At 36.0% G+C, this 72089-nt stretch overlaps 1 protein-coding gene and 1 pseudogene across 1 annotated transcript; one reads left to right on the plus strand and one right to left on the minus strand.

Moving 5' to 3' along the window:
- The first annotated feature begins 42319 nt into the window (after positions 1-42319).
- LOC118650448 (prothrombin-like) lies at positions 42320-43369 on the plus strand. Its single transcript, XM_036298910.1, is given in 1 exon segment — positions 42320-43369. A coding segment is annotated over 1 exon segment (1050 nt).
- Positions 43370-50839: 7470 nt separating this feature from the next.
- LOC118651955 lies at positions 50840-51400 on the minus strand (annotated as a pseudogene).
- Between the last annotated feature and the right edge of the window lie 20689 nt (positions 51401-72089).

Raw genomic sequence — 72089 nt, forward strand, 5'->3', positions numbered from 1 at the left:
GAACTTAAATTAAAAAATAATAATAATAAAATAAAGGAAGAATGAGATGAAAAGAAAAAAATATATATAACCTGGTTGCTTAAGAGGAAAGAAAAGAAAATATGAATCATGACACTTAATAACATCTGTAGAGAAAATATACTTTTGCATTTTTGTGTTTTCTTATAGCTATGTTCCATGATTAAGGATGGTGAAATTTAACTGAAAGCACCAGTCAGGTGAACCCTTTGTATAGGGAACAAAGACAATATAGCAACATCAATCCAAGGAGATTTGAGAATATTCATACCAAGGGTTATTAACCAGTTTATGCCACTATCTTTTTAAAAATAATTTGATTGATAACTGTAGACACTCTTCCTAGAAAAACACACATGCATATACTCATACACATATTTGCATTTTTTTATTGATTAAGGTATTACATATGTGTCCTTTCCCCCCCATTGCCCCCCACCCTCCTACTCATGCCCTCACCCCCTTGATGTCTGTGTCCATTGGTTATGCTTATATGCATGCATACAAGTCCTTTGGTTGATCTCTTCCCCTTACCCCCACCATCCCCTACCTTCCCTCTGAGGTTTGACGGTCTGATCAATGCTTCTCTGTCTCTGGACCTGTTTTTGTTCATCAGTTTATGTCATTCATTACATTCATTTGTTTTATTGGGTCAATTAATCCTCTGAAGTCCATTAATAATCCTGTCTTCAGAACCCCTAGATAGGGAGAAATAAATGCCTTCATTTTAAAGATTCTTCAGCAGAGTTTCAGATAGTTTTGGATAGGCATCAAGTAGCTTCTCATTCAAGCTTGTACTCTCTGATCAGCGATTAGACTCTGTTGCAAGTTATATCACATTAACTCCTTTTCAGGTTCTGCTTTAGCTAGAAAAAAAGAATCAGGACAGAAATCTTCAGTAGCTTTTTTTAGAACACTTTACAGAATCAAAGTGATGTTGAAAGTAGATAATTACAAAATCAGTATAATATATCTACCTAGAAAGAAAGCCTGCATGTGGCACTCAATATCAGTGTTTTACAGATATAAGAAAATATGGTGACATTTATAAGATGCTATTATATTGTGTTAAATAAATGATGAATATGGGATATGAATGCAGGGCAGAGTATTCCTGCTACCACTCAAGTCCCTAATCAAAACAAATAATTCTTTTTATGGCAGAAAAAATCAATAATTAGAGAAGAAAGCTTCCTTTGAAGACTTTATGGCAGTGGCTTTAAAAGTAATATTTAGACGTGTAGGCAGCCCCAGGAGTAGAAGTACCAGAGTTCACACATAAGCATTTCAAAGGATATTATAGATTCAGGTGAGTGAAAAGCTGAATCTTTGGTTTGAATCCTATTCTACTAAAGGTCAATAAACATTGGTGTAGCCGATAATCTTTACAAGTTTTAGGAGTAGCTATTTATCATATTCAGCTGTTTTAAGGGAAAGAAGAGATGCTTTGCAATTTTTTCTTTCAGTAGCCAGGAAGAAATTTCCACTGTTAGTAGCTCTACGCCGCATTAGACCAGTGGCTTTCCATCTTGGAGGTACAAGAGAATCACCTGGATGACTTTTACAACAAGATCTGAGGCTCATCTCCAGAAATTCTTATTTAGTTGATCTAGGATGTGGCATGTACATGAGTATTTTTTAACTGCTTTCCAGTTGGTTCTCATTGTGAGGAAAAGTTTGAAAAAATCACTGCAACTAGTTCATTCTCAAAGGGCTCCATGCAGGAAGCAAGATGTGATAAGTCTTCCATGTTGTTTGATTCCAACATCAATTATACTGTTAGGTGATTTGCTCTTAGAACTGTTACATTATTTTTATTCTGTAGTCTATTAAACCTATTGGAAATCTTTTATCTTTTTGGCTTCCTATTACTATTCTTTCATACTAGCAGCATGTGACAAATAATTTGAAATTTCAGAGGAGAAAATGAGGCTCAGACTGTAAGGGGCACATGAGCCGTTGCTGAACCAGTGATCTAAGTCTCCGCTTCAGCAATCTGCTTCCAGGAGACCACGTGTTATGCAAGGAGTTCAAGGACCTGGGTGCATTGTTCCATCATCACATGATTACTTGCCCCGCTCCTAGCTCCTCTGTGAAGACAAGTGGTGATTTGGTCACGCAGGGAGAATTGCCAATCATGGTTTCGCATGCCTGTTCGTCAATTCCTATACACGTGATCCTGACGGTCTTTTAAAAATGCCTTGCCCTTTAATTTCTCATTTTCCCTAAGTGAGAATTAACATTTCTGACCACCATTCTGATTTTGCAGACCTTGAGTTTTAAACCTGAGTTGTTTAACCATTTTTCCTGTTCCCTTATAACACAAAAGGAGATTGTTTTTCCTTCCATTTTCAAGGTGAATAAAATGAGGCACAGATGATCCAAAAATTATTTTGTGTTATTTAATAGTCAGCAACGGAGCCAAGGACTTACGATTCTAGGTTTTCTGGCTTCTGGTGTAATGCACTATACACCAGATCCCTGCTGCCTCTCTCTAGTAATAGAACACTGAAATCAGACATCTGTTAAATATTGTATGTGACAAATTTTCATGTAAGTATTCTGGCTTATGAGGAACATTTTTTAATACTAGCATATTTCATGATGCAATGTGAACGAAATACAATGAAATATATATTTTATGATATAAATTTTCAATTAATTTTTTATCATTTTCACTGGAGATAATAAATAGACAGACTCTATTGCCTGTAAGGCATAGAGAACACAGTCTATCCTGACACAGAGAAAATAACACTAGAGGTTTATTAACTTCTTTTAAATGGACTCTTCTATAAAGTTGAGATTTATGTATATACACACATACATACCTTTGTATATACATACATATATCTAATTTGATATTTTGAAAGGAAATGTTTTTTTAATCCTCACCCAAGGATATGTTTCTATTAATGTTTTTTAGAGAAAGAGAGAAACAGTGATGTGAGAGAGAAACATTGATTGGTTGCCTTCTGTACACACCCAGACCGGGGATGGAACCTTAAAACCTAGGTATGTGCCCTAACTAGGAATTGAACTTGCAACTGTTGGGTGTACAGGAGGATGCTTCATTAACTGAGCCACCCGACCAGGGCCAGAAAGGCAATCTTAACTGCTTTGGGAGTGAGAAGACTCCTAAATTTAAAGGAGAAAATCATCTGCTTGTTAAGAAGAACCCCATGGGAGTTCCTATTCATTGGATTTGTCTTGGAAAACATATTTTAGAGCCTACAGACTATATTCCATTCACTTAAACTTTCAATATGCATCTCATTCTATGAGAGAAACTGTTGGCCAATATCAGCTTACACATACTCTGTGTGAAGAAATGATTAATATTCTGACTTCTGCTTTTCTTCAACAATGACCATCTCAACAAAGGCTGCAATTGATTGAATGGAGATTATTGTGCAAAACTGTCACTTAAAAAATTAATGTGTCTTTATTGTTAAAGTATTATAGATGTCCCTTTTGTTTCCCCCAATAACCCCCTCCACCCTATACCTGTCCCTCCCAAGCCTTCACCACACTATTATCTGTGTCCCAGTTATAAGTTCCCCGATTATGTTTATTGTTGTTGTTTTTAATCCTCACATGAGGATGTGTTTCTATTGATTTCCATAGAAAGTAAGGCAGAGAGAGAGAGAGAGAGAGAGAGAGAGAGAGGTGAAAGAGAAACATCTATTAGTTGCCTCCAAAATGTACCGGTCCAGGATCAAATCTGCAACCTAGGTATGTGCCCTGACCAGGAATTGAACCCACAGCCTTTTGGTGTACAGGACAATGCTCCAGCCAACTGAGCCACCCAGCCAGGACAACTGCCACTTGTTTTTAAGGCAAGCATATTGCATCAGGAAATAGCCTCTTCTCTTTGAAAATAGGTGAGCCCCAGGGTTGTGTGGCATTTTTATATAGTTGGCTCTTAACTCTTTCCCAGAATATCTTAAAACCAGTTATAATATCACTATTTTTAAATACTGTAAAAAATAAAATCATATAAGAAAAAGATTCCAACCTTGCATAAGCTTATTTTTTATATGCCTAATTTATCCAGTGAAAGTGTACAAAAAGGGCAGTTTATTAATCCTGTAATTTCTTAAGGCAAATTAAGCTCTTGGTAGTAGATATCTTTCTTTTTTTACTCTCTTGGGCAATTTTATTTTATCTTTTGGGAACAGCTGTTCTTCAGGCCTTCGTTTCCTCCCATAGACCAGGAAATATGACCTCATTTGACCACAATAAAGCAGTTCAGAGATGCAGCTACAAGGAGTCATCATCAGACATTAGTTAGAGCTATCTGAGGCAAGTATACTTTATTTCTGGATCCCCCCATCAAGGCTGATGTAAACCTGGAGCTGCCACTGTGATTCCACAGCAAAAAGGAACTAGAGATAAGAGATGGAGAGAAAATACAGCTGGACTAATGTACAGTTTACAAACACAGTGCCATAAATATTATTTTCTTTGCCAGCATGCTAATTTTATTACTGTTTGTTCCCCATATAGAAAAGTAAATCCATGTAACTAAGTGGCTAGATCTTACTAGAGCTATAGTCAATGTTATTAATATCTTTCAGGCAATAGCTATATATACTGGAATGTACATTGAGCATTCTTTCTAATTTTATTTCTTAAACTACAAATATGCCCAGGCATGCCAGAATACTTCCTAATTTGGGGGCATGAATTTGATTTAATCAGAAGAGTGTTTGGAGAAAACATCCCAAAATAATGGTCAGAAACAAGAGTGAATCATTCAGTTCAATAAATATGATTTTTTAAAATAAATTAGTATAACAAAAGAGAAAGATAGTGAAGTTTATACCTATATACTATTTCCCCTCTTGCAGATTATTTAGATAGAATAGGTTCTATTAATAGGATATAACATATTAGGTTTCTCTGCATATTTGTTTAATTTAAAAATAATTTTAAAATATTCAGTGCTACAGTGCCTTCCCTGATCTTGTAGATACTGGAGATAGAACAAAAGACAAAACAAATCCTTGTCTCTAGTCTAATAAGAAAAAGACATTAATCAAAACATTTGATTAACTTTTCTTATGCCATGATGCCATATTATGGCCAACTATGAATCACAGGGAACAGTTATGTAAAGCTATAAGTTAAAAAACAAAACAAAACACAACACCTGTTTTTTTTCTATATACTGTAGCGGTAAGAGCTGGGTATTATTAACACACTTCTGTTCATAATACCATTCTATTTTTGTAGAAACAAAAACACCAGAAATGTATGTTTTGTTTGAAAAGTAGCAAAAAATATATTTGCTGATCAACTATGTGAAAATATTGAATAAAGAAGACAGAAGTATTCAGGATGGTAAATGGAATATGCTCTACCAAATAAGTGATTAAAAAAACATTCAAAAAAGTAAAAAGTTTATAAACTTGATAATAATTTGACATCTTTGCATAAACATAGAAAATTGCATTTTTTTAAGCTGGAAAATATTAGTGCATTTCGTTGTGTTTGGAGAGCAGATCCCAAGAGCCAAGCAGCATAACTTTAACCGAGGCCTTACATGTATGGCAAAGCTTTACTAGCACCTCGGTCCTAAAATGTTTAGTATTTTTTTCTAATCATGCATGCTACCAATTAGAGTTATACAAAATTAAGAATGCATTTGATTTCTTTGAATATAGTTAGCTGCAAATGAAAAATGCAATTTTGTTTATATTTGGGGGTAGTGATCAGGAAAACTGGTGTGTTTAAAAAGTTTCACCCTTATCATTAGTTTAGTAACTATTAATACCCCCAAATTTGCTTCAAATGACTTAGTTAGGTTTATATCTCTATATAAAATATGATTTTATATCTAAGCCGAGAATGCAGAAATTGAGTCCATCTCAGAGATAGTAAAGCTTGATATAAAAGAGATAATTCTATTTCAGTTACATTTTCACCTATTAATGTCTACTCCAAATATACTACAGAACCCCAGAGTGACAGTCACATTCTGAATCACATAATTAATGCCAAATCTGTGGTACACTTCTTTAAAATAATTTTACCTGTGAGAACTCCAAATAGCATATTTTCCTTCTATTCTTCATTTTGTCTTCTTTTTTTTTTATCTTTGCCAGAATTAATGTATTCTCTCTTTTAAAAAATGGCTTCAGTTATCGAAAATAATACAAAGAACTTTTCTTTTACCTGAGAAAATCAGTTGCCACTGTCTCAGGTTTGGGAACAACTTCTCTTCCTTTTGAGACAGAAATAAGTATTTTGTTTATTTAGTCATTTCTGGGAGAAGCATATGGCATTGTGATAAGAACGTGGCAGTGGGGCCCTATAGGTGTGTGTTCCCATCAGCTGTGAGTGCCATAGATATTTTCTCCTGCTTGGTTCTTCCCTTGGAACCATGCCCACCTCACTTGATTGCTACAGAGCCATTTGCCTTTATGTGAAAGTTCCTAGCATGGTAACAGAGATGTGAGCAACAAAGCAGGCTTCATTAAACATTCATAATAATCACTTATGAACATCTCAGAACATCTCTATGCACTTTTATATTGTGCAGTAGTTTAATGTATCAAAGAATGAGAATTTATTTCAAAAGATCATAACAAAGGACTGTGTCATTTTTATTCTTGGAATTTGACATATTAAATGATGCACATTAAATGATGCATCAAAAATACCTTTATAATCATTATTCATTAAAGATCTTGTTTAGTTTAAAAGAATAATTGAGTAATTTTGATTAAAAAATACAAAAATTGTTCAGGTATAACTTGGCCCTTTAATGATACTCCTAATGGTCTACATATTCGTATATTAACTTTTATACCAGTGAATCTTTAAAAATACACTTTCCTATACATAGGATTAGTCAAAGTAATATGAGGCCAATTCTGATATTTTTTATAGCAGCTGTTTATAAAGATGTCTAGAAAAAAAAATCTGTTTTATTTTAATTTACTTAAAAAACAATTTTGCCTGTTGCTCTAAGGATTTCATAATGTGTTGCAAATAGTCCTATTTACATACCACACACAATTATAGAATTTTCTAGATGAATGGAAGGAAATTAAGCAGGTGTATTCACTCTTCCTGGTTCAAATATGCACTACGTTCTGCAAGGGTGAATGAAATGAAGGGTTCCTTCCAAAGAGTAAATTAAGCACATAGAGATTTTTCATTTAATGATCTCATGAATCCTCATAATATTCCTTATGAAGTAGATGACAAGTTGTGTTAGCCCGATTTATATTACAAGACAAGTGAGACCTAAAGTTGTTATAAAATTTCAGTATAGATTGAGAAATATGTTTTCACCATAGCATGGTCTATAGTATTACATTATTGCACATGCATTTTAATTGCTTTCTGCATATATAATTACATTTGGGGACTCTTCAAATTGAATTTATATCCTTTTGCTTTGTATTTTATATCTTTCTATATATTAGTAAGCACCATGTCCCCAATACCTCTCCTAAGACTTTTATTTTACATTTGACAGAATACTGAGGCTTTCCCATTTGTAGAGATGGCTATGTTAAAACCTCCCAGGAGACAGCCCAATCCTTATAGAAGATCAAATATTTTAGTCCTGTGCAATACCCAGCCCTCCTTCGAAACATCGATATTGCAAGCAGTAATGGAATCATCAAACTAGTTCTGAAAGTAGTAGTACTATCATTTACAGAGCGTGTGAGAAGACATTTCTTCAGCTATCCAGAAACAAGGACTAACAAGAGTCATGACTATGGGAAAATTGTGTATGTATTTCTAGTTAGCAAAGCACTGAAAAATGGTGAAAGAATGCTGTGATTTAGTGGGGAAAATATTGAATAGAAATAATTTCATTTGAACTGCCATGCCATTTGCTTTCAGATAATGATACTTTGATTCCTTTGGTCTTTTTATTCTCCTTTCTGACGGCAAGTGTTCTGGTGAAGCCTCCTTTAGATCATGGAGAGGTAAGACAAAATATTAGGCCTTACCAGATTTTAATTATGTGGTCTCATCTTGCTATTTTTGAGAAAGTAGTTGGGACAAACAAAATTATGTGAACTTGATTTGTATTACTTAATATGATGATTTTTATCATGGAATTTTATATGACTTTGATGTTCTATGCATGCATACATTTCTAAGAAGAGATGAGCAATGTATTGAAAATTTGGGGATGAAGAGTATCACTGAAGAAAATGTTATTTACTTTGTTCAAATGGATAATTAGTTTCTTCCCATTGTCTCCACTGAGATCACCATTAGTCTGAATGATACTGCAAGTAACATATTCTTGCTTCTGATCACATTTCTAGAGAGAGCTCTTTAGTCTCTAAAAGAGATATTCCCTTCAGATGCTAAGGAAATAAAGAGTAACCATAAAAGAATTAATAATAACACAGAGTGAGGACTTTAGAAGAAAAAACAAAATGGATGTATTTATAACATATATGTAAAATAAATTAATGTGACTTATTTCATAATAGTGATTGATTACTTCTGGGAAGAGCTGAAGGGGATGTGATTAAGGAGACCATTAACTTATTTGCTAATATATTATTGCATTAGAATAAAATTGAAATAAATACAAATAGCTCATAGTGGTTAATTTTTTAATCCATTAATTTATTTTTATTTAGATACTAGGGGCCCAGTGCATGAAGATTCATGCATGGGGGTTAGGGCCCTCAGCCCAACCTGCACCCTCTACAATCTGAGAGTCCTCAGAGGAGCCGTCTCCAATCTGGGAGTTTCTGTCTGACTTTGCAATCATATGAGCTAATTGTCTAAGACCCCAACCCAGTTTGGTTTGTTGCTCACAGAATAATAGAGACATTTTCTTTTCGTTGCTTCATTGGTGGAGATTTCCTGGAAGTTTTAGGATATCTTCCCTTTAATTTTTCCTAGACTCTCTGATTTTACTTATGTCTCTCACCTTTGCTTTTCCTCCATCCCCCACTGCAACAGCAACTTGCTCCAGGCTCACTTTGCTCTAGTGTCTAGGACTGTGATCGGCAAACTGCGGCTCGCGAGCCACATGCGGCTCTTTGGCCCCTTGAGTGTGGCTCTTCCTAAGCCTTAGGAGTACCCTAATTAAATTAATAACAATGTACCTACCTATATAGTTTAAGTTTAAAAAATTTGGCTCTCAAAAGAAATTTCAATCATTTTACTGTTGATATTTGACTCTGTTGACTAATGAGTTTGCCGACCACTGGTCAAGGAGATCTGTCTGCCACCAGAACTATGATTCCCAGCATTCCTGGTGCTCCCTGTGCTCTGGACTTCTGCTTCTGGTCCTGGGCTGCAACCAGAACTTCTATTCCTAGAATTACTTGTGCTCCCTGTGCCCTTGGTTTTCCCTTTCTGCTCTGTCTCCATCCCATGGCCTCCCACTCTGCCAAGTCCTCCAAGCTGCCAGCTCTCCCTCTCTGCTCTCTCTCTGGTGGCTTGGGGAGCCAAGTTCCCCAAGCTGCTCCCCTCTCTGCTGGCTCTCCCGCTCTGCTCTCTTCCCTGTGGCTCTCCAGCTCTGCTCTACGCCTGGCGCCTGTGTATGCAAATTAACCCGCCATCTTTGTCAGGTTAATTCGCATACTCACTCTTGATTGGCTGGTGGGCTTCACGGATGTATGGTCAGTTTACATGTTTCTCTTTTATTATATAGATAGTTAGTATACAATATTATGTTATGTTAGTTTCAGCCAGATTTCATTTTTTTTTAAATATATTTTATTGATTTTTTACAGAGAGGAAGGGAGAGAGATAGTTAGAAACATCGATGAGAGAGAAACATCGATCAGCTGCCTCCTGCACATCTCCTGGGGATGTGCCCGCAACCCAGGTACATGCCCTTGACCGAAATCGAACCTGGGACCTTTCAGTCCGCAGGCCGACGCTCTATCCACTGAACCAAACAGGTTTCGGCCAGATTTCATTTTTTTAATTGCTGCATAATATTCCTTCGTGTGTGTGTGTCACATCTTTATACATTCATCTATCAGTGAACACCTCGGCTGTTTCCATATCTTGGCTATTGCAAATAATGGTGCAATGAACATAGGGGTGCATAGGTCTTTTTTATTAGAGTCTTCATTTTCTTTAGATAAAAACCCAGAAGTGGATTTGCTGGGTGGTATGGTAGATCTACTTTTAGTTTTTTGAGGACTCTCCATACTGTTTTCCACAGTGGTAATATAAATATGAGTTTTTGTTACAATAATGTATTGTGCTATTTTTGTAATTAAAAAAATTCCTTGAAAAGTAAACATAAAAAATAATTTTTTTGAAAAAAATAAGAATAAATATTGAGAACATGGATTGAATTGTGATTTTGAATCCTGGTTAATCCTTTTTTCCCTGGGACAATTAGAAACTTCTCAATTCATTGTACCTCTGTTTACTCATCTGTTTAATGGCAAAACTAGATATCACTCAGCATTGTGGCAAGGACTCAGTGAAAAAATGTCTGAAAAGCATTTTTTATTATACCTGTCACTTAGGAAGCTCTCATTAAATTATTTGTGGCACTGTCATAAAGCAGAGGTAATAATTTTTAAATATTTATAAATTGTCCATGTATAGATTTAAAAATCTTGTTATAATACATATTTTCAAGAAGGATGTAAACCTAATAATTCTCTGGTGCAATTTAGCATAAATTCAATAGACTTTTTATCTAATTATGTAAATGTTTGTGTTTGCATGAGTCTGTAATATAATTTATAGATAATTTAAGGCTGAATATGCAAAGATTATGTAGAAAACAAAAGATTCTTAGTAAGAACTATTATTAGTTAGGATCTTGAAGCATTTAATAAGAATATACAAATGGGTGTTCACACAGAGATAGAAAGTAATTAATGGAAAAAATGGAGAAGGATGGACAAAAAGACTCAACTTATTTGCTTTTTGTGGTCACAGACTCTAAAAAATAACTGCTCAAATTGGATTTGGAATTTTAGAATTTATGTGTGTTTTTCCTCTGAATTCTTCCTATTCACTGTTATGTTATTTTCCTTATTCCTTGGTTTTTAATCATTTATTCTTTAGAGGTATAAGTCTACTTTTTTCTATTATAAATGTCTAGAGAAAAGAGATAAGTGGTATAGCAGCAGACAATACAATTCCTTTCTTCTGTTTATTTTTATTTATATTTAAAAATATCTGAAATAGAAAAAAATTCTTCTCTGTTATAAGAAGTGTTGAGTTGGTGTTCAGTGAATAATAAATCATCATAATAAATGAGATGACTAGACTTCTTGCAGAGTTGCTGCATCTGGTTTCAATATTGTTAGAGGATGTGTATGTCTTTTCCTATGTGTTACTGCAGCTAACTTAAGGAGGCCGCAATGATCTTCTACAGAAAATAAATAGTGCTTTAAGTAAATGTATGAATCCTGAGGAATAGATCATAAGTTGTGTTCTCTCTTCACTATTTTTTTCCATTTTTATAAATATAACCTCAATATACTCCATCCTTTTCTACTGCTTTGGGAACTTTCTTTGTCTTTTCTGGTTTGTTCCTTTATTTCCTTAAATCCACCAATTTTGTATCTGGACCTTATATTTGTTTTCCTGCCGAAATCATTTTATAAGAAGGAACAGTCACTGTTCCAATTCTGTTTATGGTCCCATCTTACAACCCTTTGATTCTTTCTATCTCATGTCATTCCTCAGTGTTTTTAAAGTACCAATTCTGTAATAAGATCACTGCAGTCTATTACAGCTGAATATAAAATGAAGACAGAAATAATAAAAGTTTTTGCCATATTGTTCTTCTTCTTATGACAACAAAAACAATATCAAACATATCTTAAATTATCCTACTCTGTTAGTTTTCCATTTTAAAAATTGTGAACAGGAAATATGTTGATATATTATTTCAAAATATTTCTCTGTGTCTTTGATTGTCAACCTCATCAGATCAAACTAGATTTTAAATAACAAATGTAAAATGAGCTAAAAAATCTCAGCAATAAAAATAATGAAAAATAGCATTTACTTACAAGTGCAATTTTATAAAATCAATACAATGACCTAAATGTTAAAAGGAGAAATGAAAAAAATAAATATATAATAAAATAGTACACATTTCAATATGCTAATACACAAATATGACCACACTATAATATATAATAAAGGAGTCAGTTCTGTGTACCATATTGCTGACAGCTACAAATACAGTCTAGTACAAGCAAATTATTAATGACTCAGACATCAAAAGTGACATTGCCACTGGGGATGAGGTTTTCTGAAATCATGAAGAACTCTTTGAAAAGTTTCAATCCAAATATGTACAGTCTTTTATGAATTTACACAATTCTTGTATTTCTGTAAAAGGCAGTGCATGAAACTGTAAAACATATATTTTGTGTGTATGGCTAAAATGGTTAGATGATTAAGAACAGGGTTTTAACCTAAATAAATATTGTGTGACATTAGAGTATTGAGCTGGATGTAGGAAAATTCTTTATTATGTAGGACTGTCTCACTCAAACAATTATTTTCTAAGCGCTAATATTGTCCCCCAATCATTTTGACAATAAAATACATCTATTCAAATTACAATAATAACTATTTGAAAAGCAGTTTTTAAGGGAATACTTATGCTAAAGAACCATCAATGTTTAAATATCATAATAGACTATAAGAAAACATTTATACTTTCCTATGGGTGTCTGTAGAATGCTATAATAATTCCATTAATCTCTTTTTCTTCCCACATTTTCATAAATTAAATTGCTATTTTTTAATTAGGCAGTAGGATATAATTTGCACAAATGAGTAAACACAAAACTAAAAAAAAATAATATCCCCTCTCATATAGTTTAACTGTTTTTGAAAAATCAGTATAATTTTAGTAACAAAAGAAGCAAGTTGAAATTTTCATTCTCTACCTTTTGTTTTTAATTATAGCTTCCGCAGTCCTGGAAACACTATTTTTCTATATATCTTTCCAATTTCTATAGGTGGTATCTTTTATTATATGCTCCTTTCCTGGGATGTATAGTGAAAGGTATCCTAATACTCACGACCATGAGCCACATAATATAATCTGCTTTGTATTCCATTATCATGCCAAATATGAGTTTTTAAAGAATTTGTGTTTCAGTAAAAAGAGGATGTATGAATACGCACATAAAGTTATAATATAGTGGCATAGACCCCAAGGGGAGTGAAAGCTTGACAGTATTTCTCAGAGCCATGCTTCAGTAGAATGACAAAAGGAGCAATCATGATGTAGACAGTTAAAAAGAGAATGGATTGTGAAGAATTGGGGATGTTTTCAGATGTTACTAGTTGTTAGAGGAAAAGGTAAAAGTTAAAGGATAATTTTCAAAAGCAGATAATAACTTGCTAAGAAGCATTTTTGATTTATGTAATTTATTTTTTGCTGAAAACTACTCATTTTTATAGGTTAGCATTCTCTGGAGATATTAAAAATTGCAGATTATGGATTTAGAGTGACTAAGGGCAAAAATATGAAATTATTAAAAATTAATACATGCATATGTATACATATATACACATATATACATATATACTTATTTGTCATCTCTGGAAAAATCAAGATTGAAAATTTAAGGTTGATTATTTTTTCAAAAGAGAATAGAAAACATCAAAAGTCTTCATACCAAGAGTTTCTTTACAATAAAATATATTTAATTTGTGCAAATATAATTTCTCAGACCGCATAATTCATCTCATCTCCACATACCTATGCACAGAGGAAAAACATTAATATATTTAGACCTTTTGATTGGAGACTTAACATTTACACTGGCATAAACATTAATACTGTCATCCAAGCATGACAATTTTAAATTAACAAAAACCAACACTGCTACTCAGTCAAAATAGGAGTTGTTTTTTCTTCATATATGAAAAGATGAGGTGTTAACACATGCACCATCTCTGCTTTGAATTATATGTCTTCCTTCTACAAATTTAATATTAATACCTGATGATGCTTCCAGGCTCTGGATCCAGACTGTTTGGCTTCCAATCTGCCTCTACAGAATAACTCTGGGCAAGTGCCTCCAAAATTTTGTGCTTCAGTTTTCTCGCCTTTAAATAAAATAATAATTGTGCTGCCCTTCTAAAGATACTATCCCCAGCATATGAGACACGTTCAATCAATGTGAGCAATTTTTATTGTCTTTTACAACAATTTAATTGAAAAGCAAAAATGATTAATCTATAAAAATACGTAACAAGTACTTCCATATGCAGAAAAGTACCTATGATATTAAAGAATTAAATATTACCATTTAATTAATAATAAATTATATGACTATCATTTTCTCCAAAATTGATAGACAATGTCATTTTGCTATATTTTTTATTACATATACAAACTTCAGCAAATTTAGTCATCAACAACCCAAACAAATTTTTTTTCATGAAAGTCATGCTCTCTCTCTCTCTCTCTCTCTCTCTATATATATATATATATATATATATATATATATATATATATATATATATATTTTACATTTACTCTACATGTCTGAAATCCACACTATGGGTTTTATATTTGCACTTTTTTCTACCTCTATGCACTCTCAGAAAAGTAATGAGTAGTCCAAATGCCTTTGCTCTGAAACTTTAGTTTGCAATGATGAAATCAGTCCTGAGCCAGACTTCTAGTTCTTGGGGAGGGAAAGCACTAATGAAAATTAGCATTCCAAAAGAATCTTCTGCAGCTGTCAGCATAAAAAGGAACTGATTAGTGGTTTGGACAGTGCTAACTCTGTAAATTATCAAACAAAATACTGCAAAAGCATCCATTTGCGTACATGAAAATTACAATTTGAACATCACACTTAGAGCACATTAATCAACTTCATTCTTTGTTTTTATGGGTAATGAGGCTTTTACAGAAAGGTAAACAGCCAGCTAAATAAAGTTGCTTTGACAGAATGGATTGAATATATTCATACATTTAAAAACCTGTGCTAAGAGGTGTTTAAATAAAGAAGCATCCCTGTGGCCATTTATTTCTACTTTTAGTTCTACTTGAACTTCCTTCTGGCTTCTTAATGTTTGTCTTTCCTACATTTCAGTTTCTTTCATAGTCAGCTTATCTGTGTTGTTAAATATGGAATTTTTAGAAGCTGATTATACTACTTTTTATTTGATATCTAACAATATAACCTTAATTAAAACATGTTGTTTACAAAAAAAACTACTCAGATGTTATATAATTTGTTTTATGGCTGTAGCAGTAACTAATTCCCATGATGGAAATGAGAAGACTTTTTCTAATAACTTTTGCTGTTATAAGTAATAATTTATATAAAGGTAAACATCCTTTATGGGGGTTTAAATATCATAACAGTACTAAATATATGATTTCATTATGTATTTCTAGAAAATGGAACCAACATTGAATATGTCTGTTTATAGTTCTGAGTAGAGGCCTGGTGCACGAAATTCATACACTGGGGGGAGAGGGGGATGGTCCCTTAGCCCAGTGTGCACCCTCTCCAATAGGGGGATGTCCGACTGCCGGTTTAGGCTGGATATCACAACCAGCAGTCGGACATCCCTTCACAATCAGGGACTGCTGGCTCCCAACTGCTCGCCTGCCTGCCTGATTGCCCCTAACTGCTTCTGCCTGCCAGCCTGTTCACCCCCTAACCACTCCCCTACCAGCCTGATCCCCCCCAACTGTCCTCCCCTGCTGGCCCAGTCGCCCCCACTGCCCTCCCCTGCTGGCCTGATCGCCCATAACTGCCCTCCCCTGCTGGCCATCTTGTGACCACATGGGGGTGGCCATCTTGTGGGAGGGCATGATGGTCAATTTGCATATTACCTCTTTATTATATAGGATTATCTTTGGGAAAATAGATTTGAAAGACAAACAATCCAAACAATCACATAATGAAAGTCATTATTTCTCTAAACATTTATTGAGTATCTAATATGCATAAAGTACTGGAGATGGAGCAATGAACACATTTAATGATCAACAGATGTTTTAACAGTGACACATACTTGCCATAACAAGTAATGGAAAACCATTGGAGAATTAAGAATCTAGCAAGTACTTGGTGTCAATGAACATGTCAGAGTAGAGGATTATATATCAAATATGAAAGTGTTTGCCATGTACATGGGAGTTCATCATTTTTGTCTTCCTAAACTTCCTTATTATAGTGGATTGCAGGGCGCACCGCAGCATTTCTTTCTCATGTGTCAATTGCGTATATTACACCGTGAAGATAACTTGAGAGTCCCAGTACACTTTTTTTTTTTGGCCTGTTTTTTTTCAAATTTGCCTCAGGCTTTATAATTATAGTTCCTTAATTATTGTTGTTACTTATATTCTTCCAGATCAAATTCTGTCAACTCTTCACTCTGTGATTTTCAAATATATTTTCTCCAGCACCAGCTTAGGAAAATTCCAGAAAATCAAGATTTGACACATATATATATGACATATAAAACAATATTTTTCTCGTGTTTGCTTTTATATGAGATAATTTTTTTTTCTATATAAAGTGTTCCAGAATACATGAGGGATATAGTAAAATCAAGTTAACAATTCTGAAAGTTCAAATTTGGAGAAATTGAATTGCACTGAGTTGGATAAAGGGGAATTACATTTAGTAGGGAACAAGTAAACTTAATACGTGGAGAAATATATTGCCAACTTTATGGGTGACCAGATACATTATTTTTTGTTTGTTTGTTTTCTTTATTGATTAAGGTATTACATATGTGTCTTTATCTCCCCATTGCCCCCCCCACCCCCCACTCATGTCTTCACCCCCTGTTGTCCGTGTCCATTGGTTATGCTTATATGAATGCATACAAGTCCTTTGGTTGATCTCTCACCATTCCCCACAACCTCCCCTGCCTTCCCTCTGAGGTTTGACTGTATGATTGATGCTTCTCTGTCTCTGGATCTGTTTTTGTTCATCAGTTTATGTTGTTCATTATATTCCACAAATGAGTGAGATCATGTAATATGTATCTTTCTCTGACTAGCTTATTTCACTTAGCATAATGCTCTCCAGGTCCATCCATGCTGTCACAAATGGTAGGAGTTCTTCCTTTTTGCAGCAGCATAGTATTCTGTTGTGTAGATGTACCACAGTTTTATAATCCACTCATCTTCCAGGTACATTATTTTAAATTGTGGAGCATACATTGCATATTCTTTATGCTTCTTAATTTTTAGTTTAATGTATAGACCAAGTTTGATACCAATTATACTAAATTTTTGCATTAACCCTAGTCACTATGGTCACAGACTCAAAGGGGAAAAAGTCAGGTTGGCAATGATTATTTTCTTTTTATTATTATTTTTTTCCTTTTTTAATATTGATGAGAAAGAAACATCAATCAGCTGCCTCCTGCACACCCCCTACTGGGCATGTCTCCACAACCAAGGTACATGCCCTTGACCGGAATTGAACCTGGGACCCTTCAGTCCTCAGGCTTACACTCTATCCACTGAGCCAAACCAGTTAGAGCTATTTTATTTTTTTAACCCATTGTGTTTCTTTTGTGCAAAATTGTAACCCAATTTAACTAGTCTTATGCACAGGTACAGAGTAGAATAATAAATGTGAACTTGGACCTTTTATATCTTTTACACTAATGTATTTCCTTGAAAAAGTATGTACATATAGAAAACTTCTAAAACAAAACTCCCTCACTGGTATTAAACCAGCCAACTTTTAAATATTTTTTCAAATGGATTACGATTTTTAAATGATTTTATTTTATTTATTTATTTTTTAATATATTTTATTGATTTTTTACAGAGAGGAAGGGAGAGGGATAGAGAGTTAGAAACATCAATGAGAGAGAAACATTGATCAGCTGCCTCCTGCACACCCCCCACTGGGGATGTGCCGGCTACCAAGGCACATGCCCTTGACTGGAATCGAACCTGGGACCCTTTAGTCCCTAGGCCGACGCTCTATCTACTGAGCCAAACCGGTCAGGGCTTAAAATGATTTCAAAATAATTTTGTAGATCACACCATTCATCAATAATAATTTAGCTATCAAACTTTGTGTTAAAGACTGTATACTAATTTGATTTTCTAAACTTATACTGTTATTGTCAAAGTAAAAACATGACTTGGATCCCGTCCATGATCAACACTACATGTAAATTTTCATGTAGCAAAAAATCTTTTCATTATGTCATTTTCATTATGCAGTTCTCCAAAATAGCTTTCATGTCTTCCTGTATAACTTTACTTAATTCCTATATCCGATGTAACAGAATTATTGTCCAAAGCAAGAAACTGTAAAGTTCTGATGTTAATAGTTAATATAGTATTTTCAAAGGGAAAGTGAATGATTTGAATAATAATATGACTTACCACATAAGAATTGAAAATAAATGACAAAAAATATCAGAAACATGACTGACCAAGAACTATCTAGGAGTAAAAATTTGAGAGTTTTTATTATCAGATCTGTTGAGGTATTTGACATATACCATTGTATAAGTTTAAGGTGTGTGCTTAATGATTTTATATATAGTATATAAATAATCTTAATAAGTTTAGTTAACACATATTACCTCACATAGTTCTAATTCTTTCCTTCTAATGAAATATTTTAAGATATACTCTCTTAGTAACATTCAACTATACATAAGAGTATTGTTAGCTATAGTCATCATGATATACATTGCATCCCCAGAAATCATTTCTCATATAGCTAGAAGTTTGTATGTTTTATTCACCTTCACCGAATTCCTCCACCTTAACCCCCACCTTTGGCAACCACAAATCTGACCTCTGTTTCTATGAGTTTTATTTTATCAGAATCCATATATCAGTGAAAACATACAATATTTGTCTTTATCTGACTTACTATACTTAACAAAATGCCCTCAAGATACATCCATATTGTTGCAAATGGCAGGGTTTTCTTATTTTTCATAATTAAAAAATATATTACTGTATACATCTACCAAATTTTCTTTATCCAGTCATCATTTGTTGAACACTCAGGTTGTTTCCATGTCTTGCCTTGGTGATGCATATATATTTTTGAGATAGTGAGTTTGTTTACTTTAGATATATATTTATTGTTTCTAGGCCTTTTGGCTAAGATAAAGTATGATTTACATCTAGAAGAGGAAATGCTGGTTCATATGGTGATTCTATTTTCAGTTGTTTGTGAAAGTTCTGTACTATTTCCCATGATGACTGTACCAATTACCATTCCCACCAACAGTACACAAGGTTTCTTTTTTCTTCATGTTCTCACCAGCATTTATCTTTTTCTTTTTTTTAATGATAAGCTTCTAACAAATGTGAAATGGTATCTCATTGTGGTTTTAATTTGCCTTTTTCTGATGATTAGTGATGTTGAGCACCCTTTCATGTACCTGTTGGACATTTGAACATTCTCTTTGGAAAACTGGTTTTTTGTTTTTATTTTCATGTCAGTTTAACTTTTTTAAATAATGGTATTTCTTTGCTTTCCTTTTTTTTATTTGCTATTGGGTGGTATAAGTTTCTCATATATTTATAGATTTTGGATATTAACCTCTTATCAGAATATAATTTGCAAATATTTTATCTCATTCTGTAGGTTGCCTTTTCATTTTTTGTTGTTTCTTTTCTCTGTAGAAGGTTTTTTAGTTTCATGTAGTCCCACTCACTTATTTTGTATTTTGTATTTTGTGCTTTAGGTGTCATAAATTTTAAAATCATTGCCGAAAACCCTGTCAAGAAACTTTTGCCCTACTTTTTCTTCTAAGAGGTTTTTTGTTTGTTTGGTTTTTTTTGTTTGTTTGTTTTTTGCTGTTGTTTCAGGTTTTAAATTTGTTTTTAATTCACTTAGAGTAAATTTTTATGATGGAGTAGAATAGAGACCTAGTTTCATTCTTTTACACACGGATATTTAATTTTTCCAGCAATATATTTTGGAGAGGTCATCTTTTCTCCATTGAGTATCCTTTGCTCCCTTTTAAAATATTCATTGACCATTTATGCATTGATTTAATTTGGACTCTCAATTTTGTTCCACTGGCCTATGTGTCTGTTTTTATAATGGTACTATATTGTTTTAATCACTGTACATTTGTAATATAATTTGAAATTTAAAAAAAAAAAGCATTATGCTTCCAGCGTTTTTTACCCCCTTCAGGATTATTTTGGCTACTCACAATCTTTTGTATTTTTATACATATTTTGTTTTTTGTACTTCTGTAAAATGTATGCCATTGGAATATTGATAAGGATTACATTAAATCTACAGATGGCTTTGAGTTGTATGGAATTTTTAACAATATTAATTATCCCAACCCATAAACATAGGATAGCTTTTCATTTATGTCTTTTTCACTTTCTTTCATTAACTTCTTATAATTTTCAATGTGGAAATGTTTCACCTCCTTGGTTAAATGTATTTCTATGTATTTTGTTTTTATTTTTGATACTACTGCAAGTGGGATTTTAAAAATGTCTTTCTCAGAAATTTATTATTAATGTATACAAATGCTACTGATTTTGTATGTTTATTTTCTATCCTAAAGTCTTTAGAATGTTCTCTATATAAAATCACTGATGCCTTCTATTCTGATGACTCATTTCTTTCTCTTGCTGGGTTGCTGTGGTAAGGACTACCAGTACTATGCTGAATAGGAGTGGTGAGACCGGACACCCTTGTCTTGTTCCTAATCATACAAAAAAACCTTTAAACCTTTAATTACTGATAGATGTTAACTATGGGTTGTAATATAAGACCTTTATCATGCTGATTTACATTCCTTCTATACCAATTTGTTTTGAGTTTTTATAATGAATCTGTGTTGAATTTAGTCAAATGCTTTTCCTGCAACTATTGAAATGTTCATATAATTTTTGCTTTTTATTAAATTAATGTGATATATCCCATTGTTTTATTTGTATGTGTTGAATCATCCTTTCATCCCAAGGATACACTCCACTTGATCATGGTGTATGATCTGTTCAATGTGCTTCTAAATTTAGTTTGCTAGCATTTGGGGGTGGCGGTGGGGAGATGGGATTAGTGCATCTTTATTTATCAAGGATATAGGCCTGTACATTTTTTCTTATATTGTCCTTTATATGAGGGTAATGCTGGCTTTATAAAATTATTTTGGGAGTGTTCTCTCCTCTTTAAGAAGAGTTTGACAATGATTGGCATTAACTCTGTAAACATTTGATAAAATTCACCAATGGAGACATTTGGTCTTGGGCTTTCTGTTGTGATGTTCTTGATTACTTATTCAATCTCATTACTCATTAATGATTTGCTTAGATTTTTAATTTCCTCTTGATTTAATCTTTGTAAATTGTATGTTTCCAGGAATTTATCCATGTCTTCTAGGTTGTCCAGTTTGTTGGTGTATAGTTTTTCATAGTAGTCTTATGATCCTTTGTATTTGTGTGGTTTCAGTTGTAATATCTCCTCTTTCATTTATAATTTTATTGATCTGGGTCCTCTTTTATTTTTCTTGATACAGTTTTCTACCTAAAGATTTGTTTTTTTTTTTTTTTTTTAATCTTTTCAAATGACCAACTCTTAGTTTTGTTTACCTTTTCTTTTGTTTTTTTCTGGCCTCTAATTCTTTTTTTTTTTCTAACCTATTTTTTTATTATTTTCTTTATTCTACTAACTTTGAACTTTGTTTTTTTTTTATTTTTAGTTACTTTAGGTATGGAGTTGGGTTGTTTATTTGATATTCCATTTCATTCTTGATATATGTATTTATAGCTTTTCTCTTAGAACATTTTTTACTGCATCCTGTAAGTTTTGATATATTATGTTTCCATTTTCATTTGTCTCAAGATACTTTTTTTTAAAACTTTTTCTTTTGATTCATTGGTTGTTCAGAAGTGTGTTGTTAAATTTACATGTATTTGTAAATTTTCCACTGTTTCTCCTGTTATTGATTTCAAGTTTCATATCATTGTATTTGAAAAAGATACTTGGTTTGATTTTTAATCTTTTTTAATTTGCTAAGATTTGATTTGTGGCCTAACCTGAAAAATTTTCTATGTGCACTATATATTCTGTTCTTGGATGAAATACCTTATTTATGTCTCTTAGGTCCATTAGGTTTTTAATGTTGTTTGAAGCCATTGTTACCTTACTGCTTTCTCCATTGTTGGGATTGGAATATTAAACTACCCAATAATTATTACATTGCTGCTTATTTCTCCTCTTAATTCTGTTAGTATTTTTTATACTACATTTAGGTGATCCAATGTTGGTGCATAAATATTCCTAATTACTGTATCTTCTTCATTAATTGACCTCTTTATTATTATATAACTAGTGGCCTGGTGCACAAAATTCATGCACATTAAAAAGGGATTAATTAGAGGAAATATTTTAATATTGCTATTTGCCCTTTTTCTATAATGGAATTGTAAGAGATGAAAGAAAATTAGTAAAATGTATATGAACATCTTCCTCCTGTCAGAGTCTGGGGTGCACCATGGGACCTAGAGTCAAGTCCCCCCCCCCCCATGTGCGCCTTAAAATCATGCGAGATCCCCACCCAGCAGGTCCCACCCTTGTCAAGCCCTTCTGGGTGGAGTCGCAGCCTCAGGTCCCCTGTCAAGCCCCGCTGGGCAGGGGGTATGGCCTGAGGTCCCATGGCCTGGTGCTGGGGTGGGAGGCTCGGCCTGAGATCCACCATCAAGCCCTGTTGGGCAGGGGGAACAGTCTCAGGTCCCCTGGCCCACCACTGGGGTGGGAGGTGCACCTTGAGGTCCCCCATCAATCCCTGCCAGGTGGGGGGTGCAGCCTCAGGTCCCCCGGCCCGGTGCCAGGGTGGAGGGCATGGACTGAGGTCCCCTGTCAAGCCCTGCCAGGTGGGGGGCACAGCCTGAGGTCCCCTGGACTTGCACCAAGGTGGGAGGAGCGTTCTGAGGTCCCTTGTCAAGCCTTACGGAGCGGATTGAGGGGGCACAGACTCAGGTTTCTGCTAATTAATTGCTCATTAAGGCTTATTATGGGAACTCAGCCTCTGCTGTGAGCACAGCCATCTTGTGTTACTGAAACCACCACCCCTGCTCCGCTGTGGGTGCCGCCATCTTTGTGGCAGTGTGATAGTCAATTTGCATATCCCGCTTTATTATATAGGATGATCTTCTTTGTGTATTTTGATCATTTTTAGCTTTTCTTTTTTACCTAATATATCTACTCCTGTTTTCTTTTATTTACTATTGGCTTGAAACATTTTTTCAATCCCTTTACTTTTAGTCTATGTGTATGGTGTGGCTCAGTGGTTGAGCATCGATCCATTAACCAAGAGGTCATGAGCTGTAGTCCTGGTCAGGGTACATGGTTGGGTTATGGTTTGCAGGCTTGATCCCAGTAGGGGTTATGCAGGAGGCAACCAGTTGTTTCTCTCTTCTTGATGTTTCTATCTCTCTCCCTTTCCCTTCCCTTCTCTCTAAAAATCAATAAAAACATATTTAAAAAACAAAACAAAACTGAAGTGAAGTATATGTTGGATCTTATTTTATTATCTATTGCAGTGATGGCGAACCTATGAACTCATTTTTTTGGTTGATTTTTCTTTGTTAAATGGCATTGAAATATATAAAATAAATATCAACAATATAAATCTTTGTTTTACTATGGTTGCAAATATCAAAATATTTCTATATGTGACATGGCACCAGAGTTAAGTTAGGGTTTTTCAAAATGCTGACACACTGAGCTCAAAAGGTTCGCCATCACTGATCTATTGTGTTTATGACTTTTGAAAATTTAATTTATTTAAAGAAATTATTGATGAGTAGGGACTTACTAATACCTTTTTTTTTTCATTGTTCTCTATTTTATAGAGTCATTGTTCCTTACTTGTTATCTTTCTGTCTTCCCTTGTGATTAGATGACTTTTTATAGCAGTATGTTTTGACTTCTTTATCATAATCTTTTATGTATTGACTACAGGTTACAATGAAGCTTACATAAAATAAACAACTATATTAAGTTGATAACAAATTAACTTAAATAGCATCTAAAAATATGTTTTTATAGATTTTTTTTTTAGAGAGAAAAGGAGACAGATAGAGAGACAGAAACATTGATCAGCTGCCTCCTGCATGGCCCCTACTGGGGATTAAGCCTGCAACCTGGGAGTGTACCCTAACCAGTAATCAAACTGTAGACCTCTTGGTTCATGGGTGGACTCAACCACTTAGCCACATTGTACAGGCTTAAATAGCATTTTTAAACTTACATTTTTACTTCTCCTTCCTCACATTTTAGGTTATTGATGTTACATATTTTTTATAATGTATATCCTATAATAAGTTGTTAAAATATGATTATTTTTCATTGGATTGTTCTTTTAACTTTAAAACTACAATATTAGAGAACCTGACTTTGAATATATATTTACCATTACCAGTGAGTTTTATACTTACATACATCTATTTTCATAATGTAACTAGCATTATTTTACTTCCACTTGTATAACCTGTTTAGCATTTCTTGTAAAGCAAATCTATTAATGATGCAGTCCCTCAACTTGTTTGTCCAGGAAAAAAAAAAAATGTTATTTCTTCTTTATCTCTAAAGAACTGCTATGCAATGTATAGTTTTATTGTTTTAATTTTTCTTCAGAATTTTGAATATAGCATCCTATTCTCTTCCGTTCAGTCATTGTATTCATTAGCTCTATGGTTGATTTTGTGTGTGTTTTTGTTTTGTTTTGTTTTGTTTTTATTTTATTGTTGCACTTGTTTTGTCCATGCATTGTTCTTCTAATTTTGTTTAGTTGTATGTCTGTGTATTCCTACAGCTATCTAAACTACTTCAAGAGGGCTATTCTGATTGCTTTTTCATGTAAATATGTTTTTCTTTAGGATCCCTTATTAGAGCTTTCTCAGTTTTCTTTGGTGGTATCATGTCTTCCTGATTTTTTTGTAATGCTTGATTTCGTATATTGATATCTGCACTTTTGCATAAATGGTCTCCTCATCCAGATTTTGCATGTTTGCTTAGGCAGAGATAGTCCTTCACCAGTCAGATCAGCTTGGAGTTCTCAGTGGGTCAGCTGATAGTGTCATTCGGCAGGTTGGGCTTGCTTTTGAGGTCTATTTCCGGGTAAGGCAACCTCCTAAACTCTGTGGTCATGGGGGATGCTGCTGGCTGGGAATAGTTGGATAGAACTGCTTTCATGGTTTCCTGCCCACATGCAGCTATAGGAAGTGCTCTGTGGTTGTCTTGATTCCCGGGTTAGGCTTTCTAGTCAGGCAAGACTGGGTATTGTACTCAGCAGGAGGCAGGGCTCTGATTTAGCTGCCCCTGAGAGACTGAAGAATAAATCCAAGTCCATCATAGCTTGTCATTCAGAGACCCAAACCAAGCAAAACTGTTCCCCAAATTCCCTGACCAGATAGGGTCACCAGCTTTTCTCTGCAGATGGGTAGAGTCCCTGTCTGGGCATCTTAGTCTCTGCTCAGACAGGATGTCCTACCCAGCCTCCTAGGTGTTCTGGTCAGGTTTCCTGGTCAGGCATGACTGAAGGCTTCATTCAATAGTAGGTAGGGCTTCAGAATAGCTTGTCTGTCCTGGTCTGGCCACAGAAGGGACCTCAAGTCCAGAAGTGCTCATTGTTTAGGGCACAAATCAGGTGTGGCTGTCAGTTTAGCTCTGTAGATGAACAGAGCTGCCATTCCAGCTCTGCTTGAGTATTTATGGAGTATTTCCCTTCCCAGGTGCTCTGCCCAGTTTTCCTGGTTAGGTGGGTTGTAGGCTGCACTCATTAGTAGGCAGGGCTATGAATTATTACTTGGGTGGGATGACAGATAAACCTCCCCCTGCTGGCTAGTTAGGTTCAGTACTTGGGATCCCAAATTAGGCAGAACTGTGCACCAAACCCCCTGCTAGTTAGGCTGTGAAGAGGCACAGCCAATACAGTTTTTCTGTGTAGGTGCTGTTGGGTTACAGAACTTTCTGGATGCTCTGGTCAGAATTCCTGGTTGGGTAGGGCTAGGGATACACTCAGCAATATGCAGGTCTATGAATTAGTTTTCCTGGCCAGGCTGGCGGCAAAACAGGCTCCAAGGCCATCAAGGCTCTCTGTGGGTGGTTCTGAGTCAGTCAGAAGTGACCTAAATTCCCTACCTAGTTGGAGCCAAGGTCTTGGTTTGGCATACGGACAAAGCCACTGGTTGGGATTTCCACTTGAGTGCTTCTGCAGCTAGAAACTCTGTCTGCCAAGATCGAAGCACTGGTTGCTGTAAGGCCCACTCACATCGTCCATCACTATTTGATCCCCAAGGAATGAGAACCCCACACATTTTCCCACAGTCTCTGCGAGACAAGAACCATGTGGGGCTGCCTAAGAAGTGACCAATAATTGAAGTGGCCCGCAATTCTAGGGGATCCACACTGGGCTCTCTTTTACTCACTGGAGAAACCATAGCCCAATTATTCCTCTCTGTACTGTGCTGTGCCGGTCTGGAGAAAGGGCATTATGGTCCATGAGTCCTCTTAACCTTCTAATGTGATCCTTCTTGGTCTCTTAACTAGGGGGTGCTTACCCTCACGTTCATGTGCTAGGAGTTACACAGTGGTGTCTTGGCTATGTATAGTTAGTTGATCTTCTTGTGAAGGAAACTGAAGTCAAGAACAACCTATGTTGCCATCTTGATGATTGACTTCCAACTTTGCAGAATCTCAGTAGAATTGCACAAGGGTTAAATGCTCATTGAGGTTTTTCCTTGACAGAGGGTGGCTCTATGACTTTTAGGGTTTTCAAAATTAGTAAAATCGCTGGGGTTAAGCAATTTATATTTGTGTTTCATTGATCACAATCTGTTGCTTACATGTGTCCTTAGCTGGAAAGAAATACAGAGCATCATATTTTTTGGAATGGTTTCAGTGGGTGTCTTGGTCATTTTTTTACAAGGTGTAAAAAAATCTGAATTTCCTTCATGGATAGCCTAACTCATTTACTCAGTGGACTATGACTGATTCAAAACATAGTCACTGCCAATTATTCAGAACTTATATTATTGGATGTAAGGCTTGCTCCAGTGACACTTGTTAATGTTCTTATTTCACCTTTAAGCTAACTTTAACTCACAATGCTTGTCAAGAATAAATATTTACCTTCTGGGGCTAGGGATTCTTTTCACTGTTCACAAGTGGAAGTCAACTAAAACAGGTTTCCTTACACCTTCTCTGCTGAAATGTGTCTCTGCAGGTGGTCTCCCTTTGAGCTACAAGGAACCTGCTTCAAAGAACTCCTCTACTTCTGCTGGTATTGGCTTCAGGTTTAAGCCTGAACATGTGTTTGTTGTCATTGCCACTTATCTGATTTTAACTAATTAACTCAGCAGGAAAGATAACTTTTCAAAGTTTAATGTTATTCCAAAGCACCTTGAGATACCACAGCATGACAAGATGACATAAAAGTTAGTGTGTGTTCCCTTCCACCTTCTCTTAAAGTTAGGCACCCTGGTGGTTTAGACAAATGCTTTGGTTGTTCAAATGGAAACTTGATACTAAAAGTCATGGGCAGAAAAAAAACACCCTGAATTCTAATTTGATGTTTCCTGTCTGTTAGAAACATGGAGAAATGGTGGAACCATTTGTAATTCCTATGGATCCTTGTAATTAGATAGAAACATGGTATAAAATCTTAGGACCAGTGCTTAAGGATATTAGTATTTCTAGTCCATGCCATCTATTTTTATATAAACTATGGTGTACTATTTTTAGCTAATATTTATACACTATACATATTTTAAAAACTTATTTTACATAAATAATTTTAAAATCTTCTCTAGCTGTTATCTCTTTGTGACAAAAACTAATAGGATTATAAAATTGAATAAAATTATGCCAATATACAGACATTTTTAAAAAGTCAGTGTTTGTAATGAGTTCAGGTATCCTTTTAAATCATGTTGCTTATATGGGTCACTTTAATATTTTAAAGCATGTAATTTTTATAACGAGTAATTGGTCTTTGAAACAAATACCATTTCTATAAAACCTTTACTCTTCTTTGCTCTGTTTGAAATATTTTGGGGGGAAGCTTAAAACATAAAGAAAATTAAAGCAAATATGTACTATGGGTTTCTCTGGTTTACAAAAAATAATTAGAATATACATCAAAGCACTCATAACATTAATGGACTATTGATAGCAAGTGGAACTTATTTTTGTTTCATAATACAGTTAGTAGACACAAAAGATTTCAAGTGTGGATGTATATTTATAAGAACTTTGTTAAATAAGATGTCCTGATGGATTGTGGTACTGTTTAGGGAAAATATATTACAAATGAATATGTAATAAATCCTTTACTTACTGTGTGTATATAAAATCAAATGAAACAAGGCCAGTTTATTTACCTTCTTTATGTCTAGAAATGTGATGTTTAAAAAAAAATAGAGTGTACATTGCAAGTTTTATATGAAGTACTTGATGATGGTACATTGTAAGCATTAACCAATTGATTCATTTATCTGTTTATTCATTCACTTAACATACTTAATATGTCTTAACTATATTAACTGCATTGTCATATGATTTTCAATACAGTTAAAATTCAGAATAAAATGTGGTAAATATTAAACTTTTAATCACATGATGTTATCATTAAATACATATTACAAAGATCTAAGGAAGAAGAAACAAACAATAAAGCAAAAAGATCTGAAGGAGAATAAATGAAAGTGTTTTGATAGAGAATAATGTGTGGTGGTGGTTCAAGGTGGCCACAGATATCCATACCTAGAAGATGGTATTTAATTTGAGCTCTGGTGACTGAGAAGAGTCAGCCATTTGAAGAAAAGGAGGGAAGGGCATAAAAGAGGGTAGCATGAAACAGGAACAAAACAAGAAAAAAAAAGGGAGGGGCTTTGATGTATGGTGAGCAAGGAAGAGATTAGCACAAGAAAATCAAATTTAGTACAGATCTAGAGACCATGGAAAACAATAGGGGTTTGATCACATGGGTAATGAAAAGACACTGAATAAAAATTAAGAAGAGCTTCATATATGAATGAATGACTAAACAAACCAACCAACCACCAAGAAATCAGCCAACTTCTGTTGTAGATAAAGGATGCGTAATGTATTAAAAGGACAGAAGTAAGTTAATCAAAATATAAAGTATGGAGACCAGTTAAGCGATTATTATACAAGTCCCGTAAATGGTAGCTTGTATTAAGACGTTTAAATATACAAAAGTGAACAGATTATACTTTGAGTTATTATCTTCAGGAAATGCAAAATCTTAAAAAAAGAGAGAGAACTTTTTTTTCTAATCTGTGTAATTTAAATTTGAAAAAGGCTTCATCATATATAGGTTGGAAGTGAGTATAACTAGAAGAATATAAAAGATAATATTTTTTTTAATCTTCACCTGAGGATATTTTCCATTGTTTTGGAAAGAGCGGGTTGTAGGTTCATTCCCCAGCCCCGTCTGGGTGTATGAGGGAGGCAACAAATCAATATGACTCTCTCATATCAATGTTCCTCCATGCTGTCTCAAAGGGTAAGAGATTCTTATTTTTTAAAGCTGCACAGTATTCCAAGTACCACTGCTTTTTTAAAAATAATAATCGTTTATTGTGCAAAGTATTACATATGTCCCTTTTTTTCCTCATTGACCCCCTCCAGCTCACACCCACCCCTGACCCAGGCCTTCACTACTCTATTGTCTGTGTCCATGGGTTATGCATATATACATACAAGGTCTTTTGGTTGATTACTTTCCTACCCTCACCTTCCCTCCCAGATTCCACACTATGTTCCATGCTTCCCTTTCTCTGGACCCACACCGCTCATCAGTTTATTTTGTTGCTTAGATTCCACATATGAGTGCTATCATGTGATTCTTGTCTTTCTATGACTGAGTTACTTCACTTAGCATGATACTCTCTAGGTTCCTCCATGTTATCTCATTGTTGATTGTTCTTTTTTTAAAAAATTTTTTATTGATTTTTTACAGAGAGGAAGGGAGAGAGATAGAGAGTTAGAAACATCGATGAGAGAGAAACATCAATCAGCTGCCTCCTGCACTCCCCCCACTGGGGATGTGCCCACAACCAAGGTACATGCCCTTGACCGGAATCAAACCTGGGACCCTTCAGTCCGCAGGCCTATGCTCTATCCACTGAGCCAAACCGGTTCAGCTGTTCTTGTTTTTTGAGGTAGGCCTATAGGGCTATGAACTTCCCTCTCCGGGCTGCTTTTGCTGTGCCCCAGAGATTTTGGGTTGCTGTGTGTTCATTTTCATTGGTTTCCAGAAATTTTTTTCTTTCTTTCTTGATCTCATTGATAACCCATTCATTGTTTAATGACATGCTCTTTAGCCTCGATGTGTTTGAATGTTTTGGGGTGTTTACACTACTGTTTATTTCTAGTTTCATTCCACTGAGAAGATGCTCGATATGATTCAGTTTCTTGAACTTGTAGAGACTTGTTTTGTGTCCTATCATGTGATCTACCTTTGTGAATGATTCATGTGCACTTGAGAAGAATGTATATTCTGCAGCTTGGGGGTAAAATATTCTATAAATGTCAGTTAAATTCATTTGATCTAGTGTGTCCTTTAAAGTCTCTATTTCCTTGTCAAGTTTTTGCCTGGAAGGTCTATCCAGTGAAGTCAGCAGGGCATTAAAGTCTCCTATTATGACTGTATTGTGGTCAATATCTCCCTTAAAGTCCTCTAGAAGTTTTTTTATATATTTAGTTTCTCTTATATTGGGTACATATATGTTTTTAGGGTTATATCCTCTTATTGTATCAATCCCTTTAGAATTATGTACTAGTATGACCTTTGTTGTCTCTTGTGATGTCCTTCATTTTCAAATCTATTTTGTCAGATAATCAGTATTGCTATTCCAGCTTTTTTTTTCTTTTTCATTGCATGGGAAAGTTTTTCCATCTTTCATTCTCATCTTGTGTGTGTCTTTTGTTCTGAGGTAGGTCTTTTGTAAACTGTATATATTTGGGTCATGTTTTTGTATCCATTCAGCATCCATATGTATTTTGATTGTAGCATTTAGTCCATTTACATTTAAGGTTATTATTGATAGGTACTTATTTATTGCCTTTTGAATTCATGCCTAGGTTTCTCTCTCTATTTCTTCTTCTCAGTACAGCAGTCCCTTTAGCATTTCTTGCAATGCTGCTGACTTGGCTTTAGCCTATTTTTTTTTTTTTTTGGTCTGGAAGCTCTTTATTTCACCATCTATTTTGAATGACAGCCTTGCTGGATACAGTAATCTTGGTTTCAGATCCCTGCTTTCCATCAGCTTGAGTACATCATGTCATTCCCTTCTGACCTATAGAGTTTCGAATCAGAAATCAGGTGTCAGCCTTATTTCAGGAGCTTCTTTGTAGGTAACAGTTTGCTTTTCTCTTGCTGCCTTTAAAATTCTCTCTTTATCTCTCTTTCTGCCTCTCTGGTGCACCTGCTATTAGAATATTGTTATGTTTCATATTGCCCCACAGCTCCCTTAAGCTGTCCTCCTGTTTTTAAATGTTTTTTGTTTTGTTTTGTTTTCCTTTTTGGTTCTCAGATTGAGTGATTTTTTCAATCCTGTCTTCTAATTCATTGATTTGATCCTCAGCTTCCCCTAATCTGCTGTGTATTCCTTCTAATGTGTAATTATTTGTGCTATGTCATTTTTTATTTTGTTTTCATAGTTACTATATCTTTCTCATGCTGTTGAGCATTTTTACCATCATTATTCTGAATTCTATATCAGATAAATTTCTTACCTCCATTTCATTTATCTCTTCTTCTGGAACATTTTCTTATTCTTTCATTTGGGGGTTGTTTCTTTGTCTCCTCATTTTGGCTGCCTGTTTGGGCTTGTGACTCTGTATTAGGTAGATCTACTGTGCCTCTCAATCTCTAGTGCAGGACAGTGTGAAAAACTGTTTCTGATTAATTACATCAGACAAAGGCTCAAAGCCTCCAAAGACAGCCTCTGCCTGCAGACTGATAGGATTCTGTCTTGAATTGCCCTGAGGCAATTTTCCAAGGTGTGGCAAGAGGGTTTTTTTGTTGTTTTTTTTTTCAACAGGGTGAGGTGATTGCTTCTGCCTGGAGGCTAATGTTATTTTCAGTCTCTTAAATATCTAAATATCCATTTTTCAATAGGTAATTATCAGCCAGATATATGAGAATAGGACATGCCTTTTTCAATATCTACTGAACATGTGTTTCTAATTAAGTATGTGTACATTTTTCTAGATTTCTAAGTATATGTGGGAACTTATTATGGCTATAATTCCCCACCACCCACCATTTGCTTTTAGTAAGTTGTGTGCAAAATTTTGGTATCAGTAATTCTGAGCCAAACCCTGAGTTTACAAGTTAGTCTTTGCAATAGGATATCATCTCTGAAATAAGAATTCTTTCATTGCTAAAATAGTTTATTGGTTTCTCACTTGATTTCTTCTAAAATTACAGGCGCTATCATATGAAACATTAACCAAGCTTAACTCTTAGATGTTTGCGAAAAACATGTATTGACAACAAGAAAATTGTTTGCAAAGGGACTCTCATTTAAAATCAATTTGAGAAAATAATAATGCAATAGTGATAATCAGAACATATAGTCATTGAATTTTCTATACCTCTACATAAATTTTATGGGATTGGTAGTCAGATCAAAGTCAACTGGAGAGGATCAAGGAAGTGTCCTGTAATAATTAAGATTACAATGAAAAGAAAAATATATTCACCCTGGCCAGTGTGGCTCAGTTGGTTAGGCATCTTTTCATGCACTGAAGGGTTGCTGGCTCAATCCCCTGTGCAGGAGCAGCTGATCGATGTTCCGCTCACACATTGATGTTTCTCTCTCTCTTTCTCTCTCTTCATCTCTGTCTCTCTCTAAAAACAAATAAATTTTGTTTAAAAAAACCCAAACAACAACAAAAACTACACAATTATATTTTGCACAAAGGAAATGAAAGACATTCCAAGTATCAGAAGTAGCAAATAACAATTCAGAAGACTTCAAATTAAGGGTATGTTTCAGAAAGCTGGGAAATTCATTTGTTTTCTTAAATATTTATGTTCTTTTTCCTCCTTTTCTACAAGTAGATACATATATTTCTCTCTATTATAAGGATAAGAAAAGAGAGATGTTGCCATATTTGGTGTTGGGGTCCAACCCCAGCAGGTCCAGGGGTCCCCAAAGGTGTGGACGGAGTCGGCGAAGAATGAATGACACAGAGGCTGAGTTCAGTTGATCATCATAGCCGGGTTCTCTTGTCAGTTTCTCCAGCCAAGTTCTGTCTAGGTCCTCTTGTTAGATTCTCCAGCCAGGTTCTCTAGGTTCTCCAGGTTCTCCAGCCAGGTTCGGTTGCCAGGTTCTGTGTCCAGGTTCTCCAGCTAGGTTCTGTAGCCATCATCTCCTGCCAGGTTCTGTGTAGGATCTCCAGCCAGGTTCGGTCACCAGGTTCTAGTCAGGTTCTCTTACCATGTTCTATCCAGGTTCTGTGTCCTGTTGTCTTGTTACATCTGTATTTATACCAGTTGATTCCAATCCTATCAATCTCTATTCCAAAGGTTAGGGCGTTTCTTATCTCCATTCCAGGGAGTAAAGATTATGTAGCTTAATCGTGATTGTTCGTAGTTAAAGTGATTAACTACCCGCCTGGCACTTAGTTAAGGGGTTTTATTCCCTCCCTAACTTCAGGGGAAAATCCCTACCTGGGGAAACAACCTTTCTCCGAGAGCTGACCTTGGCCAAAACACATAGCGCCAAGAAGGTGAGCAAACATATTAACATATGCCATATACGCCAGGTCCCTTGAAACATATGCTGTGCAGATGTTTCTTCCCTGCAGTGACTGTGTCAAGCAGCAAGGATGGACTGGCTTCCAGCAATTTGGCTCAGAACATTCTTTTATTCTTCAAACAATTTGAGACAATACCTTTATTTTCACATTATTGGAATAGAATTACAGTCAGAGTTTGATGTGCAACATGTTTCACATGGTTCACCATTGCTTTTTAACAACATTCATTTTGTGATTGGATAAGATCCTGAAATCGAGGCTGAGTTTTGGGATCTCACTGAACACCTTGCTTGACCCAATTACCTTGGTTCTCCCCAGGATGGCTCAGTTGACGACTTTCATTTTCATAATATAATACATGCTACCATAAAATTAAAAACATTGTATGCATATTATAACATATTTCCCTGTGCCTATTGCCCCTGCATGAACTCTGCCAAGTAGGGCTTATTTTTATATCTGTGTGCCTAACGTTGACCTAAAGTGTCAAATCATGTCTGGCAGTGAATTATCCTTTCTCAAGAAGTAGAAACATTTATTCACTCATCTATTGAACAACCTTTGTTTTATAACTATTAATGCCAGACACTAGTTAGAAGAATAGCACAATTTGTCTTTGGCATTTAATATATAATATTTTCTCTTTCAGAAATTAGAACACCCAAGGTAAAAACTTTAGAATTTCCCTTATAAGGGTATTTGCAGGAGGGGCCTTTGGAGTAATTACGTTTAGATGAGGGCATGAAGACAACTCTACTTCGCAGAGTTCGTGATAGGCTTAGTGCCCTTATATGAATAGACCAGAGAGCTAGTTCTTTGTGTAGAGTGTAGACACAGCAAGCCAAGTTTCTCACTGGAAACTGAAGCAGCCAACCAGGTGATCTTGGACTTCCAAGCCCCAGAACTGTGGGCAATACATGCTTATTGTTTAAGCTGTCCACGTTATGGAATTCCCTTCTAGCAGTCAGACAGGTGCTGTTATCTGGCATGCTATTTGTGTACCATTGCGGTACCTTTCAACATTACAATGTGTTTATGTTAAAGTAGCTATTTAATTGCTTTACTTTTATTCCTTTGTTTAGTCTTGCAACATTAGTTTTATTGTTTTTTAATCTCTACCATAAAGAAAAGACAGTTTTACATATATCTGTAAGAATATCTAATTCTTAACATCTACAGAGTTTTAGCATCTTAATCTTATTAAGTTGATTTAAGAGAAGGTGTCTTAGAGCATAAAGTAAGTAGCAGCACATGACATTTACCTTGAGGTTTTTTGTGTTTTTTTTTTAATTTAAGGCTCAGATTTAGAAATACACCATTATAGAATATGAAATGGGGAAAAACTGATTGAAAGGCAAAAATATGTATTTTATTCAGAAAAGAAATTTTCCAAAGCCTCATTTTTTTTTTTTTACATTCTGTTATTGTGGTTGCCTAGAAACCAATACTAGGATGATGATTTAAGGCAGTGAAATTTCACGTCTCTTTTTCCCCTTAATGCAGAAAGAAGACTGCACTGAATGAATATCACTCAAAATTAACAGCATCTCATTAGAACTTTGCAACACTTCCCTCTGGGTGGCCACACAGAATGACTCTTGGTTGTCTTTAAAACTAAAGATGCACTCTTTTTAATTGGCTTGCAGAGAGTAGTCAATTTTCTGCTCCCTTCTAAGTCAAGATTGACCCTTTTCTATCCCTAAGGACCCCAGTCTCAGAAGTTTTGAACACTATAAAGCTGGGAGTTATACACTGATAGTGTCTTTCTTTACAACCACAGCCTATGTGTTGAACTGTTGTACTCGATTTTAAAAGTTTTTTTAGTAACAAAAATGATATAAGCATTATAAGATCAATGCTGTGAAAGGGTATATCATTTCATGTATTCTTTCCTATATACCTGAGTTTTTTCTTTTATTTTTATTGAATTTATTGGAGTGGCATTTGTTACTCAATTATGTAGGTTCAGGTATACAATTCTTTAATGCATCATCTGTACATTGTATTGTGTGTTCATCACCTGAAGTCAAGTCTCCTTCAGTCACCATTTATCCCCTCTTCTTCCTCCCCCACCTTTTTCCCCTCTGATAATGGGTTACTATCCAAAATTTGTAAAGAACTTGTACAACTCAACACAAAAACAAAACAAAAACAAAACAATCTAATTTAAAGAAATGGACAAGGGACCTGAACAGATACTTCTCCAAAGAGGACATACAGATGGCCAGTAGACATATAAAAAATGTTCAATGTCACTAATCATCAGAAAGATGCAAATTAAATCCACAATGAGTTAGCACCTCACACCTGTCAGAATGGCTACCATCAATAAATCAACAAACAATGAGGGTTGGCAAGGATGTGGAGAAAAAGAAACCCTCCTGAACTATTGTTGGGATGCAGATTGTTCCAGTCACTGTGGCAAACATTATGGAGTTTCATCAAAAAATAAATAAAAAATGGAACTGCCTTATGACCCAGCAATTCCACTTCTGGGAATATATTTGAAGAAGCCTGAAACGCTGTTTCAAAAGAATATATGCACCCCTATTTTCACGGCAGCATTATTTACAATAACTAAGAATTGGAAGCAACCCAAGTGTCCATCAGTAGATGAATGGCTAAAACGGTGGTACATTTACACAATGGAATACTACTTGCCATATAAAAGAAAAAAAAAATTCTTAGCTTTTGCAATAGCATGGATGGACCTGGAGAGTATTATGTTAAGTGAAAAAAGCCAGTCAGGGAAAGACAAATACTGTATGATTTCACTTATATGTGGAATCTAATGAACAAAAAGGACAAACAAACAAAATATAGCTGACTTCTTATCAAAGTAGAACTAAGGATACCTTGTTCAGAAAACTCTGAAGTCCAAATGTACTATTTGTGAAGAACTAAACACAATGACATTGATAACAATTTTATAGAGGATGCACTATTCAAATTCATGTGAAGCACACACGATCTGGCATTTAGTTCTATTGTGTTCAAGTATTTTTCTTCGCATTTTAGATCATAGCAGAGGCAAAATTAACCAGGCTTGAGCGATCCCCCCAAGGGAAAAACATTTTGTATTTGAAATGATCTGCTGGTGGTGAGGAACTAAAATGATTCAGCCCCAATTTGCTAGTTAAGAAGGTGTGTTTTAAATCAGAAGAGACTGATAAAGCCATTTGACAGGGAGAGATTAACATTAAGTCCAAACGTAAACAGCTTGGGCTCAGAGTAAGAGTGAGTGCAGGGGCAGAAAAAGCTGATTAGTAATTCAGATTTTATCTTGGCTGAAAAGGAGACTGATAGCTAGAGTCCTGGCCATCTTCACCTTTTGTTGACCATCTGTACTGTGAGTTCCCCAGCAGAGCGCCAGCACATTTGGGGACAGGAGAGCAGAAGGGCACAGCTTCTCATGTGAGAGAGGAACCAGAAGCCACGCTAGACACCATCAATTAAAATGCATTAGTCCTGTAGGAGCTGCCCATTAGAGTGTTGAGTGTGCACAGATGCTGCTGTTGCAAGCGTGACATCATTAATTGGGTATCACAAGTAGGAGGACTTCACACACTATTTAGCAAAAACATGGCACTGTTTTTGCATAAACTTTTGCCATAGCTTTAATTGCAATAGGTTTCACCAATACTGCTCAAAAGAAATATTGCCATTACCATTTGCTTTCTAATTAGGTTTAAGACACATAACAAAATAGATGAGATTACCAAGTAGAAAGGGAATAAAAGAGTACTATACTATTATAAATGCATTAGTTATGATGAATGTCTATACTTAGTCAAGAAAAATTAAAGCCCAATTTATTCTTATACATTTTCATGTTCTCTGTCATTGTTGACTGATGGCTTGTTTGAAAGGCTTTAAAATAAATAAAACAGGACTTTAATCTGCATCTCAATTGCAGCAGTATATTTTCAGTAGTATGTAACTTGTGTTAAAGGAATTTTGTTTTCATTTAAGGAACTGCTGCTCCCTTTTTTCATTCTTAGTAGCTCCCTCTCACTTTCTCTCTTTCTCCCTATAATATACTATTCTTTTCACAAAATACAGAGGCAAAACAATAAAATGATTCTAATTAATACGGAATCCATGGAAAGTAGACTGGGCTATCCAGAATAAATAAGTCCCCTGTGTACTAGTGTCACTTTGCTAACTGAGAAGCATCATAACATACATGTATATGTAAACATATGGGTAAATGCATTTTAAGTTTAGAATTATCAAATTATTGGGCCATTTGTAACATTTCTACAATATTTTCTTTTTTCTTCCTTCTGTCTTGATGTCTCAGGAAAAAGGTGGAGTCCTTCCCCCACCCTTAAACTAGGACTCTATAAAATACCAATCTGGCAACCCCAAGCAACAACATGTCACTGCACACCTCTCAAGGGAATGGGGCAAGCAGCAAGTAGACTAATAGGAAAGGCAGATTAAACAATTCATTCAGGCACCCCTGATGCTTCCTCCCTGTTCCACACACATCTTTGAAAAAGCTCTGTACATTACCCTCATTAGAACCGTCTGTGCAAGCCCCTCTCCCTCCCAGGAAGAGCATCACAGTAAGGAAACAGGAATCAATGGTGAAAGCTTCCAGAGGACAATCAGGCAGCCCCAGGACAGTGAGGAGGCAAGGAAAACAGCAGCTTGGGAAGCTTGACAAGCTCGAGTCAGACGCAGCTTCAGGACTCCTGTTGCTTGGCGTCAGCATCCTGAAATAAGAACATTGTTCTTAGGGGATGGCCAGGCCCTGCTGTCATCATTTAGGATGCATAAAACTGCACAAGGTAGAGACCCAGAGTGATTTAGAGAGTACATTTCATGTAGAAATAAGAACCAGACCTTTGGGAAAACTGAAATAAATAAAATAAAATAAAATAAAATAAAATAAAATAAAATAAAATAAAATAAAATAAAATAAAATAAAATAAAACCTCAGAACCTGCAAGTGTATGGCATGTAGATGTAAGTGTGTGTCTATACCTCTGTATTGGGAACCATTGGTGAGATGTGTGTAATCCATAATCTAGCAGCCTTGCACAGAGCTACCTACCTACAAGCCCAGGAAAAAAAAAAGTAGAATATGTAGTCAAGAGGTAAATATGTTTGCTCATTTCATTTTTGTTATCTATCATGTTCCTAAAGAAAATAACATTAGTCTTTAAAATATTAATTTAAATTCTATGTATTTGGAGTTTATTTGCAGAAATTAAGATATTAAGCTTTATTACTTTTCTAATATATGTGTAATATATGACTATGTGTAATATATATATATATATATATATATATATATATATATATATATATATATATATATATCTTCAAAAATACTCCAAGTATATTCTAGTAATTAGAGGTCCAATAAATACTATCAGAGATGATGTTTCAGGGTTTCTTATTGCAATTTATGAGTACAAAATAGAAACTGAACTTGCAACCTAATTTCTTTGAATACAAACATCATATCATTTCATTGGCTTGGTATTTGCATAAGATGATTACTCCTCTCACCAGTTGAAAGGACTACCAGCACCAAAGAAACAATTAAAAGTATTTCTGATCCTATGAGGCACAGGCTAGTAAAACTACTCCCTCTCGGGAGAAAAGTGCATGTCCATATGAGGTAAATTATCTCTCCAAGGGAGCCAAATGATGATAATGATTTTCAGAGGCCAAGTAATAATTCAGAGACGAGTACAATTTTTCCATGGCAAGTATGAGTTTAGAGTATTTATAGATTCCCTTAAGCCTTTCACATTAGATATATAGCAAATGGCCTAATAATCTGATATTTCTAAACCTAAATGTATTTACCCAGTGAGTAGCTGGTTATTAGAGATCATAGCAATATTTATGACATGAGTTTGCTGGCTTTGTAAGTGTGCACCACACAGAGGCTTGCTAACATCATTTAAAACATTAAAACATAGTATATTATGATATAAACTACTCAATATATATTACAATATATACTCAATATAAACTACTCAATATATAAACTACACACACACACACACACACACACACACAGAGATAATTGAATAATTATGTGCATGTTGCAAACATCTATTCTCTCTTGAGGGCACAGCTAAAATGTTCACTATCATTCAGTCAGAAATGTTTCCATCTGTCATAAAATATTTTTCTTTGTTTTCTATCACTATAATGGATGCTGAGGTGATAATAGAGGTATAATTATTTCCAGTGTTTTCTTTGGCTTATTATATAAGGGTATTTATTATTAGATCAATCTCATTTGCAAGCTTAAATTTACAGATCTCTATAGGATTGATGAGCAATTATGCCTATGGGCAGTGTGTACTTCAAAAGTTGGCAAGCACCAAGTTTTCTCTGCTAGGATATGTAGTTCTGGTGCAGTCAGTGAAAAAGAAAACATAGCTGAATCTTCAACAAAACTTAAGACACAGTCTTCTTTCAAAATTACACTTTGATTGAAGTGCAAAAGTTCAAAGCCAAAACAGCTAAACATGTGAGAGAAAATAGTCCACCTTCTCAAGTAATGAAAAATATATAAATTAATCACATACTGTACTAGTATGTTCTTCTAGTTTGATTTTCACTTTTTATAAAAGCAAAAAGAAATTGTAAATATATTTCAAGGTGACTTGAGAAACTATTGCAAACTCATTTCAGGCACGAGTTTTACATGTAAAATGGAAGAGAACAAAGGGAAGTAGATTTAAATAAGTAGTAACCAGCAAAAGTGTAATTTTGATGCTTTAACTATTGAAATGGCATAACATCAGTATGAGTTATATAGAGTCTTTATTACTAATTAATTTATAATCAATTAATTTCTTCCTTTCTAATTAACTCACTCATTATCCACTTTTGAAGGTCCTTTGTATAGTGGGATGAAAATCTAGAAAAGTTATTTTCTATACCAGCCAAACATTTAAAATCATATAGCAGAAATTAATAAATTCTAGAATATTGAAAATATTCTAAATTTTTTTCTTAAAGTTTCTCAGAAGAACTTTTCTTTTGCTAGTTTTTTCCTGGTTTTACTCTGATATGTTTCCACTATTTGGGGGGATATAAACTCACCTTCATTTTATATTCATTGTATTTTCTCATTCTCTCCAAATAACATTCTCTTGTGATTCAAAAAAAAAAAAAAATCTTTAAATAGACTATTCAGTCTAATCATTCAAAATGTTCTTGAAATTACTTGTTTCTTGATAAAATGACACAAAATGATTATCCAGAAGAATAAACTTGTAGTAATCACCAGAAAAAAAGCCTGTAAAAGTCATGAAATTAATCTCTGCTGATTTTCATAGCCAGATGTTATGGGGACTTTTCTTCCTGCACTGGGTTGGGGGGGCTTGTGTGAGGCTGGGACCCCTCACTCCTCAGGGGGAATTCTGCAGCTAAAGATATCCCTCCCAACTTTTATCTACCACACGTGAGCCCATCCTGTATTTACTCTGTCATCTTGATCAGGAAGCACCTGGTTACTATTCTAACTTCTCTTGTCAGACCTTACTGCTGTCAAAAGGATTTTTTTATGCTTTTTTTTAACCTGGAAATTTATTCTTCTGGATATTCAAATATCTCATTTGACTATGTCCTTTAATTATTTGTTGAATATCACCTTTTTTCAGTGAGGTCTTCCCTGGCAAATCTAAAATTGTAAGACATCACTTTTGTTGTTGTTGTTAATCCTTACCTGAGGATATAAGAGAGAGTGGAAGGGAGGGAGCGAGGCAGAGAGAGAAAGAAACATCCATGTGAGAGAGACACATCCATTTGTTGCCTCGGCAGACTCCCCCCCCCCCCCCATCCCCAACTGGGCTGGGGATCGATGGAGCCTGCAACTTAGGTACATGCTCTTGCCTGGAATCAAACCCCAAACCTTGACCCTTCAGTCTGGGGCCAACACTCTAACCACTGAGCAAAAACTGCTAGGGTTAAGACATCACCCATTTTTTAACAGTTGGGAATTGTAACCCACCACACCATTATTTTGACAATGTTTCTGTAAATGTTGACTCTGACTATATGTAGCTTGTAAATTAGTAGCATGTTTGTATCAGAATACTAGGAATTAACTTCAGAAGATGCAGACTCTGACCTTCAGTCATTCCAGTTCTGCGAAATTTGCTAACCTTCAACCAAAGAAACAAGATGATGTAAAACCAGTAGACCAAGACACGGGTGACACACACCAGACCATAACTTGACCAGTTTTGAGATCCTTATTGAAATGGACTCTACTGGTTTCCACTTAGAAAACTTTTCAACCCCATCTCTGTGATCTTTTTGTTCTGCTCTTCCTCTCTCTCCTTATAAAAACCTCTACCTGCACTGAGATGTGGAGATGGGTTTTGGACAAGAGTTCCCCATCTTCTCAGGGGGCCAACACTTGAATAAACCTCTTTTGTTTCTCACAAGCTTCTTTCTCATGAGTTTGAGTTTCATGGTGGTAAACAGCTGAACCTTGGTTTCAGTTATAAATCGAAAACTCTTATTTAAGTCTGCTGTTGTTTTTCCTCTTCAAATCCCCATATCTAATAAACGTATATATGTATGGGGGTGAGGAGTGGCCAGGTCCTGTCCCAGCCGGTGCCTGGGTCTCTGCAGAGGAGCCAGTGGACGAGGTGACAGTCGATGGGCAGAGCCAGGACCCAGACGCGGCCATCGAGGGATGGACCACCGTGGAGTTCCAGCCCTTCTTCAATGAGAAGACCTTCGGGTCTGGGGAGGCAGATTGTGGGCTGCGGCCTCTGTTTGAGAAGAAGTCGCTGGAGGACAAGATGGAGCAGGAGCTGCTGGAGTCCTACATGGACGGGAGCATCGTGGAGGGCTGGGACGCAGAGATAAGCCTGGCGCCCTGGCAGGTGATGCTTTTCCAGAAGAGTCCCCGGGAGCTGCTGTGCGGAGCCAGCCTCATCAGTGACCTCTGGGTCCTCACTGCTGCCCACTGTCTCCTGTACCCGCCTTGGGACAAGGACTTCACTGCAAATGACCTTCTGGTGCGCACTGGCAAGCATTCCCGCGCCAGGTATGAGCGAGACATGGAAAAGATCTCCATGCTGGAGAAGATCTCCATCCACCCCAGGTACACCTGGAGGGACATCCTGGACTGCGACATCGCCCCGCTGAAGCTCAAGAGGCCCATCACCTTCAGCAGCTACACCCAATCCGTGTGCCTGCCCGGCAAGCAGACGGCAGCCAGGTTGCTCCAGGCGGGATACAAAGGGTGGGTGACAGGCTGGGGCAACCTGGAGGAGGCGTGGATAGCCAGTCATGCCGAGGTGCAGCCCCGCGTCCTGCAGGTGGTGAACCTGCTCATCGTGGAGCGGCCGGTCTGCAAGGCCTCCACCCGCAGCCGCATCACCGACAATATGTTCTGTGTTGGTTACAAGCCCGATGAAGGGAAATGAGGGGATTCCTGTGAAGGTGACAGTGGGGGACCCTTTGTCCTGAAGAGCCCCTATAACAACCGCTGGTATCAAATGGGCATCGTCTGGTGGGGTGAAGGCTGTGACAGGAATGGGAAGTATGGCTTCTACGCACATGTGTTCCGCCTGAAGAAGTGGATACAGAAGGTCATTGATCGGTCTGAAAGTTAGAGGACCATCCACATTCTAGGCTCCTCACTGTAAGATCACAGAAACCAATCCAGAGGAAGAATTATTTTTGTGGTTTGTTCCTAAAACTTTAGTTCTCAATAAAAGTGACTCTATGAGCCTAAAAACAAACAAGCAAAACCAAAAAATAACAAACAAAAAAACCCACAAAAACAAAAACAACAAAAAAACGTGTATATGTATGTATGTATTACTGTCTCTTATTTCTTTTAAATATCTGTTCCAACTTCCATAATATAAAATAAGATATATAAAAGTGAAATAATTTTTGTCTCTGGACCTTTTATTGTTGAAGTGAATGTCAATTCCTCTATAAATACATTATTTTGTTGTTGTTTATTAGATATAAAGAAGCAAATCTCTAATAGTGGACTTTTAAGTAGTGAGGAGACAAATTTGAGGGAAGTTGTACCAGGTTAGTGCTACATAAAACTCTACATAAATCTGTAGATTTAACTATAGTTACAGGCATGGAAGTTAGATAAGGTATCTTATGTCTTTGTTCTCTAGGAAATGTGAGCTGCCACATTGGAAAAAAATATATATAATTTTATAAATTTCATATTAGGCTCGCAAAAGTATAAGAGAGATTGTCATAAATTTAAATATCTAACATATCTATTCAGTCAATTAATAGCTTTTATGTATCATTTTTAACTATGCAGATGTCCAAAGATGCTGGAAGTATACCTCTGAAAGTCCAGCAAGTCTATTTAAAAAAAAAAAAAAAAGGTCTAATATATAAAAATTATGCCACCTAAATTTGCAATAACTAAAGATTGTTTCAACTATTTTATCTTCAACACTTGTTTAAAAAATTATTTGTGTTTTTTAAAATATGTTTTTATTGATTTTTAGAGAGAGAAGAAAGTACAGAGATAGAGAGATAGAAGCATTGATGAGAGAGAAACATCAGCAATTGGCTGCCTCCTGTAGGCCCCCTACTAGGGATTGAACCCATAACCCAGGCATATGCCCTGACCAGCCTGGACTGGTGACCTCTTAGTTCTTGGGTCAATACTCAACTACTGAGCCATACCGGCCAGGCTATTTGTATGTTTTAACTAAATTCTTACGTTATTTATTATAATGTTTCAAATGACAACTCATTCATTGAAAAGAATCAACTGTTTTGAATTTGTAACTCATGATATTTAATCATCTCTTTAATTAATTTTGATTTTATTAACCCCCCGTTCTTTCAAATAAATGTCTGAAATCCCATTTCAAATAAGCTTCCTGATGATAATGTATTTGTCAAGTAATTTCAGACAATTTGTAAAATTTATATACAGATGCCCCTTTTACACACTCATAGGAGTTTATTAATTCTATAAACATAATAGCTGGGTTTAGACAATGTGAGAAAACTGGTTTATTTTTAGCCAACACAATGAGTTAATTAAATGATCCCATAGCTGATGCAATTGATTGACTGACAGTAGAACATAACTGATTGAAAATAATGAACAGAGAGGTTGGGGCCAAAATAAATATAGTGATGTATGTGTGTAGGGTGTGCATGCATGTGTATAGCCTGCATAGATACAATTCTGCAAAGACTTACATGAAAAGTGATATGTATCTGTGTTGATTTATCTCAAGATCCCTCCCTATGATTAGTCATATATTCTCTCAGTGATTCATGGTATTACACTTGATTGATATTTGTTTCCTCAGCTATTTTTCAGAAGTGTTTTACACTAACATAAAGTGGATTGTCACCTCTCAGATGAGATTTGAATATCGCCTCACCTGTTCCTGGCTGGAAACACTACTTAAAATCCCACTATCAGTGATTCATTATTTGAATTAATGTTTTTGCCTCCTTGAAATAAGCACATCCCTTGAGGAAGAGAAACATTATGCAGTCTTTGGCTATTAATAAAATGAGTAAAAACATCTTGTATTTCTGTATAATATTTCAATTTAGCAAAGGTCGTTTTATCAATATTCTGAACTTGTGGCAAGTAGCAATGGAAAACAGTATTTGTAGTTTTTGTAAGAGAGAGACTAGAAAGTCACACAACTGGGTCACTCTCTGTGAAAAATCGACTTCATCATGAATGGCACATGGAACTAAAATGCTTAGAGTACTCAAAGGCATGTTTAAGGGGGCAGAGGGTCAGGGATGGTGGGTGGCACTCAGGTGTACAATATAGCCAGCTAGGAAGGCAGGTTACAGAGGTGGAAGAGAGAATACCAAAAGCCACTGTGGTACATTTCATTATTGAATCTGGTGCTATCTCTACATGACTGCATACTGTGACACTTATGGAAGTAATAAACATAATTATTAATATTATTTATGTACTGCTACTCTCTCAGAAACTGGTAGATTAGCAAATGTCTCCTAGCTGGAAAACATCACCATAAGAAAAGCTAATTAAAATTTGGGATTTTTATTTGGCTTGAAACCTTCACAGATGTCAATCTTTCTTAATTAAGAATACAGTGGGGGGAAAAAAAAAACACACATCCATGTTATTCTAAGCCATTTTGTGCACTGTGAAATTGCTTTTTCTTCTCAAGAAAATGTGAAGTCATTTCTTTTACTTAACACACATTCCAGACCTTTTAAATAGAATTTTCCTTGAAGAGCTGAAAAATTGACAAAGGATTTTCTGGAAGTATTTTTACTTTTGTAAACAAGCAAATAAGCAAAAAGGCAAATTTGTATATGTAAGTATTAGTGTGAGGAAAAATTAAATATGTATAAATATAAATTTAGTATGCATATACATATAAATAGTTTCTATATAAACATATTTAATATATGCAAGTTATGTGTGTATTATTTTTCTCATTGAAATAGTCTTTATTATTGCTATTTTTCAAAGGAGCTCAGATTACTTTATGCACATCGAATTAATCCTTGGTATTTCTTCAAGGTAGTAAGTACTAAAACATCATAAGTTCTATTTTTTATATTAAGGAACAAGAGAATCAAATAAATAACAACAGAATAAACTCCTTTTGTCACTCAAAATGTGCATTTTTATATAACAGCATACAAAGTTCACAAAAAATATGTGATAGATATTTTCATTGCATGTGTGTGTGTGCATGTACATAGTTTGACTGACTTTTCATACTCCAACCTGTCCACATTGTCAAGTATAAATTGTCCTAGCTCTTTCAAATTATTGACTATTAGAGATAAAATCTTTATTTTAGTGTTTCCTCTTTTATTTTCTATTATTTATGCAACCATCTCTTGGAATGTTATTTAGAGCCAGAGTCTTGTTCTTTGCTTTTCATCAATTGTTCTGTACCAAGGGGAAAATGTCAAATTGACTAGTAAGGAATTGTCAGTGGGCAATGAGAACTTACAGCATTTACCTGGAGGCTTGCAAAAGTGGTTTTCAATCCAATAAGATCATGGTTGTGGATAGACGCAAACAGCAACTTAGAATTAAAGCTAGCGCTCTTAGAAAATATAGTCTTAGGCCAGAATTCTTGTAGAAGTTAAGAGAACTCCTCTGAGCTTGGCCTTCCCCCACAGCCTGCATTAGAAGTTGTTGACTTCTCCCTAGCAGGTGTTACCTGAAAATGTGGCATTCTAACACCCTACAATCCCATTGGAGAGAAGAAAATAACAATCTGGAACATTAGTGAAAAGTACATAAATTTGGTAATGACACAGAAATTGGAATTGTTTCCATACTACAAGTGAATACATTTATTACATAATCTAGACCTTAGTATTCTTACCTGAAAAACTGGGATGAAAATATCTACTTCATATGATCAGTATGCAAATTTAATGCCATAATTCACATGAAACACATAATACATAACAGGTTCTAAATAAATGTTATTTTTCTCCCTGATTTCACCAAAGATCAAAAGAAAAACCAGTTTTTCATGAGGTGAATTGGATACTGTAGTATCCAATGTGGACAGTGTGGACTGGGGCATATGGTCAAGCTACAGGAGGATACAATATGAGAATCGTGATAAGTAAAAGTATGAGAATGGAGAAGTCACTTCAACTCCCTCAGCCACAATTCTGGGGTTGCACTAAAGATTTCTTTTACCACCTGTCAATGAGTCTGAAATTTGTGAAGATGGACGGGTAGAAGAGAAGAAGAAAATTACATTTGTTAAACTCCTACCAGGTGTGAAGCAAGATGTAATCTGCTTTCTTCACAATAATAATGGATATATTTATATTTCAAATATACACAATGACTTGTGAAGTCATATGTCTGGAAAGTGTGGAGGCTGAGATTATAACCTGTGCCCTAAGAGCATGCAGCAGAATCATTGGACATTTTTTTTTTTTTAATCCTCACCCAAGGAGAGAGACAGACAGAGAGAGAGAGGCAAAGAGAAACATCGATGTGAGAGAGAAACAGATCAGCTGCCTCTCATAAGTGTCCTGATGGGAAGTCAAACCCGCAACCTTTATGGTGTATGGGATGATGCTCCAACCAAGTTAGCCACCCAGACAGGACTCATCAGTGATGTTTTTAAAAAATGTATATTCTAAGGCTCTATTCACAATGGTTGCTTTTTCAACTACAGAGGTGGGGAGAATAATTTTTTAAATTAATTTAAAAGATGTTTCCTTCTGATTCTGATGTTTCACTATTTCTTCGAGACACATAAACAAATATAACTAATGAAGCAAATTAGGAACACTGGGTGGTGATTTGGAAGGTGGGAATGACTAATTTGGCTTGGTCCTGAGTTGATGGCTCAGAAGTGGCAGAAAATAGAGGAACATAAAAATATATTAATTTGAGTATTCAATGTATTTTATATGCATAATCATGATCACCACTCAATTCCTACATAGGTTATAAGATCAACAACCAACAATTTAGAAGAAACTGCAAAACTCAATTTTGATTTTTATCAATGATGACTTTAGTTATGTCATATAAAATTAAAACTAAAAAAAGTCTTTAAAAATTTCAGATGTCAATTTAGAAAGCTATACAACATTACTGTCATGATAATTTGTTTTTTATTTTAACTATAAGATCAAAAAACTCTGATCAATCAACATTTGTTTATTCAATTAACATAATTTAGAAGTCAGGAAGGTAAATGTAAATTTTCCTATGGATATATATATATTTGACTAAAATTAGAGATTAAGAAGGTGACAAGTTAGTTTCATCCTTTGTGAAAACTTGAAATATTTTTTTAATTAAATCTTTATCATTGAAAGTATTACATATGCCCCCCCCCCCCACTGACCCCTTCTAGCCCAACCTCAGCCCCGCCCCAGGCCTTCACCCTATTGTCTGTGTCCATGGGTTATGCATATGTGCATACAAGTTCTTTGGTTGATCTCTTCCCGCCCTCCCTCACCTTTCCTCTGAGACGTTGCCATCTTTTCAATGCTTCTATATCTCTGGATCTATTTTTTTCCTCAATTTTATTTTCTTCATTAGATTCCACATATGAGTGAGATCATATGATACTTGTCTTTCTCTGACTGGCTTATTTTGCTAAGCATAATACTCTCCAGGTCCCTCCATGATGTCTCACAGGGTAAGAGACCCTTCTTTTTTATGGCTGCATAGTATTCCATGTTATAAACATACCACATCTTTTTTATCCACTCATCTACCGATGAGCACTTGGGCTTGAATTAATTGTTCATGACTATGGAAGACTGTTAAAGAAGGATTCTGGGATACCTTTGCCAAGCTGAGTGCAGTAATTGCTTAGTAAAGTCTATTACAGCTAATGTAGAGATGGTGGTTTTGTTTTGCTTAAAACCTGTTCCATGTAAACATCAATGATGAGAGAGAATCATTGATCTGTTGTCTCCTGCACACCTTCCTGCCCCCTCCCAACTGGGGATAGAGCCTGCAACCTGGGCATATGCCCTGACTGAGAATCAAAGGTGGCATTCAGCCACTGAGCCATGCTGAACAGGCAAATTTACTTTTATACATGCAAAAAAAGTTTTTCCTGTTAAATAATACAGTGATAAAAGAGATATACTATCTCCTGTCTTTCATTTTCTGGATGACTAAACGTTAGTTTATATGACTTTGCCAATACCACACATAATAATGATAAAATCAAAAAAAGATCTTGTTCAGGTCTGATAATTTATAATTATGAGAAAAACAACAAACAACATAATAGAGTTTGATACTTATACCAAGGCCAAGAAATGATGAAGATAATGATGATGATTACTATCTGCCAGTAACTATGCTAACATGCAAACGCTTTTATTTAATAATCACAGGAACTCATTAAGTTATTTACAATTATGATAATTTTTCAGATGATGAAACAGACTTTGAAAGTTTAAGTTAGTTGCCTAAGGTTCACATCATATTCAGATATTTTCACATTTGAAAGCAGAGCCTGGCTCCCAAATCTCTTATTTATGTAGACTTCTACTTAGATCAAAGAATCCAGTGTTCAAAAGTCTGAAATAACATTTAGAAAAAATATTGCAGAGATTTAGACAGGATGTGGGTATATAGCTTTATTCTGGCATATTGTAATTCTGGGATTACAAGAAAGTTAGTCAACTTCTCAAGCCCTCTGACTCTCTATCTATTAAAAGAGGTGCTATAATGTCCCATTTCATGAGGCTATTATAAAATTTCAGAAAATAAAGGTATGTAAATTACATAAAATAAAGGTATCAAAATACTTCATATATATATATATATATATATATATATATATATATATATATATATATATATATATATATCAAGTGACCAGAATGCTGGAATGACCAGAATGACCCATTGCTATGACGTGCACTGCGGTGGCCAACCAGCCCAATTGGGGCCCTGATATATCCCCCCCAGCTGCCCATGGCCCCTCCCCTTGGCTGGCCCTGCCCCCAATCACCAACTTGGGGCAGGGCCAGCTGGCCAACCTCCTGCATCCCCTCCCCCCTGCCAGCCCAGCCTGATCGGCCCCCATTGGGGCAGGCTGACTGAACCCCACCTGCGCACAAATTCATGTACTGGGCCTCTAGTGTTTAATAAGCATTGACAGAAGTAAAACCTACTATTAGCATTATTGTATAACAAAATAGTATAACTTAATTGGCACACCCCAAGGAGCCTGTTATATTGCACAGGGGCAGCTAGCAGTGACCACAATTCCCCCCCCCCTTTTTTTTAACCCTTAATGGCTTTAATTTACAAGTATAAAGACCTACAAAACAGGCCTTTAGTTTCCTGATCTTCGATTTCAAGACTTTTTTAAAGTGTACATGGTTAAAAATTTCTGAGAATTTTGATGGAAAGCTTCAAATTATTTAAATGTCAGTTATCTAATTTTTCTAAAATAAAAATAACAGCATTTGTTACTGTGCTAATGGTTGACATATTTATCCTGACTATTGTTTTATATTTGGTTGATCAAATCACAACTTTTCAAAATGCAGTCCTGAGTAATCTATTAACAGATCTATTCAAAATAATCATATATTAAAAATTAAAAGATGATAGATTTTTTAACAGTAATTTAAAGTTTATTCCAGCTATAATGCAGGTTATTCTGACTTTAAGATAGTATCACATGGTATACTTCTGAGTCCATTCCTGAGATATTCCGTTGTACTTATCTCTGTCTGTTTTATAGATCCGTGCAATCTCTGGCACTAGGGGTCATCTGGGTTTGGATCACACAGCAGTGAACAAATGGACAAAAGAACTTTAGAAATAGTTAATGCGGGAGTCCACTGTGATTTTAGAATATCGAGACAAATGCTGCCATTACTGTTAATATTTGGATGATAAATCCTTGTTGTAAATGCAACCTTAGGTGGTTTGAAGGGGTAATCTGTAGGAAAATGAATTGTCAAAAAGAATACACCACCTTGATATGGGCTGTCATTAGGTCCCATAATTGTGGCTTGTCAATGAAACATATCACCCCCAACTGGGCCTGCAGAACACTGTGCTGGAGGGTCACGGGCCAAATCACTAAGTTCCTTATTCATCCGTTTCAGCGCCATAGTCTGTGCTTTGCATCTGGCTCCTCACTATCTCAATGTGTGCTTGGAGGTCCGGCCGAAACTCTTGATGACCCTGGCGGCAGGCAAAGCTGGTCTCTTCGTCTCACACCGGCTCTGCCAGACACAGGCTCTTGGTCTAGAGGCTGTTCTCGCGATAACCTGGTGGCTGCTTTCCCGGAGCTCAAGATGATATTATTAATAATGACCCTTCCCTTAAAGATGTGGCATAGCCATGTATTCCTGGCATGCAGAGTCAAATATTTCCTTGTCATTCCTTGGTGATTTCAAATTCTTGGGTCTACTTGTGACTATTTGTGACTGAGCTCTCTTCTGAAGTCTTTGCTGTGAAATGACACTCCATTTCTGCCTGGTAACCATTTTAGTTCCATGAAACAATGGCTATTTATCAAAGGCTGAATTACAAATTGATTCTTCACCTAAGTCTAGGTCATACTAGTACATGGGTGTCCTTCTGCAGCTCCTTTAATGAAAGATTTCCAATGAGCTATTAGCAATGTGATTTTCAAGAAGATAAGTGACTGTACTCAAGCAGATGAAATTTATAATTTTTTCTATCCCACTGTGGCTGACTTGGCTAGACATCTGTGTTAGCATAACTCCTCAGTGCTTTTAACATGTTGTTATTAATGTTTTAAATATAGAATATTTTTAAGAGTGCCAGTAAATAAGAAGAATGAATGTTACTACTGTGGTATTAACAACAGTATCAACAACAAATGATACCTATATAAGCAACGTACTCAACTTTTCTGTTAAGTGATGTGTTTGGATCTGTGATGTAAGTTATAAAATCTATGAATGCTTGCGTGCATGTGTGTGTGTGCACACACACATGTGCTTGTGCTTGAACATTCTAAGAATAATTAGCTAATATAATTTGGATATATAAAAGAATACCTATAATGACACAAGTGGTAACCTCTTCTTAGTCCCCAAAAGTCCTTGTACATGTGCAAAGATTTAGCAAAAAAATGATGTAAATATAAATTATACCCAATAAGCATAAAAATAAAGACAGGGAAGTAAATGTTTTTACATATTTATATTGGCCAGAGCTATGTTATTAAATAACAGGAAAGGAGAAAGAACGAAAGTGTACAGAAATCAGCTACTACCCATGAGAGCAAATCACATCAATTCAGATGCTATGTTATGTGACAGTGTTTTTGGAACAAAAACACAAATCTCATCAGCCAACTCAAATTCTTCCCCTACACATTCTAGACCCCAGGGAATAGAGAGCCCATAACCATCCTTCCTTACTGAGCTTTGAGACTGAATTCTAAGATGTTCCTCTTTCTCCAATCAGAACTTCTGGTTCCCTACTCTATGCCAAAGAATTTTTTTTCGTACACATATCATTGTGCTCTTCATGTAAATGTCTTAATAAATTATAAATGAAGAGGTTGGTTGTTACAACTTTCAGTGATTTATTCCCTCTTTATATCTGAGTAAACTATAGGTCTAGATCCCAGACCTAGAATTTATTTAAAAATATTGAGTGAAAGAGGTTATAAAATTACTAGAAGCCTGGTACATGAAATTCATGCACAGGGTGGGGGGAGTGTCCCTCAGCACGGCCTGCACCCTCTCCAATCTGGGATCCCTTGGGGGATGTCCGACTGCCGGTTTAGGCCTGATCCCAGGCAGCCGGACATCCCTCTCACAATCTGAGACTGCTGGTTCCCAACCTAATGCCTGCCTGCCTGCCTGCCTGATTGCTCCTAACCGCTTTTGCCTGGCAGCCTGATCACTCCCTAAACACTCCTTTCCGGCCTGATTGACACCGAACTGCTCCCCTGCCAGCCTGATCACCCCCAACTGCCCTCCCCTGCCAGCCTGACTCCCTTGCTGACCTTATTGCCCTCAACCGCCCTCTCCTGACAGACCAGTGTCCCCCAACTGCTCTCCCCTGACAGCCTGATCACCCACAACTGCCTTCCCCTGCCGTGACCCACCTTCACCGCCGGGACCGGCCTCCTCCACACCGCACTGAAACGTGTGACCCCCAGGTCTCACCACACAGAGGTGCACATGGCCATCTTCTGGTGGTCATCTTGTGGTGGCCATCTTGTAATGACATTGCTCCCTAGGGCGCGCGGACCACCTAGGCTTTTATTAGTATAGATAATATTCTAAATACGCTATATTTCCAGATGGTTGATTTCTTGCTTTGAGCAAAACTGCATCTTTGATCTTTTTTTTTTCCAGGCAAAAGTTGCTACCCCAGTCTGATATAACACAGGTCTCTCTTTCCTCATGATTGTACAAGACATTTGTAAAGTGAAAATTTTCTCTCTAAGTTGTTAATAGGATATTCCTAAAAATGACAAGGCCATTTGGTAACATTGTTGCAATAAAAAATCTGCCTCTGATGCAATACTTTAAGCATTCCATCGAATCTCCATATATTACCTTCTCACTGCTATTTTTATTTTATTTACTTATTGCTCAGCTTATTCTAGAAAAGGACTTAAATACCATTCAGTCTCTGGAATCCTGAATTTTATAGACAGAAAATTAAAGAAATATCCCCCTCACCACCTGTATATTTTCTTAGAATATGTGAAAAGAAAAGGAAATTGAGAGGCATACTCCTATAATGCAAAATTTTTCTCTTTATTTGTCTTTCTCTCTCTTGTGACTGCAGCTCTTATGCAGAGTCTTCAAGTCACAGATTTATCCCCCTCTCAAAAAAAGGTGGATTATTCTGAGGAGAAACAAAAATAATCTCTTCTGAATATGTTTTAAAAAACAAAACAAGACTGAGAAAGCCTCTAAGACTCCTAGGCATCATGACTTCTGAAGATAATGTAAGTATGAGTAATGTAGGGCTTATAAATTATCAACTTGAAGGATGGGCTGGAGATGATGAGAAATATTGTAAATAAGATGAAAACCTTATTTTTCAAAGATAAGAAATACACTATTGTTCAAAGCTGTGAGTCAAATAATAAAGATACATTAATCTATAACATGGTATATTGTTAATGCTGGTTAGTTAACACATGCTGCCTAAAGAAATAGGTTATTATCTGAACTATCTTGTCTATACTAGTATTCAGTAACTCATAGTTTTAGGGCAGGAACTGTTTCTAGCTTGTTCAACATTATATCCTCAATTGCTAGCCTTGTTCAGAATTATATCCTCAATAGTTAGCATGCTTCTAGTTATCAATAAATATGTATAGTATAGATTAATCAACACACTTCTTCACCCACTTTCCCTCTTTGCTCTTTTTGTTCTTTATTTTCTATACTACCAAACTTCCAGGAAACTGTTTTGAAACTTCAGTACCTCCTCTCTAACTAAGATTGCTAGATTTATTCTCCAGAGTGTGAACTGGAGTCACCACCAACTCTTGGGTCTTTAACCTCATCTGGAAAGTCATTACAGACATCATGCATGCTTGTTTGCTTCTATCCCTTCTAAATCCATTATCTCCTGTCATGATTTCAAAGCAAAACAAAACAAGATAAGCAAAGAAACATTAGTCAAACAGTTTTCCTCTATACCATTTTTCCACATCCAACTAACAAACTTTAACAGATCTTCTTGATATAATTGCTAAATTTGTTTGCTTCATTTACTTTTCATTTACTCCCTGGCCCTTCAAAGTACCCTTTTTAGCCTTCCAATAAAATTCTAATTGAGGAGACTTTAAACTTTATTTTGACCTCTTGCTGTTTTTGGCACCATTGATTCGGGCTTTTTATCTTAGGGCACTTATTATCTTTGATTTTGTTGACTAAATATTGCTCATTTTAATAATGTGTCATGATAGTTCTTGACACATATTTTTTTTTCCCTTACGTCTGTACTTGGCCTTCTCTTATGACTTGATATATTTAATGTTAGCATTCTTATACAGAGTCCTGTCTTCATCTACTACTTGTACATTGACCACCCTCAAATCCATCTTGAGCTACAGACAAATACCTTTTGCCCCCAACTGATTCTCTCAAATGTCCCACCCATACTTTAGCCCAGAATGTTAAAAAATAAACTCATCTCACACTAAATCTGAGTTTTTGTGTGTTTCTGGCTATTTTCAGTTGATAACAGTACACAAATTAGAAGCCAGGGGTGATCTTGAGCTTTTCTTGCTCCTTATTCCCTTTATCCAGCCAACAACTGTATGTACAAACTCACATGAGTTATGAATCTGTCTAGTTTTAATATCCTCACTGTTGCCTCCTTAATTTAGACCTTCATCCTGTCCTGTTTGGATCCCTATAACAGCCTCTTGGCTGGGTTTCTTCCTTCTAACTTAACTTTCTTCTAATCCATTATTTACACTGCTGCCAGAGTGAGCTTTCTAAAATGCAAATCTAATCATGTCTTTTCCTTCCTTCGAAATCTTATAATGACTCCCAAAGCTTTCATGATAAAGCCCAAACTCTTTAGCATGGCATATAAAGCATTTTATGACCTGGCATCTGCTTACTTTTCTAGTTGCAATTCTTTTTATTCTCTAACTTTCTGATATTGAGCAAAAATTCATTCACAAATAGGTCTCTCTGCCCACTCTAGTTAGCACGTACATGACTTGATATTTCTGCACTCCTCCATTTCTGAGGTAACTTTGCTTCATCTTTTAGAAATCAGTTTAGGAAGGCTAGGTATTTTGATTTTAGTCTGGTTTAGAATACTCCCACTCTGTTATTTCATTGTAATATGCTTAACATGGCATTGAATCACATAATATTTCTGATATGTATTTTTCTTACCTGAATACAAGATATAGAGGGTATATATTTGGCTTATTTTTCCCTCTTCTATTCAATGAATGTTTAATGAAGAAATGAAAGAATGGTAAACTAAAGGTAGTCATGGCTGCTATATTTACATATTTGTTAGGGAGTTAGAGGAGGCATTTTGATTCCTAACAGTTGCTTGTTGTGAGACAGACTTTCCTGCTACTTCATAGGGAAAACTCATAGTTCCTAATACTTAATGGAAGACAAAATGAGGTAATTCAATAAAGCATTTAAAAATGCTAGCTTTTATTCTCACCGTCAAGTGTAACATGAATAGATATGTTGGACCATAGGTCAGTAGATTAGTAATTGGTATGTAAAATGAGACATATTTTTTCTGATATAAGAAAAATTTATAAAAGTTTTAAATGCCCTACAATCAAACAACTGCTGTCTTGTGAAGTGGTACAAATGAATAATAAGGGAGAGAGACAGCTTAATAGTAAAATAAGACAAAGATTTCAGTAGACAGGGAGTTTCATGTGATCCAAAAGGCTGTATAGTTACTAGAAAAAGGATCTGAATTAGGACTTAAAAGGAATATAATATCTAGAAAGAGCAGTAGTAGTTCAATTTATACCATGCTTGTCAAAGCATGCCTGGAGATTTCAATCAACTCTGAATAAGTATCATTTAAATAAGAAGAGAGAAGAAACTTGAGGATAATGACAGCTATAAAAACCAGTGGAATTTAGAATGGTAAAGGGAAACTGAGAGTTCAGTGTGGATAGAGGAACACTATGGGTGGCTATTATAGCTGTTTCAAGCAATGTAATGTGGTATATGGCTTTGAGGATGGGGCTTTGCTTCTGGCTTGGTGATTTATAATCAATAGAAACTTGAAAAAATACTTAATATCTCTGAGTTTTGGTTTCCTCATTTGTAAAAGGGGAAAATAATAACCATCTATAAATTTGTTGAGAGGATAAAAATAGATAACTTTATTTAAAGTTATTACCTCGGTGACTGGCATTTAAGGGATGGATAAAGGGTAGAAATAATTTTTAACAAGAAGTTTTAAGCTTTCTCTCCATTGAACTGTAAATTCACCATGGAAAGAGAGATACCAGTTTAACATAAGGTATTATTTTCTAATTGCTATAGGCGATGGAAAGGTCTGAGTTTCTGTTGTTGGATCTCAAAAATCACTTCCTCAAGAAAGCCTTCTTTAAAATATCAGTTACTTGTGCTTCTCTTTCATAGCATATGAATTCAGTTGTAGTTTTATATTTATGAACTAGGTCTCTGCTGTTTAGGAATAATCTTCCATGAGGGAAAGGATCATCCCAACTTTATTTTATTGTTGCATTCCAAGATTCTAACATTTAAATATTTGAAGTGGGCTAACCCTTAAGTACTATTTCTTGAAGTAGTGAATGAAGGGTCTAGGGGGAAAAATAGTGTAGTTATACTCAAATAATATTTCTTGTATTAAGGAGGGACTGAAAGTCAATATTAAAGCTATTCTATAAAAGATTCTTTCTAATAGCAATATTCATTTAATATTGAGTGAGCTCCTTTTATTAGAGCTTTCCAATAAGACTTACTCTACATCTATCAGAAATCAGAGAGAGAGAGAGAGAGAGAGAGAGAGAGAGAGAGAGAGAGAGAGAGAGAGAGAGATACACTACTTAAAAGGTTAGATTAACTGGTCTTTAAGCCGCCTTCCAAAGATCTAGTGAATTGTTTCATGATTACATTTAGCCATGAATTAAAAAAATACTATACTAGTATACAAAATGCAAGGATAGCTGCTATCAAAGAGTACATGTTCACAGGTTAAACTTAGGATCTAAAGTATGTTCTGTCTTTCTCAGGTGACCTTATTATTTTTAGTTTTTAGTACAATAATAATTAGACTAGCCTTTACTTTAAACGGTTGCTTTTAAGTAAGTAAACCACTTAAGCTACCATTTCCTAAATTACAAATTAAGTCTACTAAAATTTTTGCATTAAGACAGAAATGGGAGGTAGCTGAACCTGCTTGTAGTTACTTTATTTTTCTTATTTCTATATTGCAGGACAAGCTCAACAAAGCTGATTCAAACTCCTTGAGCCATTCTACAATTCTGTAATGATCTCAGGAAGGGGAGCATAGTAGATGACATTTCTTTCCAATACGTTCCATCTCCATCCTCCAATCCACTCCCACCCTCACCATGCCTCAGCACACTGGCGTAGCTAAATAAATGGCTTCATGCTACGAAGAATCGCATATGCTGACTCATTAGCTCTGGTGTTCCTCTAGGCCAAATCTGTGTCGTCAGTAGGTAGAAAGAGGCAGTACATGCAAATTGCTTGGATGAAAACAATTTGGCTGCCACAGAAACAATTATATCTATGGCTGCAGAGATATCTTGGAAAATGCAAACTCAGGAAAACATCTCACATTCATGAGTAAGACTACTCAAACTTGGCACTCTGACATTTGGGGTTGGATAATTCACTTCTGTGGGTGACTGTCCTGTACGCTGTAGGATATTTAGCAACACCCCTGCCTCAAGTCTTTGTGAAATGCTCCTCAGGGGGCAAAATCACTCCCAGTTGAAAACCACTGATTTAGCATGATGGAAGAAATTCCTTCACTCTACAATATTAGTTGTGAAATTCCTTCACTCTACAATATTAGTTTACAGTAATACAGTATTAAACATGGTCTCATCTTGGAGATAGGCACCAAGTCTAGTTTCCCACCTGGGGCTGAGTAGTGGAAACTAAATCCATGTAGTACCTAAGGGTATCAGACCTATGGAATCAGAACCAAAAATTCAACTCAAGTAAATACAATGAGATTTTTCTTGACACTCTCCACACCAACCAAAGGCAAAATAAGCATGTTTGCATTAAATATAGTATACTTTCTGATGTTGAGTCAGAAAAACATGAAAGTTAATAGAGTACAATAATCCAATTTTTTTCACTAGGGTTCTCTGGAGTATATGTGGTTGGTGTGTGTGTGTGTGTGTGTGTGTGTGTGTGTGTGTGTGTGTGTGTGTGTGTGTGCGTGTGTGTGTGTGTGTGTTTGTATTTATGTCTGTGTGTATTTTATATATATTTTTTAAAATGGCAATGGTGCCTGGTAACATCAAGATTTTAATTTGTATTTAATTTAACCTATTGCCACTAGGTCTTTTCTTCTGGGTTTCTCTCATGAGGTGGTAAGTGGATTAGGGAAGCTTTGATTAATAGATTTCATGTATAGCATCTGTGTTTGCTTATGTCAGATAACAAAAGAAACTTTCCTAAAGGTATTTGGTAAATGTTCTGTATTAGAAAAGCTCCACTATACGCATACTGCAATTTGATTCCACATGCTACTCTATTCCATATGTGTTTTATTTCTCTCTCAAGGAGTTCAATACCAGACATGAATTCTCTGCAAAAGGCTAACCTGTAAGGAAAATAAAACTGACAAAGTGACTAAAGCATTAAACCATCAGGAGAATTTAGAGTACCTTTCCTTCTAGCTCAGTCTGTAAATGACTTCAGATTTTTCCATATTCAGCTCTCTGGGGTTTGTGTCTTTCTTACACAATCACTGTTGCAAAATTATGTTTATAGTATTCTTTTATATTTCTAAGATGACCTTGACTAATAAAAAAGAAGAAGAAGAAGAAAATATGCCCTTTAATAGATTTTTCTTATTGGAAGATAAAATTACTTGGAATGGAATTAGATTATAATCAGTGTAGATTATATATTTTGCAGGTGATTTGGTATGTGCTTTGTATTTTGTAATTTACTGCACAACAATAAAATGTCTTTTATTGTTACAAAAAGGGGGCATATTTAAATAGTATTTTCTCCACTCCATTTACCTATTTGGCCACTCAGAAGGAGAATCAGAAGGTAAATTGCCACAGCACTTCTCTATTATGACCTGGAGTGGCATAGGCAATTGACCCTCTTGAATGTTAGAGGCACAGCAGCACATTTTGTAAATTCTTTCTTCCTTGTATTATTGGTTCAGCATTGCTCTGCAAAGTTCAATGAGGCTCATTAGCTTATCTGAAGAGAACGGGACCAGTACTTTAGAGAAAGCTTCTCTCAGTGACTTTTCTAATTAAATCCCTTCCATCAGATGAAGAGTTGCCCTTTTTACTTGACAAACATTTGTTCTAATTTGGCCTTGCTTGATTTTTCGGCGCTTTTACGTCTCTCCCCCCTTGCTATACCCACTAGCATCTGTTAGTCAAAAGATCACTCTGGCTGACATTTACCCTGAATGTGCTTGCTTATTAAAATATTTCAACGTTAAACAAGCTTATCAGTTGAAAAATACAATATAGTCCTGTAACACTGGTGGAGCTGATCTTAAAGAAAGGTTTTGTTGTACTGATGCATCTTCCTAACTTTTTAACTGAGATGAGATTTAAGGTACTCAGACATAGAGAGTCGATGGGCAACAGAGATGTAAGTTTGGCAGTATAAACTAAAACCTCTCCCTTAATTTCTTCTTAAGTGTAAGAATTACATGTTGCCTAGGTAAATGTGGAATTGACTGATAATTAAAAGGAAAGTAACATAAATGTAAAATTAAATGGTCAGTGATGGCCTCTGACTTCAGAATGCAACTATGAAAAAAAGAGACAACTTTATTATTTATTTATTTATTAAAAAATATGTATTTTTATTGATTTCAGAGAGGGAAGGAGAGGGAGAAAGAGCTGGAAACATCAATGATGAGAGAGAACCATTGACCAGCTGCCTCCTGCACTCCCCGCACTGGGGATTGGATTAAGCCCACAACACGGGCATGTGCCCTTGACTGGAATTGAACCCAGGACCCTTCAGTCCCCAGGCCAACGCTCTATCCAATGAGCCAAACCAGCCAGGGCAAAAAAGGGGACAATTTTAAAAATGTTTAAATTCCAAGCATATATTAAAGACCTTAAAAACACCGGTAAAAGCTCTCAGCTACCTCACTGATTGGTGACTAATCCTTCAGAAAGACTCTTCTTAGTCAAAATGATGATATGTCAGCTTAAATGCTCACCTAGGAGCAAGTGAACAGTGGAGACTGCATGTTCACCCTGGACTTCAGAAAGGCATGCTCTATCAGTGACAAGCCCTGCTGCATTCAGTTTATTCTCCTATTTTCTTTAACACCATCCAGTGCTATTAGCTTGCCAGCCATGTAGTCTGTAAGTAATAGGTTGCAATAGCAGCTGAAATTGACAAGTGCTTAGCCCAGAGCATGGATTGAATGTAATTCATAGGGTTCCCAAGTTAATTTCCAATACCTATTTCATCAAGGCAGACTGATAGATGGCTGCCAGCATCTTTTGGCTTTATCTGTAAATCCCTCTGTCTTTTACTGCCATCATTTTGTGTTTTATACATTCCATCCCTTGCATTTGCTCCTCCCCATTTCCATAACTTCAAATGGAGCTTCTCTCTAGACACATCAGTCATTTAGGTTAGAGGCCCTTGCAGCTAAATGCAAGACCTTCAAATGTTATTGAAGTGTATTTTTCCATGTGGCCCTGCTTAAAGTGATGTTTCTTTAGGGACTGCAGGGTGAAATATGAAGTTATCTGGGAGAGTAAATCTGAGATGTTGGACAGATGGTGAAGCGTCAGTGCATCCACAGAAACGCATTTCATTTTTATACAGGGGACACTCTCAATCAATTTTGGCTTGAGAAAGCAGTTGCTTGTATTGCATCAGTGGCTTTCTTTTTTTCTTTGACAGATCAATAGTGAAGCTTACAATCCTCTAGTAGATTTTAAATAAATTCATTAATTAAGTAAATGTGGAGTGAATGTAAAATTCCAAATGAAAAATTTTCTTAAAGATTAAGAGTTTATTGAAAATGGAACATGGGTTACCACAAAAAGATCAAATGGGATGACTTTCGGTAAAAAATAAAATCTTTTACTCTTTAGGATGGGAAGTTTCATTTCTCACCTAAAATGTGCTTTGGGAACATATCTTTACTAAAGTTCATATTTAAACTTTGCAAAATGGCTTTTTCTATTGAAGGTCCAAAGCTTCCATTTATACTACTTATATTTAACAGCCTTCGAAATTATCCATCTCAATCCTCCTTTGTTTCCTTGAGTTCATTCCAGCTGCCACTGCCCTCAAATCACATTGGTTTCATTTAACATTTGGAAAAGAACATTTGGAATATTGGATATTTTATCTATTGTGAAACTGCTATTTGAAATTTTTCAAATGAAAATCCAACAATATTTTGGTGTGTATTATTCACTCATGGGCAATGTCCCAGACAATGTCTTCTATGCTATAGTTATGATTTACCAGTTAATTAGTGTTATATTGTGCTTAAAATTATTTCCTCAGGCAATAAAAAGTGTGAACAAACTTTGGAAAACCTATTAAAGAAATGTAAACTAAATTGTTAGAATTTTTCAAAGGTGCACTTGTCAAAATAATGAACTTTACAGAATTATATGGGAATTGTCCCAAAGTGCTATTTCTGTATTTAAAGAGTGACTGACTCTTCACAACTGATTACTCATCACTGAGACAGGTGCTAGAGTAAGGGCTGGTAAATTTTTTTCTGTATAAGGCCGGGTAGTAAATATTTTCAACTTTGTGGGCCATATGGTTTCCATTGAAGCCACTCAACTTTGCTGTTTATGACACAAAAGCAACCATAAATAGTATGTAAGCAAGTGGGCATGACTGAGTTCTAATAAAACTTCATAAAAACATGTAGAGAGATACATGCTATTGTCTGAATGTTTTTAGTCTCTCAAAATTCACATGTTAAACTCCTAATGCCCAATGCAATGGTAGATTAGAAGGTAAAGTCTTTAAAGGTACTTAGTTCATGAGGATGGAGCCTTTATGTACGGATTAGTGTTCTTATAAAAGAGACACAACAGGGTTCTCTAGCCACAGTGAGAGGTAGGCAAGACTGGGAAGGGGTCTGTACCAGAAAGTGACCATGCTGTGTCATGATCTTGAGTTTCCCTGCCCCCACAACTGTGAGGAGTAAATTTCTGTTGTTTGCAAGCCTATGGTATTTTGTGGTAGCAGCCCAAACAGGCTAAGATCATGTATTTTCTACTCCTTGCCCTAGAGTACAGGTTTAGAGTCACATAGACCTGGATTTGAATTCTAACTCTCCCGTGTACTATTGTTTGACCAAGAGAAAGTTACTTAACCCTTCTTCATATCAGCTTCTTCCTCTGTAATATGACAGTAAGAATAACACCAGAGCATAGGGTTTTTAAGTGAGACAATATCCTGATGCCTGCAATATATTGTTAGTGCTTAAAATACAAGGTATTGATGCTAGAAGTTGGCAGTAGTCATCTACTCCAGAAACATCAAAGGGTCCAGTAAAAAGGAATTGATCAGGACAACACATGTAGAGGAACCATTTGAATCTGCCAACGATAGTCTGGGAGGCAAGCCAAAAGGTCTTACCAGAGATTCAGCAGCCCCTACTTACTGTTTTTAGAATTCTTTCCTGAGATGGCAGTGGGACTCAAAATTGATGTGGAAAGACTACAGTACAATTTTACTCATTCAGAGTAATTGAGAGAGAACCCCTTCTAGATCATTGAAAAGTTTGAATTATATGATGCTTTTTATAGAAAGCAGTTTTGTTGTTTTCAAGTACATAGAGTAATTGGGAAAACATCCATGGAAGTATTGCCAAGTAGGCTTCCTGCTGGCATGTTTAAGTGAAAAGCTGAGACTCATTTAAAATTAGCATAGTATTATGTGTATATGAAAATTGCCCAAATAAAGTTCTTGAAAACAGTTTGTTGTTGTTTTTTTGTTTGTTTGTTTGTTTTTAGGTTGGTTAGATATTCTCCTTAATTTATTATATAGGAATAAATAAACAAAAACAGGCAGTTTTCAGTCATTGTGCTTCCTCAATAGGATTATTTTCTCTATTTCTGCACAACTAACTTTCTTTGACTTAAACTAATGGTTACCATGTCCTTGGAATCTCAGTATTTCTCTGACCCTGCTTGCCTCAATGGTGTCTGGAGTCCCCTCACGTAATTCAGAATAGATTGGTATACCTAGACATTTTGAATAAAGAACGAATTCATTCCATAATGTGAGTGCTCATAATAAAAATCACATGCATGTATGGTATTTGGTTAAGTACTTAACTGAGTGTACATTTAAAACATCACATTCTTTCCACTTCTCTATCTACTTTGTAATCCCTATCTATGAGTATTCAATATTAGGCTAATTATCCCTTCTTATGGCCCAGATTATATGCTAGATACTTTTCTTTAAGTCACTTAATAAGTTTTAATTAAATTGAAGCTTCCATTCATTCCATATTTATGTATTTACTCAATAAAATATTGCCAAGTCATTGTACTACTATTGGCCTAGGTACTGAGAATACAAGGGTGAGTACGCCATTTTATTCTCAGTGTGCTTTTTCTTTAGACATAAGCTGTATCACTGTAAACCTTGATGACCCCTCAATAGCCAAGTTAGCTTGAAGCTCAAAATACTCTTCTCAATAGCATTCACTCAATAGATCTTCTTTTAGTTATTCCTAATTTCCTCCCTGGATCCCACCAAAATGAGACGCCAAACCCACTATTAATGGGAGAGAATGAAATTATTATTTTAGTAACCACTTACCACAGAAAATAAGCCAGTTTCTTTTGAACTTAGACTCTTTAATCTTTGACTTTTTATTTTATCTTTCATTGAGCTTTTTTTCTCAGTTTACTAATATTGGGTTTCTAATATTTTTCCTCTTTTGTCTTTGTACTTAAAAATACTCCTATTGTAATTTTTTATCTCACTCTAGAACATATTATTTTGCATTTAGTTCTGTATTTCTCATTTATGGGGCCAAATTTCACTTAATGCCTGCCACCTGAGGTAACTGTTTTTGTTTGTCTGTTTGTTTGTTTTGTAACCCAGCTTTGAGATACCAGCACTATATTTGTGTTTTTGGGTTGCTATATCATCTTAATGAGGAAGCTCATAACTCAAATATACATTCATAGATTAGTATAGCCATTGATAGAAATTACTTACCAGAGAATTGTTTTAGAGGAAATTTGTTTAATTAGGATTCTAGGTTGTGACAAATACAATACTAACTCTAACTCAAACTGGCTTAACCAAGAAAGAGAAATTTTGTTGATTCATGTGAGTAAAAATAGTCCAAGTAATATTGTGGCAAACTATGCAATAGTTTCAAATATGAGATACAAATGTCTTCATTGGCCAAATGATAGCTTCCAGATTTGTTTTGTCTGTCCCTCTACTTAGCTTGGCTTTCCTCCCTGTGTTGGTTTCTTTCTCATGCTGCACACAATGAGATGAATGTAGCTATTCCCATTTCATTCCCTCTTGTTTCAAGTTTAGTGGGAGAGAACATGCACCTCTTCAGGACACTTTAACAAAAGCCTTGGGATTAACAACAAATTGGCCTCATGGGTCATTTTAAACTGATCAATGTGGCCAAAGTAAAGGAATATAATGACTGACCTAAGCCTAGGCTGCCTTCCATCCAAAGATAGAAACTGAGAATTGGAGATATGTGTTGCCAAACAAAGATTGTAGGCTCTTAACAGAAATAGGTGAGTAAATGGGTGCCAGCCATTAGGCCTCAAAGAGTAGAAGGAAATAGGCTTTAAATTCAGAAGTTTTCTTATGTCCTATTCACCAGTTACTGAGTAACTTTAGCAAATCACTTAGCCTCTTTAAATCTTTATTTTTTTTCCTATTTGAAATCTGATTAAAGACATTTGCATGATTTTCTTAGAGTAATACACACAATAATACACATAAAAATACTATGTACTTAGACATATACATTTAGTAGTAGTAGCAATAGTAGTAGTGATACCATTGTAATTAACCCAATTATTTATTAATTAACTGGAAAGGAATAGAAGGAAGTCTGAATGTTATCAGCGTGCCCAGTAAAGTCTAAATGAAGAAGAGAGGGCGCTTGCCTATCAATCATACCTGGGTACAGGTCATTGGTCAGAGTGTAGACATGGCCACTGCAAGTGGAAAGGTTTCATATTTAAGCTCCCAAACAAAGAGGTTCTCTCTCTTGCCTCTCTTGCTTGTCTGCACTCCTGGACCTCTCAGCCCCACATGGATCAGAAATGTTGGACACTGGCTTTGCTCCTAGCTCTGCTGAATCCTCAGCTACACCTTTTCCAGAACTGGCTGAAGGAAAACAGGTCTTTTGAAACTGAGGGATATAACTCCATGCAAATAAAAACCATTCTCCTGTGCAAGTCTTAGAAAATTCTTTTTATAAATAGATCATAAGATGAAGACCCCCACACCCAGTGGAGAAAGAGATCCCCCACTTTCACCAGCGGATGATCCATTCCCACGATAACAGAAGTACTATCTCTGCCAAGATGTTTGAAAAGGATTGATTTTATAAATAGAGAGAAGACCCAAATAGCAAGGTTACCCTGGAAGTGCATGTGAGAGGCAGAGCAGTGTTTGGAAATTCAACCCATAAAAATGGGAAGCTTAGGTTCAAAGGAAAGAGTTTCCATTTGAAGGACATTGACACTATAATATGGAGAAAGGCTTGGGGTAAAATCAGAATAAAACTGATAAGAAAGAACAATTGTGGAGAGTGGCTACAGTGTTTGGAGAGGTTCAAGCCTCAGACTAATGAGAGGGCACAGTCCTCTTGTGGCAAAGCCATGTGCAAGTCCTAGCTTGGAGGGCAAAGCCTTCCCTTATTGACCTTATTGTCTGAACCTGTGATCCCACGTGGCTGAGTAATGTGGGCTTGATAGAGTTCAGGTGCACGTAATTAAGTAGATTAGAACATTGTTAAAATCTTGACCATGCCCTTACTGTACCTCCTGGAATCTGGCTATAAAATAAAGACTTGGCTTGCAGGTGGTGTCACTGTCTCTCCATCAGAGAAGCAGCGTCCCACAGAGAACCAGCTTTTATTCTCTTGTCTGTCTCTTCTAAATCCTTCACTGCGCCCACTCAGGTTCACCCTTGGCTGTGCTGGCACAGCACAAACAACGTAGGATGATTTGTTAAAAATGTGAATATTGACAAACCAAGATGGCAGCATAGGTAACGCCTGTACTTGCCGTCTCCCACAACCACATCACAATTACAATTAAAATATAGAACAACTATCATCCAGAACCACAGGAAAGATGGCTGAGTGGAAGTACTACAACTAGAGAAGTAAAGAAGAAAGCGCATTGAGACTGGTAGGAGGTGTGGAGGCGCGGAACGGGCTGATCCACCATCCAGCTGTGCCACTTTTTTAATTGGGAAGGAGATTACCTCTTTGGATGCCACCTGGAGGAGCAAGGGGTCCCAGCCCCACACCAGACCCCCAGCCCAGGGTCCCAGAGCTGGGAAAAGAAGTCCCTACAGGACTACAGACTGTAAAAACCAGTGCGGATTGGGGCTGAGTGACACACAGGTTGCTAGAGACCCAGCTGCTCCTCTTAAAAGGCCAGCACTGGGAACTGAATTTACAAGCTCCTGCTTGCTCTGAGCTTCAGTGCCAGGCAAGGCTCTGGGGGACCCAGCCAGATACCTGGAGAAACTGGACTGTCTGGCATTGGGGCAGAAACACAGGGGCGGCTTTCTTCCAGATGGAGGTGCTTTCAGCAGTCATTGTTCCTGTGCTGGGACCTCTTTGGTGCAGGGCTGACTGGCAGACATTTCAGTTCCCTCCGCCCTGGAGATTCCCTGAGACTCCGCTCCACCCAGTTTACAACCCCACCCAAGCTGTGCACTGAGGCTTTTGCATATAAAGGGCCTGGACTTTCTCAGCCTAAAACCTGTCAAACAAGTTGCAGCTGGGTCAGGGAGCCCCAAAGCTATCAAAAGAAGGCCCAAGGCCACAGCAGCACCAGCCTGCCTTGCTTCACAGATGGACCTCTTCTGGGCACTTCCAAACCTGATACAAAGAGAAGGAATGTGCAAATCTCTCTGTGGCTCCTGCTGGGTGGCCCCAGGCAGTGGCAGACTTTGCACCTCCTTGGAGATCCAAGAGCCAGTGTACTCAGTGGTCAGTGTGAGACCATACTAGATTACAACTCTTCACATCCATAAGTAACACACTCAATGGGCAGACTCAGTGAGCAACAAAGCCCCACTGAAGCAAGTCCTATCCCTAAGGGTGTCTCCTGCACAGCAGCTCTCCTACTGTAGTCACAGCTGGTCCCTAAAGCCAATTGGCCTGGAGGTCAATTCCTCCCAGTGATACCAACAACAATCAAGGTTCGACTACAACAGGACTGTGCACACAGCCCACAAAAGGGGGCACCAAGAGTGTCCACCTCAGGTGACTGAGGAGGCTGAGCCACTGGACCCTATTGGACACCTAACACACAAGGCCACTCTACCAACTCAAAGAGACTTAGCAGCTACCCAATATGTGGAAACAAACACAGGGAAGCAGTCAAAATGCAGAGACAAAGAAACATGTCACAAATGAAAGAAATGGAAGAAAGCAAACTACTAGATATAGAGTTCAAAAACACAGTTATAAGGTTACTCAAGAATCTTCTACAAACCTCCAAGGAACTTAGTGAGACCTTCAGGGATCTTAGTGATAATGCCAAAAAAATGGAAAAGGACCAGTAAAAAAATAAGCATACACTGACTGAAATAAAGAATAATATACAGGTATTCAACAGTAGACTAGAGGATCTCAAGAATCAAGTCAATGATTTGAAATAAGAGGAAGCAAAAAAGATCCAACCAGAAGAGCAAAAAGAAAAAAGAATCCAAAAATATGAAGATAATGTAAGGAGCCTCTGGGACAACTTCAGGAGTACCAACATTCATATTATGGGGGTTCCAGAAGAAGAGAGAGAGCAAGATATTGAAAACCTATTTGAAGAAATAATGACAGAAAACTTCCCCAACCTGGTGAAAGAAATAGACTTACAAGTCCAGGAAGCACAGAGAATCCCAAACAAGAGTAATCCAAAGAGGACCACACCAAGACACATCATAATTAAAATGGCAAGAGAAAAAGACAAAAAGAGAATCTTAAAAGCAGCAAGAAAAAAAAACACACAAAAAACACTTAGTTACCTACAAGGGAGTACCCATATGACTGTCAGTACATTTCTCAACAGAAACAATGCAGGCCAGAAGGGAGTGGCAAGAAATATTCAAAGTGATGAATAGCAAGAACCTACAACCAAGAATACTCTACCCAGCAAAACTATCATTCAGAATCGAAGGTCAGATAAAGAGCTTCACAGACAAGAAAAAGCTAAAGGAGTTCATCACCACCAAACCAGTATTATATGAAATGCTGAAGGGTATTCTCTAAGAAGAGGAAGAAGAAGAAAAAGGTAAAGATAAAAAATTATGAACAACAAAGTGACAACAAATACGTATCTATCAACAAGTGAACCTAAAAATGAAATGAATAAAAAATATGATGAACAGAATAAACTGGTGAATGGAATAGAATCAGGGGCATGAAAATGGAACAGACTGATGATTCTCATAGGGAAGGGGGTGTGGGGGGATGCGTGAGAGAATCGACAAAGATCTTATATGCACGTAAGCAGTACCTATAGACATAGACAATAGGGTGGCAAGGACCTGGGGTGAGGTAGGAACCAGGTGGAGGGGAGTTATGAGTGGGGGAAAGAGGGACATCTGTAATAATCTTAACAATAAAGATTTTAAAAATGTTAGTATTTATTTTCAGAATAACAGATACACAAAATTGTGTGAAGAAGTATTATATTGGGCAGATCTTTTAGTATATTTAAGGAACCCAAATTTTCTTTTAAGACCCCATTCAAGTGTTTGTTCTTTTCTATAGCTTTGTGTTGTTTCTGTAGATAGAATTCATTTGAACTTGTTTTTTTATCATCTATCTATTATCTATCTATCTATATCTATCTATCTATCTATCATCTATTATCTATCTATCTATTATCTATCTATCTATCTATCTATCTATCTATCTATCTATCTATCATCTATCTATCTATCATCTACCTACCTATCATCACCATCAACTATTTATCTTAGCTTGGAGTACCATAACAGAATAACGCACACAAGTGGCTTAAACAACTCAGTTCCAGAGGCTAGAAGTCCAAAATCAAGGTGCCATCAGGGTTGGTTTCTGGTAAGACCTCTCTTTCTAGCTTGCAAATGGCCATTTCTTGTTTTGTTCTCATATGGCATTTCCTGTGTGTGTATGTGTGTGTGTGTGTGTGTGTGTGTGTGTGTGTGTGTGCAGAGAGAGATCTCTGATACCTCTTCTTCTTTTTATAAAAACACCAGTCCTATGAGATTTTGGCCCTCAATATGTAAGAACTTCATTTACTTTAAATACCTCCTTAAAGAATGAATCTCCAAATAAAGTCACACTGGACTTCAGGGCTTACTATACGAATTTGAGGGAACCCAACTCAGTTCAAGACATCATCTATTATCTGTCTCTTTTCTCATTATAGTAGTTTAAACTACACTGTAATAGATTATATTTACTACTTTTTTGCCTTTAGGACACTGATCTTGTCTAATCCTCTTTATATTTCTAACTCATAATATGTTTTCTTTGTTGTGATGCTCAATAAAAATAATTGTTGGTTTCTTGACTTAAATTGATAAGAGGTAAAATGCTAGCAACAGGAATTATTTTACTTTTGTTTTCTTTGGAAAAAAAAACAAACACAGTGTTGGCCTCACTGCCACACCTGGCCACTCTTCCCTGTTTCAGGGTTCCTTCAATATCTCATTCATTAAAGTTGATAGATTATATTTCCCCTGGGAAATCACACACTGTCCTCCATTTTTAAACTATTTAAAAATAATAGAGGCCTGTAATTTAGCCTCTTCCTGGTATAATTTTTCATATTTTGGAGAGTTACAGGGAATGGTCAAAACATTTTGAATTTATTAGAAGGAAAATGGGATCATACTTAAAAACCTATACTAATATTTTGTTTGTAATTTTGAGTTAATTCATTAGGTATGCTAACTCCCAGACTTCTCCTTTTGAAAAGTATTATGATAGTACTTGCAACCAGCACTTAAACATATGTAACATAAATACTCTGGAGGTTAATTACATTAAAAAATCTGCATATTGCTTGGAATTCCTTGGGGTTGGAGGCCATATAAATATAGCTGTCATTCTTTTCCGGGGACTTGCCCAAATGTTTTTTAAAGCAAAAGGTTTTCATCTTATTTTCCTGAAACATGACCTATGTTACCAGTCATGATACTTTATAGCATTGATGCAGCTGCCTACTGAACCATTTAGAGCACCATTCGATTTGGAAACTTTGATTACATTTTATGATCACTCTCCTAAGGTCAAGGAATTTGATTTGCATCCATCAGGCAAGTAGAAAAGGAAAATACTCTTTAAAGCATTATCATCAGCTTATCTTAGGTGAATCCTTTCCAACATTTACTTCATACACATTCAGCTTTTCAAAGTCACCTTGAATGTGGATATTTTGTGCTTATATGCTAATATTTTAGGACTTAAAAACATAAAATCACATATCTGGGGGTCATCTGCGCACAATGTGATATACAGATGGAGTATCATAGAATTGTACACTTGAAACCTATATAATTTTATGAACCAATGTCACCCCAATAAATTTAATTCAAGTCATGAGCTTTGTAAAACCTGAGGCAAATATAGAATTTTAGTTTATTAAGTGGTTTTAGATCCTGGAGGCCCATTGCCATTTCTGTTCCAGAAAACAGAAGTACTTGTTTGATAAAACCAAGTAGCCACATCTCAGCCAATCATTCTGTAAAGGGCATGGAGCTCGGTGGAGCCAACATAATTTAGACCGCAGATGCTGCACTAACTTCCTCCCGGGGTTTGGAGAATCAGCCCTGGAGCTGCCATTTCCGAAGCCGTATACGAAGCCACATGTGGGGAAATGTAAAACAAATTGTCTTGAAAACATTTAATCCCAATGCCTTTACTCACTTTATTAGGCCTGAATATAGAAATCTTTGTTATCTAAG

Source organism: Myotis myotis, unplaced genomic scaffold, assembly GCF_014108235.1.
Source record: "Myotis myotis isolate mMyoMyo1 unplaced genomic scaffold, mMyoMyo1.p scaffold_m19_p_3, whole genome shotgun sequence".
Taxonomy (NCBI): Eukaryota; Metazoa; Chordata; class Mammalia; order Chiroptera; family Vespertilionidae; genus Myotis; species Myotis myotis.